Raw genomic sequence first — 72089 nt, 5'->3', positions numbered from 1 at the left:
ACAACAACTACAAATACGCGGATGATCAATACTACAGCTTTCACATCAACGAGCACGAGAATTTCAGCAGCTTCGCAAGACACGACGTGGATGGCGACGCCGATCATGCAACGGGGAGTGGCAGCTGCGGCCTCTTGGACCAGCACGACGTCTTTGCGGGCTACCGTGACATTAGCTGCTCCAGCTCCAACCAGTCGACCATCCGCTCGGCCAAGGGAACCGTGCGCGGAGTCAAGAATCGTGTGCGCAATGGAATAGCCACATTCTTGCAGCTGCATCAGCAGCCAAATGTCAAGGTGAGTGGCGAAACCATCTTCAGAGCGTACGGTAGACTTCAATCTACAATCTAATGACACTTGCCTAAAATGTCACAGCCTCAGCTTATAAATTGTAAATTGGTTTTTCAATAATAAGTTAAAGATCTCTGCGGTGCAGGCTCAGGGCTTACAAATTAGTGGTGGCATTTGTTCCGGAGACGGAGAATCAACTTCTTGATTGACGAAATTATGACGTTTTATGACGCAAGTATCATTTAATTCTAATTTCAAATCTTTCAATGTAGAATGATTAACTCAAGAGAGCAGACAATTTATCTTTAGAAAGCAAGGCCTTACTATTAGACAACGAACATAAATTAATCCCGGATTAAGCACGACTTATAATTAAAAAAAAAAAAAACATCTTAATTAACTCATGTGCTGGAAGCAGCCCCTTTAGTCATAATTCAAAGGAAGCTGAACATTCAATAACTCTTAGCCTTAGAAGGCACAAATTCCCTAAATAACTCTTTCCGGGTTAGTCTCGGGTTAAACAATTCGTTAATATATATTTATATCTTGCGTGCTGACGAAGACAGAGGCACAATATCTTCAATGGCCACTTCAGCATAGAGATGAATGCTCGTAATAATGGTTTGTCTTGAGTTTACTAAAAAAAACTAAAGATTGCTTTGCCTATAGTCCGCTATTCGAATGGCATCTTTCTTGTTTTGAAATCTGAACTTACAATTTGTTTTACCTGATTCCGAGCGCAATTAACTGAGCCGAGTTAGAGATAATTGGAAGGTCTTCATGTATTTAGACACAAAAACATTGCGTTTAGTTTTTTCGGACACTTCTGTGCTGTTGATTCTACAGTTCGTGACTGGTCTGCGTAAACTTTTTCTCTCACGCACTGAGGCCAGTTACCTTTCCATAAACGAGTACTACATACTGCATAGGTTTTTGTCAGTCAGCCAGTCAGTCAATTAGTCAGACAGTCTTGTCTGTAATCTTGGCAAATTATGCAACGTGTGTGTTTGTGTGCGCATCTGCAAATTGTTTATTTACAATTGCTTACACATTTTTGGGTGAAAGTGCTCACGCCTTTCCATGCTACACACACACACACATACACACGCACACGCACACACACACACACACACACGCACACACACGCATTTCACATTACACATCTCACACTTTACATTTCACATTTTGTATTTACGGCTGCTCGTGCCGCTCGATTGTGCGGCTGCTCATTTTTTTTTTAATCTAATGAGTTGCGTGTGGAGCGGGAGCAGATGCGGGAGCTGAAACTGGAGCTGAAGCTGTGCAGCTGGAGCTGTGAGTGTTGCAGTGCAGCGGCTGCTTTTCTTTCGCCATGTGTGCGCCGCTTCTTCAATTATAATGAAGGCCGTTAAGTGGCTTATTTGCCGCTGTCGCTTGTACTCGCATGTGTACAGTGAAAACTCCCTTAATGGGCAACTCTTTTATTCGGACACCCTCTTCGGCGGACACTTTTTCTAAAACATTCGATCGGTGTATAAAGTACTTGTATTTAAGTATCCCCTTAAGCGGACACTGCGCTTGGGCGCATAAAAATTGGCCGACCGTGAGTGTCCGGCCAAGAGAGTGTTCACTGTACAGTACGGGCATATGCATATCGGCGGCGGCGCTAAGCGAGCGATCTCCACTCGTTAGCGAACGCTCTTATTTAGACATCAGTACAACTAGTCCCATTTGTAGCTCTGTCAGAGATTAGCGGTTGATGCCATCGGGAGAGCATCGGTGGCTAATACTTGTAGAAAGCCATCGTCTGAACGATTGCTGTCACAGCAAAAGCATTAAAATAATGATGATTCCCCGAACCCGCTAGTATCTTCATTTTGTCCGGCACACATACCCTCTATATGTATGTGTATCTAACTGTTTGGTAATCAATGTTCATCAACTCTAATGACCTTTCGGGCTCTCGTTTAGGTTTTCGAATCTATCGGCGATTCGTAATTCTTATCAAGTCATCAGTGTGGTTTTGTTGATATCAGTTTTCTCTGGGCTGCTCTCTTAATGGGCCGTGCATAATATTTAATTGTTTTTATGGTTTTTAACTTTTATTGCCACAGACTACGCTTGGCATTTCACTTTGCGGCTAAGAAATTTCCCCCTTTGTCTGTCTTGTGTGCTTATTTAAATGCTAAGATTTTAGATCATTTTAATCATTTTAATTGTGTTGATTTGCCTTTTGCGCTGCTTTTCACTTTCTTCAGCCACTTGAAGAATTGATGGAATGTGCCGCCATACCACACGCCCAGCCCTCAAACTCTGCAAGTGGAAGTCTACAAGTTGAAGACTTTAGTGTTTCCAATACTTGTAGCATAAATTAAGAGATGGTAGAGAGCAGGGAAAAGAAATGCTTGTCTTCTTTAATGGCTTTATAGCGGCGCACATGCAAATTAGTTGGCTTTCAGAAGCATTTTGGCTTAACAAAGGCGGCAGAATGAACAACAATAATATGAAATACATACATACGCATGCATAAAAAGTGGCTCGCTATTAATTACAATGAATGCAGAGCTAGCTCGAGCTTTTTATGCTGATGATGATGCCGATGAGTGAGCGCGCTCGTAAACATTGAAAGTGAAAATGTTGCATGCAGATCGGCTGTGTTTACATATAGTATATACAGCAGATATGGCATACGAATTCCCTGCTCAACTTTTGGCCTTTGGCTATAATTAAACCAATTTTTGGCAGCTGCTACACAACTCGCCAATTTGTTTGTATAACACTAAAATGCAACAAGCCTTGATCTTGGCAAACGTTTTCTGGTACAGATTGCCTCAAAGTTTTTCGTTTGATGGCTTTCTGTCAACTTCGAGAAGACGCCGAGAGCAACAGCAACAGCAGCAGCAACAACCACACACCAAGTGACTATGGTACGAGTATTAGCCTCTATGTGGCTGCCGCAGCTGCTGCTCTTGTGGTGTTTGTTATTGTTGTTGTTGTTGTTGTTGCTCAACTCTTCGATTGCCAATCACTGTTGGCTATACAAGTGACCTGCTTTCTCTTTTCCATTTAATGTAGCAGTGTGGCAGCCAGAGTGCTGGAGAGTGGTGCAGAGTGGCAGGTGGGCATGAGGCTGGAGGCTGGGTATGGGGATGGGGGAAGGGGGGGGCGCTCTCGCATCTCGCTATTTGTTTGTCAAAATTACATGACTTAGTCGTTCAAATCACGTGTTAATTGTTTATGTTTTGGCAAAGCAGCGATTAAGCGATTTTGTTTATACCGAAAAATTGTTAACCAGGTGACATTGAGCAAACAGCAATGCTAATCGGCTAATGACCAAGCAGGTTTTCCCTCGCACCTGGCCAAGAGCGGGCGAGAGTTTTCACCGCCGCACAGGTCCCACCGTCCAGTCGTTGGCGAGTGATGAAAAGACAAAAACAGTCAATTGTATAAATGCTACATACACATAGTCGATTGAATTGGAAAAACAGCTAGTCAGCAACATTCACTCGGCGACAGTCGCCCGCTTGTCTAAAACTTGACTTTCCATTTGACCGCGGTGACAAAACTAACAACTGCAGCAACCACCGCTTGCTTGTTGTTTTCATATCAAATGTGTGGTTGTTATTGTTTTTGTTAGGTAGCTGGCTGTGGCTTTGAACTTTTTCAGTTTTTCAGAGTGTGAGCTGAAAATAAATGAAATATATTTATTTCTTTTTCGCTGACAAATGCAACGGCAGTTGGCAGCTGCTTGGCTTGGCTATCTATTGTTATTAATTCTCCACTGCGGTTGCCACAAACTTTTGAGCAACGGTGTTGCCTCAGCTTGTGCTGCCGCTGCATGCAAATTCTCGTCACACCGGTTTAAGGCTGAACACGCAGGCTGTCCACCTGCCCGTCCATCCGTCCACCCGCCTGTCCGCCTGTCCGCCTATCCGTCTGCCCGTTTGACCGCCTACCAGTCTCCAACTCGCATCCATAGATTCACAGCTACATCGTTGCATAGTTCATTGATACCCAGAGCGTTCATTAGCTTCGGTGTATTGCCGAGCAGACGGCACCAAAGTTGGCCAAATAACGGAAATGTTAATTGTCAAATGAAATGAGCGGACCGGTTGCCTTACAAAATAAGCCATCATACTCGTAAATTGTCGGAAAACCGCCGCCATCTCCGTTGTCATCATCCATTGTCGCTTGTCGTTTGTTGCTTGTCGATTGCAAGCTGCCAGTTTTCCCCATTATTGCCTAATTGAATTGATTGATAACATTTGGCTCCGATGTCCGATTACGACGAACAAAGCTAATGAACCTGCAACACAGTTCACTGCCTACTGCTTACTGCTGCGGAGGTCCACTTCTCCTCCTCCTCCTCCTCCTCCTGCCCCTCCTCCTTCTTGACCATCAAGTACTGCATTCGCTCGTTGGTTTCAGCCAAGGCCTTGTTCTCATGTCTGGGGCATAACAAACGCGAAAAATCTGCCCGCCATAGCGAATGTTGCGCCAATTTTGCGTCTTGCTTTTTGCGACCTCATTTCGCAGCTTTTCGTTTTTGTTTTTGGTTTTGGTGTTGGTTCTTCGGCTCGACTACTTCCAATTGCACTCTCCAATGCTTTTCACTACGCAGGGAGAAGAGTAAACTCGAACTATTCAGAGCTTAAGTCGATGGCGAGCGGTCAGAACAATTCAAACTGCGAAATACTATTTTTAGCTCGTTTTTTCAATGTCAGAATCGACGACCAATTTAAATCGATTTAGGTCTAGTATTAAGCTCTAAACAAAGGTTGTGTGCAAGCAGAACTAAATGTAAGCCCCGAAAGTGAAAATTAATGTAACACCCGACAAGTTGAAAACAATATACGTATGAAGGCACAAGAAAGGTTAGATTACAAACAATGCAAACTTTAGCCGCAAATTATTGTGCTTAAGTATTCTGAGTTAGTTGCTGCCTACAATTTCTCATTTTCCCATTTGGCTTTTGTCTTCGATATTACATTTAATCCTTATTTGTAGACCTGCAAAACAGTCGATGTTGACTGCATCGATATTTTTAATATTTTGTTTGCGTTTTTCTCAAAAATAATATCGACTAATCGGTAAACGAAAAAATATTATTGTCATTTTTAATGGGATAGAACATTATTAGCGACACTTTCAAGTAATAATGTGCTAATTCGAGTATAGCAGTTAACTTTTAACAATTAATCGATTATCCAAAAACAGCTCAATTTTAGCTCTACCTATTTGCCTCCAGAAGGATTCCTTCTTTGACTCATGATAGAACAGGCTAGGTTTGAGAAGCTTTACATGGGTGTTAAAACAATGTCATTCATTGTAGATTGTTGTGCCTTCTTGCGCTGATTTTCGTGATATATTAAGTATTAAGACCTATTTGCTTAAAACAAGCAACTCATAAGAGCCCCAAACATAACGTGAAGTTCGTGTAGCTAGGCATCTGTCTGAATACGATGATTCGGGATAAAGAATCGGAAAATGCTCTTTAAAATTGACATCTCCTTTTATAACAGGCGGATTAAATCTGGCCAATGAAAAACAAGCTTTTACTAATTTGTCGCCACTCTACACTCTCTTCTATAAAATTTGTCGGATTTGTTAAAGCTTTTCAATAATTTGTGGTTAGTGCGTTCTTCAGATTTATGAAAACCAAAATAGATATTGATATTAACATATTTTCCCTAATTATCACTTCTTTGTCCGTTTTCTCCCGTTTACAGTGTTACAAGGAGAAGGACCAGGGCAAGGTGGTGCTCTACACCACCAGCATGGGCATCATCAGGGACACCTACACGAAATGTGCCAATGTTAAGCAGATCTTGCGAACACTGCTCATCAAGTTTGAGGAGCGGGACGTGTTCATGAGCGTGGAGTATCAGGCAGAGATGCGACAACGCATGCAGACGGCGCAGATACGCGTGCCTCAGCTCTATGTGGAGGGTCAGCACATAGGCGATGCCGAGACTGTGGAGCGGTTGAACGAGTCGGGGGAACTGCGACAACTACTGAAGCCCTACAAGTCGATCTCGAGCACCTACACCTGCCAGACTTGCGGCGGCTATCGCCTGCTGCCCTGCCCCTCGTGCAATGGCTCCAAGAAGTCGGTGCATCGGAATCACTTTACTGCCGAGTTTGTGGCGCTCAAGTGCATGAATTGTGACGAGGTGGGGCTGGTCAAGTGTCACAACTGCTGAGGAGAAGGCAAGGCAAGAGCAGCGAAGGCAATCCATTTGCAGACGTGTCTCTCCAGCTCTTAATTATACGTGCATTTTGTAGCTACTCTCCCATTTTTTTTGTACGCTAATTGTAAGACCCACTCTAAGCTTAGTCAACAAAAGATAGAGAGATAGAGAGAGAGAAGGTGAGAGAGTGAGAAAACAATGACAACAAACAACATCGTAGGCTTAAGTAGTAAATAGTTTGAAAGGCTAATGCGTTGAAAAGAACATGTCTCTGTGGTCTTTCTTTATTTTCTTTCTGTTTCTCCTCCACATCCTTCCTTTCAGGGCTCCCCGCCCTCGCGGTGCTGGGCAATTATGTAAACCTGGTCAGGAGGCAAGGCTCCTCTACTGTCCGGCCACTCTGCACACTGACCATGCAATTTTCTCGCGCCATTTAATTTTTGTCGGCTATGTTGGAGCATGTGCCAACCCCATCCGCCCATCCGCCCATCTCCCCCTTTCCCATTCCTTTCGCCAGCTTTTTCCTGTTGGTGCTGCTCCCATTGCCGTTTGCTTTTGCTTGTGGTGTCGGTGTCGGTGTCTTTGTTAGTTATTGTTATTGTTTTTTTTTTAATGTTATTTTCCACTTGGCTCACACTTTTGTTAACATGCTGGCCGCACTGCTTCTACCCATCGGCCCACACCACACCACTCCACACACGCATGCACTCACTGACCGAGCGACCAACTGACCAAACCCTTCAGCATCAGCGGGGCGCTGTAGAAATTGTTGTGCTTCCGTTTTGTTGTTATTGTTGTTGTTTTTGTTGTTGTTTTTGCTGGGTCGTTAAATTCACAGGCGGCTACATTGTAATTACCAAGCCGAGCAACCCAGCGAGCGACCGCCCCAAATCCTCAGCCAAGGCGCTTGATTTATGTGTGCAGCTCCGAAAGTGGCGACTATAGCGGCGTCACTGCCCTCCAGCCGGTCCGCATCATACGCAATTTTTCATAAACAATTTGGCACAATAACACAATATGCGCTTCTTGTGTGGCAGTAGGGGCGCATGAAGACTGGGGGCCGACGGCTGAGTCAGCGGGAGCAGTGTTGTGGCGGGGCGTGCCGTGCCATGCCATGCCATGCCGTGGCGTGGGCGGGTGTCGAAAACGTGCAATATTAAAATAAATATTGTAAATACCGGTAATGCTGCCAAACGTTGACGCCAGCACATGAGAGCTGGTGAGCTGGTGAGCGGGTGAGTTGCTGCTACTGCCACAGTTACTGCCACTGCCATTGCCACTGCTACGGCTACTGTTACTGCTACTGCTACTGTGGCGGGTAAGCCGAGCTGACTGCGCCGACTGTCACTGGAACTGAGGCCACACACAAAAATACACAGAAGGCTGGCAGTCAGTGAACAACACTGCGCAACATGCTTTTTGCCTTTTCCGATCAGCTCGAATACAAGTATGTGAACGTTTGTTAGAAATTGAGAACTATTTTTAATCTATAGCTTAAGATCTTACAATCATCGAAACATATGTAGCTCATTTATTTATTTTATAAAAAATGTATTTGATTTGACAAGTCGGATTGTTAATCAAAGCATTAGAAATAATAACTTCTGTAAATAAACAATAATAAATATTTATACAAATTATTTTAAAGTAAAGGATACTTCTTCTTTGTTTGATGAATTATTTATTAGTTGGGAATCGATTGATTTCTTGATGTTTATATTTCAAGATACAAACAACAGCCACATGAAGTCAGAGAAGCTCTGACTCTTGCTGCCGGATATTGGTAGAGGACTCTAGCCAGACTGTTTCGATAACCTCGAGGCGGTTGCTATATCTGCTGGTATGGAGGCTAGTTTACACATATCCGTTTGGCCATCCATAAGATATCAGAGAACTTTATAACCATAACAAATTGGATCTTCACTCCCTTTACGTAAATATATAGCCTCTATTCGATTTCTTTGAAACAACTGTAATGTTATATTCATAACAGTAGACTGGAGTAGTTATTAGCGTAGCCAATCAAGCAAGTTTCTATAAAGTGTCGTTCTTTGAATGATTTAACATTATTAATTAGTGGTTTCAATCGATTTTTGGAATTTGTAGCCATTGTTGCGCAATTCTTTGGCTCCTTTTATCTTGTTGTATAGTGTAGTTAGTCAGCCCAACAGCCAACAGCGAACAAACCAGGCAGACGATTCGCCGAGCCTGCCTGGCAACCTGTCGCCACTGCCGTGGCGTATTTGAGTCGAGTTCCGTTATGGCGTAATGGCATTTGGCGCCAGAGAGCACCAATAAGGCAGGCAGCAGGAGGCAGTTAAACCTTTTAAAAGCACATGCCCGAACCCTGGCGTGGTGTTGTTGTTGCAATTGCTGTTGTTGTTTCTCTGTTGTTAACTTTATCCGAGGTAATTAGTTTATGCGCGCAATTTCATGTGCAATTCGGTCATTAATATTTTTTGCGTTCTACTCCTTTTTTTGCTTTTGTGTGTTTGGGCTGCTGCTGCCAATGCGGCTGACATTATTTAGCCATCATTTTGGTGTAGCGCTGCTTTAGTTGCTGGCAGAAAATCTAAAACGAGCTCTTTTAATGCTGCATACTTTTAGGCGCAGGTGTGGCAGCACACACTATAAATTTGCGAGTGGAGCCCTGCCGCTATATTCCCAATTGGCGACAAATAAAATTAGCAACACATTATGTTTTTGGCAAAAAGTTTCAAATTGTTTTGGCCCCCGACCCGGCTCGTCCCGGTTCAACCCGGAACTGAGCGCGTCCTCATTACAGCCGATGCGGTGGCTCTCGCTTTTGCGATCGTGTGCGAGCACGGCAGCAGCATTAACCGGTGGGTTGGTAGGTTTGTGGGTCGATGGGTCGGTCGGTAACCAGCCCAGTCCGACTGGTGGCTACAAATCACGAGTAGCTACTCAACGGATTATTAAGTGAAAATTATGGCACTCCTAAGGCTCATAAAGCATTTAGAATGCTGGAAGCAGCAGCGGTTAGTTACATTTTTTATTGTCATTTTGTTGGTTGTTGCTCCTCACTGATGCGGCTGCCTGCATTGGTTGTTGAACTTGTTGTTGCTATTGTTGGCAGTACAGCCCTAGTCCTCTAACCCATTTACCCATTTGACAGCCATAAAACTAACACAGCACACCACATTACGGCTCGGGTGGCTTCTTCGCTTTCTTTGGCGGCTGCTCCTCCAGAGTGTGTGCATAAGTTTTAATCTGCCTTTGTTACAATCAACTGGAGTAGTCACTGCTTAGCAGTGGCAACAGGACATGAAAAAAAAAACGCGAACTACTTATGTGCAAATGGGTCTGTAGCACCGTACCTTATATACCCTTACCAAAAATATTTGTACAAAATTATTCCCCATTACAAGAAATTGGAAAATGAAAGTGAAATTTGCTTTTCAGTTCATCCGATGAGTACTTGGAATATTCCTTTAAAAGACATGTGCAAAAAGGTTGTGCCATCATTTTAGGTTTTACAAGCGGAGAACTTGAGCGTCTTCTAGGATTGAAGTATTTTCGAAAACGTTATAATTGAAAACATGCGTAAACATCTATTAGTTTACTGATGGTCATGGGAAAGGATTGGCGTCACTTATGCGAATACTCGTAACAATAATATTTGATTCGAGGGACGCATTCTTATGACCATGGGACTCCGCATGACAAAGAGCGCATAAATTCTCAAGTTCCCGAGAGTAGTAAATAAAATAAAAACGGCAAAGCGCAGCAGCTGAATAGACAGCAAAAGTGTAAGCAAACAATTGATTAAAATTTATGCGTCTTACTCAGAGTGGAGCTTGCACCAAATTACATACATCGCATCACACATATACATCGTAGAATATATTGTCTGTCTACGCACACACACACCCACACTCCTATACATTGGCACGCATGCCCGTTATCGAAAGTTTGAAAGGGAACCCAAATCGCAATCCAACTTGTGGGTAAACAACATTTTGATTAAATTATTTTAATGGCAAGTGAGAGATATATGGTAAATATATGCATTATATATGTACATATGTATATGCACTCGTGTATATGTATATATTTTATATTGCGTGAGCTCCCTACATCAGTGCAGCCAATTAATTCAGCTGTGAACTATTAAAGCACACACCGGGCGCTCATAAATTGAAGCGCGACTTGAGCACATGAGCTGCGCTGCCTCTGCCTCTGTTACTGTATGACTGACTCTGCCTCCTCTTCAGCGTCAGCATCAGCATCAGCATCAGCTTTAGCCTCCGTCGACTCAATTCTCCAGAGTGAGCTGTAAATGAATGAATATTTCATAGATAGGGCGAGCTCGATGGACGCCTAACCGCCCATCAGCCTCAGAAGGCGCGCACACTGCGAGAACATTTCACTAGAGATTTCAAAAAGGATTTTATTTAAATTGGAGCCGCAGACTTTTACAAAGAAGCGTATCGAGTATAATAAATTCTTTGGTTTCATTCTTACATTTACTTTCTTAAATTATTTTAACCAATATTTTCGCTATTATATTTTATTACGCCTTTCAACCCCGCCACTGCTGCAAGCTTACAATTAAGACGGCACGATAATGCTCGATCTATACAACGTTTTATAAATTTGGACTTAGTCTCAATATTTGATTGTTGCAAGTGGGAAACAAAAACCTCTTGCTCGAAATATTTTCAGTGTCCGACCGGTGCAATAGCGCGCTAATAAAAATAATTCCTTAAGGAGCAGAAATGCAAATATTTGAAAATTATTATAAAACAGGATTAATTGTAGGATATTTTTGAGTTAAAAGCAGTTCACACAATATTTAATTAGAGTGTGAGAATGACCAGTAATTTGTTTAATTATAAAATTATTATAAAACAGAAGTAATTGTAGCATATTTTTGAGTTAAAAGCTATTCACACTATACTTATTTAATTAGAGTGTGAGAACTTCCAGTTATTTGTGTTTTTTAATTTACAGTCATTTTAGCAGCTAGACTTGCACTTCTTTAACATTAATGTAGCTTTACTTTGCTTTTCTGTAGTATATGTGTGATACATTATCAGGATATTCTTTAAAAGTTGTGCCAACTAAATGCTCTAGAGCTAAAATTAACGTCATATCGTAGCTGGAAAAGTAAACAATACAATACAATACAATACTTAGTCTGTCCATGACCGTCCATCTAAACAGGAATAATTTTAAAATTTAAAAATTTAAATGTGAAACACACCCCCTCTACTTATCCTTTCTACTTGTAAAAAACTACTTTGGGCTTACAGTCTATTTTTTTCTTCAAGTGTGAACCGCTGCTCTTTTCGGCTTAATGCTCGGTGCCAGTTTGGTAGCTGAAGGATGCTCCTGTATTAGCTATGCCAGCACTAGAGAGAACTAGCATAGGTGAAGGTTTTTTGTTGTTATTGTTGCTGGTGTTGTTGTTCTTGTTGGACGGGCGGTACGCTTTTGAAATGTTTGGCGCACCTGCCGCCCGCATTTTGCGTCTCGACGCTGACTGACTGGTAAATATTTATTGAACACGATTCGCTCGTTAGGCGCTCGCACAAACACACACACACACAAATACAATACATAACACACACACACACACACACAGGTTCATAGTCTCACATAGTAGTACATATACTATAGTGCTGGCTGGCTGGCTGGCCTTCCATTTCTTTTGGCTGTTGTGCTTCAGAGCTCGCTCTGTGTTTCGTGCATTCGTTTTTCACTTTGATTCATTCTGTAGCATTTCTCAATTTCTTTGTATTGAATTTTCGATTTTTATCTAGATGCCCCCAATGCTGCTGCCACGCCCCCTGCCTGCCCAGGCAGGGACGATCTGTGTGCAAATTTTGTTCTGCTGCTGCTGCTGCTGCTGCTGCTGCTCTTCGCTTTTATGTTTCGCTTGTGTTTGTGTAATTTTTTGCTCTTCCCTTTTTTTGCTGCTCTGCCTCCTTGGCTGTCATTATGTCTGCACCATCACAGTCTCACATGCACATTCATACGATTGCATGCGTGTGTGTGTGTGTGTGTAGATGTAGGTGTGTGTGTGTGTGTGTGTGAGTTAGTTTTAAATTGGGCCTAGCCTGTTCTGCCTGCCTGACTGCCTTTTGAGCCACCGCCTTTACGTTTCCTCTGCGTTACCTTTGGCTGCTCAATAGACCAAAACGCCAACGTCGAATGTTTTGGGCAAAAGAAACAGTTAATAAAATCCCTTGACACGAAGGCGTTTACATAAGCTTTTAGCAAACAATTGAGTGTGCGTGCCATTCAGGAGTTGTTGTAGCTGCCGTGTGTGTGCCATGGCCAAAATTGCTCGGATTGCCTTCACCGTCCCCACCCCCTTTCTCCATCTTACACCTGTCCCAGGTGGGGTTTACCACCTTGGCCCTGTCGTTTTCGTTTGCATTTCGATTTTTGCGCCCACTCCCTCTCCACCTTTTCTCTTTACGTTTGCCGAACTGGAAATTCAATTTAATTTGCAAAAATTGTTGTTTACATGTCGATTTTCTTGTTTGATTTATGCAAAATGTTTGCCCCACACACTCACGCCTGCTCTGAAGTGTGGGGCAACCCATTTGCTGGACCGGGCAACGTTTGATGATGTGCGCCTTGAGATTTGCCAACAATCTTGCTTAGAAATTAGCTGTAGAAGGCATTGGGCTATGCATCCGTGGGGTGGGGGTGGTAGCTACAACAATAACAACAAGCAGTTGTTGCCCACAATGTCCAATGTCCCTGTTGTGTATTAAACGAAATTAGCTGGCAATGGACCGGCGGCAGATTGAACGCATGAGTGGGTCAGCGCAAGACCGAGGGCTGGGCCAACATGGGTGTTGACATGTGCGCCGTAGGGCCTTCTCCTGTATATATAAATACTCGTATGTGTGTGTGTGTGTGCGTATATATGTTTTATCGCTACGCCTACACTACGACTATTTGCGTAGAATCCTTTGCTGCTCGTACTTCGCTTATTGTGTTTGCCAAAATATTGAACAAATCGACAATGATGGCGAAATGATTCGAATCTCGGGCTTTACTTTGATTAATTTTCTATTTACATATGCCGCATGCGCTTTGATGCTGCTGCTTGACATGGACGGCACGTTTTCAAGCACAAAAACATATAAAAATACTCCTACACAGTCGCACACACACACACACACACGCATTTATATTGTGCATAAATATATTTATGTGTGTTTGTGTGTGTGTTTGCTGTTTGTTGCGCAGGCATTACGTAGCTAAAAGCTTAGCACTAAGTGCAGTATACTCGTAGTATACTAGCTGAATTCCATCAACGTCACCGCATAATGACCACAACAATAAGAAAAAGTCAAAACTGCGGGCGAAAAATTTGTCTTCTCCGCTTCACTCTTCAGAGCAAGTTGTAGTGGGAAAAATTTCAACAGCAATAAATAATAACGGCAAATGGCATGAAAAAAATTGTGGGAGTGTGAGAGAGAGGAAAAATATTAATAATAAAAATATAGCAGTGCTTCTGCATAAAGGGACAGCACAATGGATGCGCACTCGCAAGGTCCTGGCAGCTAACAAGAAAAGTGCATCGCAGGCAGCGAACAACGAGCAGCGGGCACGAATAAAATCAAAGCCATCAACTGCAATTGCAGCTGCCAACGCACTGTGGAGAAATTTCCATATCTGTGTAGATAAAAAGGAGCAAAAATCCTTCCTAATGGTTGCAGAGAACTTTCAACAAAATTCTCCTGTTCACAAAATAAAAGTGATTCGCAAAGAAAGAAGTCACCAGCAAAGAATTTACTTCCAAAACAAAATCCCCAGAAATTCAATAACAATATTTTTTGTTTGCATAACAGCCCCAATAACTGAGCTCTAGTCAGTGGAAGAAGCAAGCCAATATTATATATTATTCATTTTATAGTAATAATAAAATATAATCAGTTAGAAATAAGGATAGAGAACAGCTTTACATGCAAGAGAAAATGAAAGGGATTCCACATTGTGCTTTTATTTAGTTTGACAGTAAATGGGTCACGGGGCTGCCGTTTCAAACACATTTATTTAGGCTTACAACATATAAGAGGATCAGCACTGGACTTGGATAGAATACTCCACATTCGTAATATACCTATAGTAATACTCACTACTTCGGTATAGATGAGAAAGAGTAGGAAAGCGTTAATTACATCTTACTATAAAAACAAAATATTTTCCAATAACATTTATTTATTTTTTAAATATTGAAAGTTACTCAAAGGACATTGTGGCTTATGCAAAATTTTACCTTTTAAGAGATTCTTTGAAAATGAAATCAGTAGATTTTTCATTCAAAATGCGTTTCTACTCTGCTGTATTAAGGGACTTTAAGATGTTGTTCTCATTTTCAATACAAAATGTATCAAAGCACAAGCAAATAAAACACTGTATTAGTTTTACCCAAAAATAAAAACACATACTATACGTACATATGTAAGTGTATTTCAAACCTTGATTGGCAATTTATTACACTGTGCAGCATTCACAGCGGACACTACAAGGGATCCACAATGTAAGCAGGAAGAGGAAGGAGGGGCAACAAGGCGAATTGAATGGTTATTGAAAGTGCGCTGGATTGGCGTAAAAAGTTTTGCCCGGCGCTCCTCAACTGCCATAAAACTATTACGCAAGATGCATAAAGACTTTGTCAAGTGGAAAAATATGAAAAGTTTTACATTCGAATCGTTGCCCGGTGCTGGGAAAAATTGCTCCTGCTTCCACATTTTCCACTTACTATATGTTTGAGAAATGTCCGGTCGCATATGCTAACCGCTAACCTTTGTGATTGAAGGGGCGAGAGCAGTGGGCAAGGACAACAATTTGGTAGTTTAAATTAATTGCAAAATGTGCACACAAAGCCACATAAACGCATTCAAATAGTTTCCATGTCGCCTCAAAGGTGCTTTCGTTTGGTTTTGGCTTATTAGGAGCCATAAATTTCATCAAGCTTGTGTTGCTGTTTATGACTGCTATTAAATTACAGTTAATAAAACCTTTAATGGACGATTTAAAGATTACATTTTGTGGGCCAAGGAAGATTAGGAAAGCGGTTGGTTTTAGGAGTCGGGAGCCAAATCTTGAGCCTAAAAGCAAACAATGTGGCAAGGCACACTTTCAATTTTCTTAAAACACATAAAACTTGATTATCTTGATTAAATTGCAAATCAAAAGCATGTTTCAAGGATTACTTGTGCGGTACACACACGCTCACATTGAACTCTTATCAAACCACATGCACAAAATTTCAGCTTTCCTGCACAGACATATTATATACTCGTACATATGTACATATGTACATATGTATATACGCATATACTACTACATGTGTGCTATACACGATAAATAAACATTTGTAGGTATGCAGGAATAATATGTAATTGTAAACTGCAAAGCACGAGAGCCGAGAAGCGCCCACATACTGACATAAGAATATATACACACATATTTATCTATATCTGTGTGTGGGCTTGTGGGTCTGCGCATGTTAATCTGTTAACAAGAAGCTTAGATCGATTTCATTTCAAAAGTGTTTATATCAATTTAAAGTAATTACAACCAACCACAAACACATGCAGAGGTTTACACAAAACAAGCCCACTGCACAAATCTCTCTCCGTCTGTTTCTATATATCTCTGTGTGTGTGGATATATATATATATATGTGTGTGTGTGTGTGAAACAAACCGTAATGGAAAATATTACGCAAATTGATTATACAAGTGCCAAGTCGACTGTCAATGTCGACTCGACGACACCAACACCACCATCAACTACTATACAGTATGAAGTGCCATCAAAAATCTGGTAAGAGATGCCGTGAGAAGTGCGCGAATTTCTCATCCACCTGTATAATATAAATGGTTTTGTGGGCGTGGCTTTTGGAGTGCTGGGCGAGAAAGTTTCAACACAAATGTCAAGCGTGTTGACAAAAGCCTCACAAATATTTGAGTTATGCGAGAAACTGGTGTCTCTTCGTTGTCGTCGGTAATTAATATGGCTATTGATTTTGTGGAAACGTTGAATCAAATCGGCAAGTGAATGATGTTGATTGAAGTCAATCAGCTAATTGATTGTTGTCATATAAAGAGCTAAAGTTTCGCTACGGCTGGCTTAACACCGTTTAGCTTTTCATTTATTAATGCTTTAAAGAGAAGCTTTCATTTGAAAATACAATTTTCTTAAATATTGTACAGAAATTATCTTAACTAATGTTATAATGTAATTGTAGACATTTATTCACTTTGTATTTGATATTCATATTTCTCTTCCCCATTTTGACTCGCTAAATTACTATCTTTGCCTCATAAGGGTGTTCAAGATGAGTCCAAAAATCCTCAAAGAATATATTGCTAGAAAGTGGAAAGGCAGCAACTCAGTTTGTTACAGACATAAAGAAGCTTGAATGATTATCAACTTACGTTGCCGGGAGGTCTGCGAAATAGGCCTCCGTGGCGGCGATAACTCCTCATTCGATTTAAATGTCTGCCGTTGCTGTTGGATATAATTCCATAAGCTTGCATTGAGAGTTGGGTTGCAAATAATTAGCATACATGCAAGAAAAAGGAGGAAGGTTTTTAAATAAATGTAGTAACCAAGTTGGCAACACAGGCCGGCTTGGAAATATAGCCCGCGATAAAGAACTTCAGTTGAATCTATTGGCTTTGCTGGATATGATTTAAGAGCGATTTGTGGATAATTTTATAGTCGCTCCTTGACAATTGACATTACTAAATCGCACCTTGAAGTGGGCTCAGCTTATTATTGTGTTCTACATTTGTGACAGCTCTCGAGAAAACTATAAAAACACAAAATATTTGTGCAGCAAATTGCTTGACATACTATACTCGTACAAGTATTTCTGGAACGTAATGCCAACGAGGAAGTTAAGTTCTCACGCTCGTGGTGTACATAACAAGGTTTATGGCTGTCACACACTCGCAGGAACAGAAATGAAAAGGATTGCAGCTGCAGAATGCATATTATGTGAACTAATTAAATGTCAACCCATCACATCGTGGACTTAAAACTTCCTCCCTCTCTCTCTCTCTCTCTCTCTCTCTCTCTCCCTTCACCAAAAACAAAAAAGACTTTGTTGTTGTTGCCAAATGCTGTAGGAAACAAAACAATAAGCAGCGGCAACTTCCAACGACAACACCTGGTTGGCAACGTGCAGGTAAATCTGCCAAAGCCAAAGCCAAAGGGTCGGTGTATGTGCATGGTTGTGGGACTGGTGGATGAGGTGAGGATGAGTCGAAACAGCAGCGATGGCCACTGTGCCGAATGCCAAAGTTAATCTTACCAATTTAAGCGCATTGTCTTAGTGCCTAGCGACTGCCTGCTAGCGATGCCTTTTGTTGTTGTCAGTGCATTGTGCCATTGTAATGATTCTCGGAAGGAAAGGAAAGGGAAGGGACCTAGGACGGAGCATAGCGGAGCGTCAAAAAGCTGGCTACGTGTGCATGGAGAACAAGCAAAAAAGAGAGAAAAACACAAAAATGCCAGTGGCGTGTGTGCACGTGGGCCGATATGTGCGGGTGTGTGGGTGTTCGTATATATATGTGAGTCAGTTTGAGTGCGAGTGTTTGCATTGCACTTATGCACATGTGTACAGACGGACGAGGTGGAGAAGGCGGTACCCTGAGCTGGCTGCAAGGCACTAAAAAGTAGATGACGACGCTGACGCTGTAATAGCATTCAAAACTCTTACTAATGAGCAGAGAGCAGGAGGCGACGGCGACGGTAAAGGCGATGGGTGACAGACGAGTTGGCAGGCTGGCTGCCTGGCTGGCAGGCTGGCAGGCTGGCAAAGGAGGCAGGCAGGTGATGTGCCGCCATTGCCTTGCTAGCGGCATTTACAGCTATGCTTGAACCAATTTCACAATGTTGAGCAGGCTGCAGCAGCAGTAGCTCTACCGGCAGCTACATTAAAAAAAAAAACCTTTAAATTCCAAATATGAACTTAAATGGTGCTTGAGTGGAACATTTTACTTATACTACGTGTACTCCTAACCATTTAACAGTTTTTAATATAAGTTGTTAATACATTATGTAAAAGCTAAATAACATAGTGATTCAATTTGGTCAGATTCGAGCGAATATAGTTATAGCAGCACCGGTCACACATTCACAGAATTCCAAGCAATAAAACTTAGGTTTAAGGCTATAATATTTTGAAATGATCGGTTAATGTATTCGACGTTTTACTATACACATTGGAATTGTAAAGAAATAACCTGAACAAGTGTTACAGTTAACACTCAACTATTGTTCTCTAAAACAATACATGGTGTAATTCCATCTTAATATTTCAAATATTAAACGATCAGAATATTTTCTCAGAATATTCTTAGAATATTGTCTCAGAGCATGAGAGGCGAGATGAAGAGTAAGAGTCCCTAAGTAGAAGTAGTCTAAAACTAATGTGACAATTTTTTCAATTATTCGATTAAAACATTAACTTCATCTTAACTTTGTGATCATTTTTCTCAGTGTAAGGGCATAGTGGCAGCTACAGCGGCAGTGGCAACTTCAAACTAATTGTGCAATTATTTTTGCATAAAGTGGCATAAACATGGGTGGAAGAGGCATTATGCGAGTGGCCTGACTTTTGCAACACATGAAGATGTGTTGTAACAACAACACACAAGCACTCAGACACAAACACACACACACAGTACATACATAAATACATACTCATACATGTGGAAGGGTATGTGTGGATACGCGTGCATAAGTGGCACTCGTAAAATTTGAATGTAATATTCATTATTTTTGCACGTTGTCAGATGCCAGCGTTTTTTGTTTTTAAAGATTTCTTTTTCAAATTGAACTTTTGACTTTACTTTGCCAAGTTGGTTGTAACTTTGCTTTAAGTTGCTGCACTCATACCCGTACACGTGAGTCGCCCGGCATGCGAATGTGGGCTGCATAATTAATATGTTGCGTATACGCAATGCGCACCGAAATTGCAGTAGCACGTTCAATTATATTGCATGCTTGTATAACAATCATCAGATCAGATAGAGCGAATGCCTTGAAGGCATGTTTATGTCCGACATTTGTAGAACATCGTGTTAGGATAGTTGAGGTTAAGGCTGTCTTTCTGATACTGACTGGCTGGCAGCTGAAAACTTCTCTCATTATATTTTCATTCCCATCTCCAACTGTTATTTTATGAATATTCATTCAAAACTTTTGTTTTCAATGTTTGCTAGTCGTACTTATTGTCATAAATAGACTTGCTGGCTAAGTTGCTAGTTTGGCTTGTCATTTATTCGTACTTGCTGGATATAAAGCCATGCGAAAATTGTTTGCCATTTACCTGTTGATGTTAATGCCTCAATGTTGGTGTTTTGGTGTTGATGGCATGGCAATCGTTGCTACACATCAGTGCGGATTTTAATTTGTGTGTTGTTTGATTTAATTAAATTTTGTAAATTTATCAGCTGCCACATGTTGGTGCTTTACATTCGCCTCCTCCTCCTCTTCCTCCTTCTGCCATTATTATGGTCTTAGGATGTGGCAAGCATTTTACACATAGTTTTCATGCTCTTCTTTAATTTGAATAAAGTTGAGGGCCAAAGCAAATGGCAAGCGAGCGACCAAGGAAGCAACCGAGCGAGCGTCTGACTGACTGAATGACTTCAGTCCTTAAGTTTCAATGGCTGGCTTGGCTTCACTCTTTGGCAGTTTTCCCTTTGCTTGCCAGGCACATGGCATTTTTTCGACAATTAAAATTAAAATTTAAATGAAATGAAATGTGTGTTGTAGTGGCAAGTTGTATGCGAAAACCACAACAGAGGGCGAGCAGAACGCAACTACAACGATGATGACGAAGTCAACGTTGACGGCTGACTGCTGGCTGCTGGCTGCTGACTCCTGGATGCTGCAAAAACAAACCGCAGAAACCAAACCAAACACAAGGGTTGCACAAGGCTGCATAAAAAACAAGAAAAGGTCCACGTGGCGTCGTGTGTCTAGGCAGCAATTTCAACAACAACAACAACAGCAGCAACAAACACAACAGCCACAACAACAGCGTACCTAGGCAAAAAGAACGTGCACAAATATGCAAATGAAATTGTATGACTGGCACCCGCACACACACACACACACACATTTGCTGGCATGTGTGTGTGGTGGAAGCGTTGCTCATAGTAGCTGCCGTAGCAAGTTGCAGCAACAACAACAACAACACTCGAGCTAGAAAGCTTTTCTAACTAGGCGAAATGTGTGCGCTCAGCGCTGCGCCAAGGTGCAAATGTATTCATACAAGCCATGATTGTGTGTGTGTGTGTGTGCGGTTGCATGTGGGAGTGTTGTGTGGGGCCTGCTTTGGCATGTAGTTCGTTGACTTTTGAAGTTTTACTTGCTGACTGCGGTTGCGAGCGAACCAAGTCGAGTTGAGCTAAGTCGAGTCGAGTCGAGTTGAGTCGAGTCGAGGCAACAGCAATTGCACTTTGCCGTTACATTTATTACATTTGTAATTGTTGTCAGACGCAGGTCGTCGCAGCTGTTTGCTGTTTGCGTAGGTGCAGCAACAACAGCAATAACAGCAACAGTAGTAACAACAACATCTGCAGCGGCAACGTTAATTGCGTTCTGCTACCAATGCTATTTCGGCATACGCAGACAGCAGTAGCAGCAGCAGCAGCAGCAGACTGGAGTCCTTCCTGTCATTATGGTGTAGAGCGGAAGTCGACGCCAATCGAACGAGTTTCCGCTAACAAGGGCGTGCGCCATTTTGCCTCCGCGTTGCCGCTCGGCTTTGTAGCAACCGAAAAAACAAAATGCTGGGCATTTCCGCTTGTACGTTGAATTACAAAAGCCATTGCATACTTTTCAGCGTTGGGCGCTCACTTTGACTTTCGCTTTCAGCGTTACTTCAGCTTTAGTGCGATTGAAGAAAGTTTAAAACGTAGCAGACGAGAATGGCATCGAGTTTAAACGAGCTCTGGCTGGTATTTAAAATGCCTTTACATATTTCATTAAGGTTAAAAAATGCATGAGCTGCTAATTGAAAACGTTTGTCGTGCCACACACACAAACAGACACATACACATACACATGGGAAGGCATATGGTTAGCAGTGCGTAGAAAAAAGGTTAAAAGGTGCCACTGAACCACTCAAAAGCCGGCAACATAGTTTAGCACTTTGCCACACGACTGCTTTTGCTCCTTTGGTAGGTGCTTGGACGGTCCTTCGTCGCCCTGCTCGGTCGGTGGGTCGGTCGGTCGGTCCTTTCAACGTAAGAAATCAAAGCGAACGGCCCCAGGTTGGCGGTCTAATGTATGCCGAGAAAACGGTTCGACCTGCACTCAAAGTTCGCATATAAGTTGTCCTATTTTGTATGCGAAAAATACCCATACAAACACACACAGACACACACACACATATACTCACACACAAACAGGCACACACCTTCAATCACTTCCGCTGAACGATGAAGTAGCTCTTTTGCACGCTATTATTTTGTACTGCAAGCCCATATTCTATTCTTCAGACCCACTCCAGCGCGTCCACCCATTCCATATGTAATTGGAACGTGTGAGAAATATAAAGCAATCCTAAGACTAAGGGTGTGCACGGTCTGTGTATGTGTGAGGGGCGGGCGGCTTAAGTTGCAGCTTGTTTTGCCGGATGTCCTGTTGGAAGCGTAAATAGGCGCATAAAACAACGAAAAGAACATTTCTATTACACTCGAATGCCTTCGACTTAAATGCTAAGCAAATGTCTGCCCGAACAAGTCTTAAAACTTGTCTAAAAGCCTCCACTTTCCCCCAGCTGCCTCTCATCAGCCTGTCGGACACTTTGAGGCAAGTCGCGCAAGCGGAAACGCTGCCAGCTGTCCAAATGGCTACGCAGAAATCTTTTGCATAAGCATATTTGCATTGCCATGGCAATTGTTTGGGCCAACACTGAGCGTCGGTGTCGAAGAATTTAGCAGTTGAGCGCACTCATTATGTCAGCCAGTCTCACCTTTGTTTCTCGATAATGGCGCTCATTGTTCTGCAGTCTGTCTGCAGTTAATTCAGTTGCTTGCCCTGCCAGTCTCAATAGTGCCAACAACTTGACACCGGAGTCGCAATCTTTAGCAATAAGTAAGCGCCTGAATGCGCTTTAGTGGTTTCCTTTCGGCTTTTCCTTGGTCAAGCTACTTTTAGTTAATTCAGCACCTGTTTGGCCACATGAGCTTGCTTAGCTAGACTTCAAGTTCAAAACATAAAGTCGGGCGAGACAAAAGAGAGATAGACGGTTAGAAAGATAAGTGGGCGAGCAGTGAATGGCGTCGCAAATGGAAAATCCAGGTTAAGAGCTGTTCAGATACACTACGTTTATTAATGCCAAACTATGAGCAATTTTAAAGATAAATTAATTCGAAAAGTTCTTATTTCTCTCAGCTATCCTTATAAAATAAATGGTAATACAATTGTTTAATACGGCGATATTTCAACAAGATAACACTGGATTCGCGCTGCATAACGTACATAAAAAATCAGTATCAAAAGCATAGTCAAAAGGAAATTCAGAACTTGAATTTGTAGGTTGGAAATTTTGATTTGGAAATTTTTAAAATCTTTAATCTTTACTCACAAGCTAAGTCAAAGTTTGTCTGTCTGAACGGAGCCTAAGCCAAATAGTTGAAGTCGGGGTAACAATGGAAGGTAGTGCCAAACACATGCACATACATCCGTGTAGTCAGACACTACACGCTACCCCCCTCTCCCAGTTTACCGTAGTCTGCAGCTTCTGCTCTTAGCCAACTTTAGTTACTTTGCCAAGCGCTACTCGAATGTGCTGCTAATGCACGACGCCGTTACCTCTTTCGCTAAGCGTCCGAAGTTTCTGGTGCTGCTGGCTGCTGCATTTTTTTTCCTTGCACTTTTCTGCTTCTACATCTTTTTCAGTTTCTTCATTGCGTTGTCGTCCACTATTTACAGCTTTAGTTTGCGCTGTTGGCTGTGTTTTGTTTGCTGTGTTTTGTCATTCGTGTAACGCCACGCCACGCCACGCCAGCCTCTTATGTCCTCCTCCTACTATGACACACTCGTGCACACTCGCACACACAGATCTGTCTGTATATATAGGGAATATAGTGTAAACAAGCACCTACCTATACACACACTCACATATATAGGTGTGCAGCAGCAGCTTCACTGACCAGCGGCCACTGTTAATCCGAGATGTTTGTTTACTCTGGCGCTACCATTTTCGTTGTTTTTCTTTATTTTTCCGACTTTTTGCATCTTTCCTGTCAGCTTGGCTACGTTGCAGTTGCTTTTGCCATTTTTGTTTTCGTTGACTTTGGCACGCTGCGCCGTGCGGCGCCTCATTTATCTTCGAATGCAATAACATCGACTTAGTTAGGGATTTCGGACTTCCATACATGCACAACAAAAAAATATATTACTGAATATTTAACTGAATTTCATCTACGAAATAGATCAGTTTTTAAATAAGACACCGTTTAAAGTATGTACATACGTAAATACGTATACATTTATAATTTGTGTCCTCCAAAAATCACCATTTCAAAAAACATTTATTACATTATAATTAAAGGGAGGAGCAAGGCAACACAAGTTCGTCGTATGCCATAAGTTGGCCTGGTAAAATACAAACTGACCTCTAATTTAGAGCTGTTTTTACCATTAGCAGAATAGCCTTGCATAGTGGTTTAATTTAACAAACTATATTTGTAGGAATTGGAACACCATTGTCACGGTCTCTATATTCTATATTCAAATTAAATTATATATTTACTGTTGAGCTCACAACAATATATACTTCTTTTTTTTTAATCAGTCACAAGTGTTAATGAAAGACAACAAGAGTCAATTTACATCCTTACGACTTCCCAATATATTGCACGAAACGCTTCAAAACAGTAACCTAAAACACGACATTAAACGTATGGCGATGAGGAATGAGTTTGAATCAGAAAAACAAATCAGCATTGTATTCACTTTTGACTTCCACGAACAACTTTCAGGCTTTGTTCATCTGGTATCGTATTGAAAAGACAATTTTTCATCACCATTCCCAATAATGTACAAGAAGTTTACAAGTAAGTTTTTTTTTTTGGTCGTTAATTATGTCTTTCGAATGTTGAGCTTTGAGTATTTATTTGCAATTGTTGTACTTTTTGTAGAAACACAGTGTACTGATATACCTAACCAGAAAGTGATATTTTTATAAAGTTCCGTTTACTTTGGGGTTAACAACCTATTTTGCAATTTTATTTTTTTTCTAGAACTAGATAGCATTATTTCTTAAAACTTAATCGATTCACTGCTGCAACCTTAAAATTGCAAAGAAAGAATTCACTGATTGGCCAATTAATGAAGTGTTTAATTGGGATATTTTGGCCTTATTTATTGCGCATTTTCGATTTCAGCTACATATAATGTTTTGTGGCCATTAAAAGTGCGCACAATAAATGGCCATTTTGGAATTGCTCGCATTGTGCGTGAGTGTGTGGGTGAGTATGTGTGTGCCGCTATTGCCGATATTGTTGCAATTTTTGAATTTTTAATCGGCCAAACCACTTTAATTCGCATTTAAATTAATTAAAATCAGTTGCGACCAGACGACCGAAACAACCATTTAAACGACCTGCCGCCGCGCTGTTCATCGCAACAAATAAAAAAAACCCACACACACACACACACAAATGCAAATTAACTTGCAACGCTTCAGATTCAAAAGCCGCAGAGTGGCTTGGTGGGGTGGCAAAGCAATGACGAGACACATACAGATGGAGATGGAGATGGGGGCGTGGCACGGCAGGTGGCAACCACGACCTGGCATACATAAGGAGCGCGAATCGTAAAGGGGAGGGGACTGGGTGCAGAGTCGTAGAACATTTCATTTTAATAAAGACTTTTAATTGAATTTTCAATTGTTGCGCGCGTGTGTCACGGTGGGGCAGAAGTCGATGTTGTTATTTTTGTTGCCAATGATGCTGTAATTGTTATCATCATTACAATTTTATATATTGTAGTATCAGACATGCTGCTGTTGTTGTTTCTTTTGTTGTTGTTCTCGTCATCGGCTCTGTTGTTGCTTTTCAATAACATGCACGGAAAGCGCAAGTGTGTGGTTAAACAATTACAGGCTACAAACTGCTGGTGGGACGGGTGTGGCAATGGGAGGGAGTGGGTAATGCAAAGAGGAAGTGGAGTAGCAGATACATACACATTCGCACAAACATGGCGACATTATGCAAATACATGAGCGTACGGCCGCAGCACAAATGGCGCCACATCCGCTTCCGTTGCATTGTCTCTCTATCTGCAACTCATTTCTCTACTGAGCTCACTGTTTAGCAACCACTGCACTTTTAATGTTGAAAAATTAATATGAATATTAAAATGTTTAATCAATTTACTTCGCTGACGACAACAATTAAAATATTTCGCCGGCTTCCGTTTAACGTGCGACAAAAATGCACGCAATTTTCTTTTTTTATTCAATAGTCTTTTGTTCGGCGGAATTTTAATAAATTATTTACAATACATGTAAATAAAGTGCAACTCAGGTTATTAATTTCATCAAGGATTGTACCTTTTTTTGCGCTGATAAAAAAAATCGCTTGGTTCCGTCACATTTACATGTGTATAAAGATATGCGTGCCACGCACACGCAACTTAAAGCAGTTAACAATTTTAAATGATGCCCGCTTTATTTTAATTGTGTGGTTGTTCTTGTTGTTGTTGCTGCTGCTGTTGCATTCCACAGGGCGCTTTTGCTATGCTCGCTATGTTTTAATATGCACTTTTGGGTTGCATTGTTTGTTCTTCAAATTCGTTTTACAACATTTTCAATTAGTTTTTCATGCAGTTTATTGGCTATTGTTTCCACACACTAAGTGCCTCTACACACTCACACACTTACACACACACACACACACTAGCACACATTCAAACACACACACATGCAGGCTTAACACATACTTGTGTATGTGTGAATGTGGGTGCATTGTTCAATGCGGTTTTTGCCCTTTTCAGTGCTCTTTCAATATTCAATAATAAATAAATGCATTTGCACTTAAATAAGTACAGCAGAAAAAGTTTTAAGCTTTGCCTGCAATTTGGAGCATTTTTAATTCCATATTCAGTAGAATGCCAGGAAACATCAGAAAATCTGCACTCCAATAAACTCAAGTTAGAAGTGAGAAGCAAAAAGAAAGAATTTCTTCGAATTGTGCATGATTGAGATACCAATTATGAATAGAAGAAAGGGCAGTAAAATAGCAATTGTAGCTCGTCATTGTAAACGTTACAAGCTAGAAGAGGAGATTAAAAAAGAAATAAACTCAAACACTGAAGTGACAGCAAACATAGTCAGAAAAGAGAAGGAAAATGAAATTTTAAATACGTAAATGAAAAAGTCAGACCCTTTAATCGTTCTCTCCATATTTATAGTACTCTCTGTGAACAGATTCAGAGTATTTTTCGGTCGATGAGACTGATTGGTCCCTTACAATTATTTTCTATTATTAAAATGCCCATTTAGCGAATACATACATAAGTACACCAACGAACTGTTGTGAAGCAAAAAATAGAAAATAATGTAAGCATAATTCATTGCGTTGAATTAATTGTTTGCTGCATAAATGACAACAGTTGTGCGTAATTAAATGTGGAATTGAATTTCAATGGAGATATCGAATAAATCAAGAGCCTTGACTAAATGCTTGTATTTGAATGCACTAGTACCCTTCGAATTTTATTAAGAGTACTCAAGTCCGAAGAGGAATTAAAGTTAGCTACAGATGTAGAGAAGTCCTTTTTCTAGTTGTTGTATTAGGAACTTCTTTGTGATACAATCTTCACCCGGAGCTGGCGATGACGAGTCTAGAATATATCATATCGATCTCCTAGTAAGCTGGAGCTGGTGGAAACATCAATAATATTTAAAGAAACTTTTTTAATAAATGATGTTATCAATTTTGAATTAACGGTCTTAAAAAAATAATAGTGCGCAGTGCGCACATTTCAAATATAATTCATCCTTCCGTTTAAAAGTAGACCTTATATAATTTTCTCTTTATTCTATTGGTCAATTAATTATTATTTTATTATTATTATTATCGCATAAAGATAATTTAATTTTTGCTTTTAATATGAGTCATGAATTTGGGCGTTGGAATTCGATATTATTTATGCAATATATAATTTTCATTTTGTATTCTTTAATATTTATAAAGATTTAAATGAAATGTGAATTATTTGCCAGCGAAATATATTCGTCTTGCTTTTAGAACGTTTATTTTTTGATCTATTGTTTTGCGTTTTTAGATTTCATTTTTAATTACAAAACCAATCTTTCCTGTACCGTGCCAGAAAAGCACAAAACTGTTCTCGTTTGCGTGTGCTACGAATTTAAGGAATGAGATCGAATTATTAAACTAAAAAGAAATGCTAGTGAACCCAACCCCATAAACAAAAATTTAAAATTGACTGGATAAAGGGTATAAATATGCCTATGTCTGATTCAATCTCTACTCCCAAAATCAGAACCAAACAACCCATCTGGTTAACAAGCAGCAACAACAGCAATCGGAACAATGCAGCACTTCAAATAGTATTTACGGCATTAGCATTTCTGTTTTTCATATTAAGACACAGACAAGCAACTGAAGAGAGTTTGTGCGTTTGTTTATTTGTACGCTTAGCCACAAACCAACACCTCTGAGGTATTTCTTGCGGTCTGTTTGCCTCAAATAAGACTGACAGTTGCATTTTCAAAAAATGTTAAAATCAATTTCCAACCGTCAGGACGAGTCGTGATTGCAAAACCTTCAACACTTGGGCAATGCATGAGGCAAGGGCTTGCAGGGGTGCAGGCATAGAGTTGGAGGTGAAGGAGAATTACAACTGCGGCTGCATTAATTAAAATTTCAATGCGATGTCAAAAGAAAAGCGCAAATCTAACAAATTTTTCATAGGCTAATAAACTTGAATGCCATAATGGCAGCGAGCAGGCAAAATTCGAGCTGCCAGTCCGTGCTCGACTCTACCCAACGCAAGCGCCCAACCACCATCTCACCACCGACGCACTCTGCAAATGGTGGGCAACAACTTTTTTGCCGCACTGTCACCCAATTATGTCATACAGTGTACAACAAATTAATGCCTCGTTGCGTTGATTGCGCCGAGTGCTGCTGCTGCTGTTGCTTCTGCCGGCACCACCGCTACTGTCACTAGAGATGTGGGTAAATAAGTGCGTGATCGTGAGTTAAAACTCATGCATTTACGAATCAAAGTGAATTCCTAAAAAACGGAATCTCACGCAATTGCACGACTCAAATAAAGCCAGCCCTTGATGGTTTGAAAACAGCACGGAAGATAAGAATATTTAATTACTTTATAATCCTTTGCTACTCAATCGATTAACAGTCAGGAAACTGTTTACTGTTTCTTACTTAACTCTGTCTTTAAAATCAAGAAATTTCCGGCAACTTGTTATTAAACAAAATTTCATTTTAACGAATTATGTGAAATGTAAAGATTTATTATTATATTGGGGCGCTTAAGTGAAGACATTTTTCTCACGCTCAAAGCTCTAATTGCCGCTGTGGTTGTTGTATTTATTGTTGTTGCTGTTTCCATTCGCTATCGTGCGCACGAAAGTATGCAATGCGAAATATACAAAAATAAAATCACTAAAAACAGAAGAGTGTCGAGAGAGGAGAAGCAAAGGAGGGCCGACATGCTACGGCTGTTGCCTGTCGCTCTCGCTGTCCAATGTGTGTGTGTGTGTGTGTGTATGTGCTGATGTCTGCCGTCTGTATGTAGATATATTTGTATATGTATGCGTGTGATTGCGTGACAATTTCAAACAGATTTAACCGCCAATTTAAAATGAAGTCAATACAAGCGAAAGCAACTGAACTGAGCACGCAAAAATGTAAAAAAAAAGGCTGAACAAGAGCAACAACAACAGTAGCAACAACTACACACGGACATACGACAGCCAGCAAACAGCAGGCAGCAGCCAGCAGGCAGCAGATCAACGGCCCGTCAGCAGCGACGTCGACGCTCAGTCGCTGTGGCGCGACTCGGCTCAGTTCGCAGTCTCGCTTCCTCACCTCGTTGTTTTTGTTTCCTGCCATTTAAATGCGTGCAGCGGACAAGAGAGTGGTGGGCAGTTGTGGGCGCAGGAGATGGGCAGGCTGTTGGCGCGTCTGGTCAATGTGTGTACGCGCCTGTTCCATGTTCCCAACCATTCGCAAAATGTCCATTTTACGCATTTTTTCACTGCGTTTTTTTTATGCGCAATGTTGGGCTGTCAAACAAACGATTTAAATGAAATAAATTACAATAAATCGCTCAATCGGTTTAAATGAAAATGTTGCTCTTGTAATGAGATACATGCGCAAGCAGCAGACCCGTCAGCAGAAGAGGGAGAGAGATACGAAGATTGTGGGCGTGAGCAGGGGATGCAGTTGTGGATTTACAAATGGCTTATAATGGCACGACAGAAAACGTTTGCGAGCGACAATTAAGTCTAGAAATATGTCTAAGCAATACAGAAGTTGGTTATTTATTCATTTATTTATTTAGAATATCAACAATAATTCTGTCGATTATATTTAAACTAAACAAGATAAGAAAGCCTAACACAAAGCTGTACAAGAACGTCTATTAATGCCTCCGACACGCTGGGGGAATTTTATTGCCAGTTGGCCAGCTATGCCCCGATTCACAGCCATATGTGGTCAGAGACATTAAAGACCTAAAAAACTATACAAAAAGTAGATAGAGGTGGAAAATTAATTATATTTAACAACTAATTAGAAAAAGTAGGGAGTAGAAAGAGAAAAAGAAAGAAGGAAAGAGAGATAAACAGGAAAAGAGAAAGGTGGAAAGAGACCAATTAGGAATGCTGAATCTGATTAAGCGGTTAATTGGGGCGTCTACAAGAATGTCTACAAGTATGGTATCGGAAATATGTAATTCCGATTAATCAGTGTCAGCTTGTAAAACCTAGCATTTCCACAAATATCAAAATTTTAATAGTTGCCATACAAAAATAGACAGACGTGAAATAGATGTATTCAGAGTAGAGTTTATTTGTGACTGACGATCGATTAAGCATAAGAGAGAGAACTGCTCGCAGGCAGAAATAAAGAACAGTTAGATGGGTATGCAAGACATAAAGAACAAAGAGACAATGCGGTGCACACAAGTATACACATACTTCGAACAAGATGCAACTTAAATTATCGTGCGGGATATGAGACACTGTACATATGCAAATACCACACACAGTATTCAAACTATCGAACTGGTTAGATAGATGGTTTTAGTTTTGTATAGGTAAGTATAAGTATACGTTTTTGGGCTTGGCAGCCTTTCTTTTGCCTCGGTAATATAACATAAATATCTTGCTTCCCAATGATCGTCCATCCTTTTTCAATGAAAGACGCCTAAATAAATTTACCTGCGTATTCGACCATAAACCAATAGACAGGGTTGTGTCATTTGACACAAAATCGAACTACTCAAATCAAAGTAAAATGTGCCATAAAAGTTGATCTAAATGTATAGTTTGGCTTAGTGGCAATCAGCAATGCATGTAAATGCTCTGACAATGGGCTGTGGGTGGAATTGGGCTTGGCAGAATAAGTCACAGGCACTCAAAAGCATTACTCGCATTGCTACACTCGATGACCAAGCCAGGGTCGCAAATAGATGAGAGAGTCAGTCGCACACACTCATCGCTTGTCCACCTGAATTGTCAACAAACCGTGAAATTATCAACACAAATTGGACAACGTCGAGGTTTTTTTCTTTTGCTCTCTTCTGTGCGCTTTAATGCATACGAGTATGTAAAGCTTGTCTACGAAAAGCTTTTAATACAAATTGAAAATACTTAAAGGCAACTTGGGGGGAATGGCAATAGCATATCTTGTGGCCCACTAACCGGACAGAAGAGTCGAGTCGCAGCACAAAAAGGCCAATGGCTCAATGCCTCAATAGCGGTCCTGTACACACAGAGCCACAGTCACAGGCACACACAGACATGTGTACGGGCACAAAAGGCCAAGATGCCGCACTTGTGATAAGTAGGTAGCTAGGCACTAAGAACGCCCCAGGAACGGGGGAACATTCATGAATGTGCATATGAATACACGAATGAGTGGGCAAATGAGTGGATAGATAAATGCATGGTTCAGTAAATGAACGAAGGAACGAACGCACGCACGCATGCCACGGCAAAAGGCGGCCTAGTTGAATGACTGACTAACTTACTGACTGACAGACTGCGACTTACTGCCGCTTAAAGTCGTCCTTCAGGTGGAGTTGCATTGCTTGGCACAGTCCACGTTTTGTATTGCGCTAAGGACGCGCCTAGATAAGCTGCCTTTGAGAACACATTGCCAAGGCAACAACGACTCTCACACAAAACCATACCAAGCACACAGACACACATACTTGCACAGAATTTGAAAAGAAAAATCTTCTCTCTTGCATAAATGTCAAGCGTGTTTGGTTGGTTTGTGAGTCTAAAAAATTTGCATAAGATTTACTACGGCTGCAGCTATTTATCTTGTGCGAGTGCTACAGAATTTTCAAGTGCAGCTGCTTGCCACAGAAAGTGGAGCACACACACAATTGTACAAGTATATGCCCGTAAGTATATCTGTGTTAGAGACAGAGAGGGCGAGAGAGACATGCATCTAGATAGCGGCAGCTGGCAGACAGTAAACGGAAATGCGCTTTATGCTGCATTTAAATGCGCCCATTTCCGGCTGCCGTGTGTGTGTGTGTGTGTGTGTGTGTGTGTGTGTGTGCGTGTGTATCTGCGTGTGAATTTGTGTCGACCTTCAGAGGCGTCGAAGCAGGCCGAAAAGCCGAGGCGCTTCAATTATTTCATTAGGTAAAACGTTTGCATTTCACCTAATTTCGCTGCCACTCTTCGTCTCTGACGCTCTTGCAGTGTCTGCTGCATTGGTAGCTGGAAAGGCTGGCAGAAGGAAAAAAGCAAACCAACTTCCGTTGCAGTCGTGCAAACACGCAAAGCGACGGGCACGCCGAGGTGAAACACAACGAACGGAATTTATTTCTCAATTCCCACTTCAATTTCGTAAATTGAATGAAAAAGCGCTTAAAAATATACAAAAGCAGCAGCAGCCGATGTTGGTGTGGGGGCATACATGCAAGTACAGTGGAAACTTGCACACCTATTCTTAAATTTAATAGTCAGCAGCAATATTATTTAATTTCAATTTCAACATAATCGGATCATTACGTGGAATGAACGAATATATCATGTTTGCTAAGATGTTTTATCTTACAATTCAAAAATTCAATCTTGATTTGATCTTTTTCGTGAACAGCAAACATTCCGTTTAATAATAATAATCATTTATATTATTCACCAAAAAATAATGTAGGCTGAAGAAATTATCCGGTATTAATGCAAATAAACTAATCCTATTTGCTATTAATTAACTAAATTACGGCCACAGACATTAAACTAATTAATATTTGCACTCTAAGTACATGTCTAAAGTCTATAGTGCAGAGTTCTTGGGTAGTATGTATTAAACTCACAAACTCTAGATTCTGCAATTGATTTAAAAACAGATTTTCAAATAGATGCGCATAAAATGCATTCGAAGGATATCGTTTTCTCTTTGTATGATTGGCAAATCAAAATATATACATATGAGGCTTTCCAAAAATCTTGCTTGATAAAAAATATTATACTTTAAGTTTTTATAGCAAACAAAACAAAATATTAAAATAATACAAAATAGGTATATCTAAATAGTTACAAAACGAGTAATATATGAAATACGTGCATGCAAAAATTATGCATAATAGTCGTCCTAGTACGTAATAGTCTATTTAAAAATGTTTTTATATATTTATTTCACTGTACTAGCCCCCCGACTCAGTCGGTGCTGCAGACTAAGACTGGCAGCCAGACCCAGACCCCGACCAGCCATAACCCAAATATAGTGGAACAAAAGCAACATAGTGGAAAGGCAATGGCAACGGCAACGGCAACGACGTGCACAAAAAAAGGCAAACGACGAGTAAAGCGAAAGGAAATCTTACAAATAAAACGGAAGTTAATTTACTACGTAAACCGAAAAGCATGGCGCAGCCACATCCGGCAGCGGAGCAGAGCGGTCTGCGCTGCAGGGTAGTGCATGGGGTGGGAAGGAGAAATACACTGTAAAGAATTGCCAGCTGTGGCAGCAAGCAAGCGGCGCTTGCGGCTGGCCAATTAAATGGAAAGTTTTTGTAGCACTGCAACAGCCACCAACGACTGCGATTCCAAAGCTGATGCCGTTGCCGTTGCTGACGTCGACGCAGACGTAGCCGCTTAAGGTGGCCAAATATTTGCTCATGCAACAAACGGTGGCTGTGGCAGAGGCGGACAGGTGCAAGGTAGCTCGACTGCTGGACACGGACACTATTATGCGCTTTAGTGGCAGCTGAGACCGGCACCTCGCTCTTCCTCAACCTTCGCCAACGCCTCCTCAGTCCCTGTCTCCACCCATAGCTTCGACTGCTGTCTGGCCGCACTTAAAACCGCTTATTATGTTAACAATTGCAAATATCGGCGCAGATTTTAGCTTACAGCGAGGGAGGGATCCAGAATGATTGGAGCAGTGCAACGTTGGGATTACTTTGCATAATTTTAAGGGCATGCCGTTGCTGCTACAAATAACAGTCGAATGGCAGCACCTACGTCTTCACACAAACACACACATGTGTGGGTCTGTCTGTCTGACTGTGCCAAAGGGCTAAAAAAAGAGTAATGCCAATGAAAGCATTCCGCGCGTTTCGTTCCAAAATTCAACAGAACAAGAAGAAGCACAGCTACTAGCTCCACAGTATTCATACGCCCTGTGAGCAAAAAAAAAAAAAAAACACACAAATATTAAAATCGGTTGTAACCGACTAGTAAATACTTTAAACTTAACTTAGGATATTAAAAAAGCTTAGAAGTTGAGAAGAACCTGTGTATTTTTTTATTAAAATTATTGAATTTGTTTTATAGGCCATAATACTTGTAGTTTATAATTAAAATTTATCTGACTACATCCATTGATTTAACTATAGGAATAGATACATGAATAAATACTACACACAAAGAGTGGTTGAAACTGGTCGCTATATAAACATGAATTCATCGCTTATAATTTATTCAGGTTATGAAGGAAATATATACTCCTATCTTCGGTTGTTCCATATCATTAATTGAAAACCATTATTTAAGCTGAACTATTTATAAAAACTGTCAATCGTGACTGCATCAATTCATCTCTCATCGAGTCACTATCCTTTTAACTTACTTCGAGTTACAAAAGAACAGAATCTCCTTTTTAAGGCTCTTACGGTTTAAAGTGTAGAGTATACGGGAAAGAAAGGGAGCACCACCAGCGAAAGCGGAAGGAAATTTCACTAGCTGCCGCTGCCGCTGCTGCTGCCACAGCCGCTGCCGCTGCCGTTGCTGTTGCTGCAGCAGTGGTGGGAGCAACAAAGGCGCATTAGAGAGCAGCACCCGCAAAAGTATTTGTTATGCGGTAAAAATGCATAAAAATCCCGAGACCGGCATTTATTTAAATTTATGCCGTTATAACGTAATTTTGCATTACCAAATGATGGCGCCATTTTATTGTTGTAAGCCAACGACAGCGTCAACGTCGACGTCGTCGCCGTCGTTGTCAGTGTGTGTACATATATCTACGAGTATGTGTGTGTGTGTGTGTGAGTTGTATGCCACATTTCGCTTTGGCATTTTTATACAAATTTTTTTGGTGTCGACTTGCACATTTTAATGCGACGCCGCCACCGCATTTGAATTGCCACAAGCCAAAAAGTTCCTTTATTTTGCTAAATATTTGCAATTGTTATTTGTATATTTATCTACTTTTGCCACTTGCTCTTATTTATTTATTTTGTTTTTTTTTTTCATTTCATTTGTTACGCGATTTGTTTTGTTTCGTTGTTTGTTGCAATTGTGTTGAATAATGCAAAAATTTGCATTTGTTATGCTTTGCGGTGGTTTTGTGTTCTTAAAACTATTTCAAGTGGTTACAAAAGAATTTTAATAGCAAGCATTCTAAAAAATGAACTAAACTAAGTGGTGTTCTGAGATGGTTTTATTTTCTAATGCGGCCACTTTGAAGTGGTCCAGTGGCTTTTTTATAAGCTGATCATATCAGGCATGAAGAAAATTAAAATATTATACATTACATCTCACACACTCCCATAAATGGAAGGCAGCGGAAAATTTGATGAATGGCCCCCACCGTATTCATTTTAATTATAATAGGAATTACCCAAGATGATAACAGCATACTATCCAGCCACTAGGCTGGATTTTTGTCATTTTTGAAATCCAGCAAATCATCTATTTTACATTGATGCGTTTGAGAAAGTGTACGCTTCGAGAAAAATGTTGAACTCTTTTGAAACCAAAAAGGTTTCCAATTATCTGTTTAATAGTTTTTTTATTGGAATGAAACATAACAATCAAGCTTAATGTACAATCCAAAGCAAAGTAATCCGATTTGGTTGAGTAAGCAACAATTACTTTGTTAATGTAGATAAGGGAGAAGAAACCCCCCAGTTCTCATCTGTAACTAAAGCTACAATTGAACACTGCACTTGCGTTTAATCTCTGCCTGATGTCAGGGCATATTCAATCAAATGTGTCGCAGCCCCCGGCACCCGCCAGCCATGAAACTGGACTTGCTGCATGTTTTGAATACAAATTAGACAAAGTGATGGTCATGATATGCAACAGCCACGCCTCCAATCAAGCGAGTGCCAAGTACCACCCCCGCTCATATCCACTGGCCTCAGCCCACTACCCACTACCCGTCGTTGTCATTGATGAGTTCAAGTTAATTTAAATTCAAACTAATTAATTAGACACACGACCAATGGCCGTTGCCTGGCAAGCATGCCGAAGGCCTAAATATACAGGCATATGCATTGCCACGCCAACATAGTATACATAGGACGGGCCGGCAGGCTGACAGGCGGGCAGTTTGAAAGGGGCGTGTCGGTTGTAGTTATCTCCAGTGCTTGTCTTGGGCTGAGCCTGGACAGAAACATGACAGTTACATGCCGACGTATACACTGCGGCAAATAATCGGACGATTCTTATTGTGTGGTTAAGCTAATTAAAGGCACAATATGTTTGCCGCCTGCTTTAAATACCAATGAACACACACACACAAATTCCTATAATATTCTATACAGACATAGAAAATGGCCTGCACATATCAATAAATTTCTCACACCCATTTGTCGGACATGGGCAAGAGTAGGGATATGGATATGGCTATGTACTCGTACTCGTACGTGTATGTCCTGCTTATCCACTCAATGCCAATGCATAAATAGCAATTTCAATGATTTTGTTTAGCTCAGTGATTCGGAGAATTGAGTTCGCCTCTCATATGCGTGCCAGAACAATCGGAATGTCACACACTCACACACTCTCACACTCGCACACTCCTTCCCACACTTTTTGGGGCCATTTGAATGTCTAGTCGAGTGTTCGGTTAGCCGGTCTGTCATGAATTGATACCAATTTGCAATTGTTAATGAAACGCTTTGTGCCGTGTCGATTACGTTGAGTGTGAGTGTGTGTGTGTGTGGATGCCCAAGCCCTAAACAATGGCTTGCTGCGGGCAACTGCATTTCAATCTTCTGCGTTCATTTCACTTTCCTTGTTTTCATTGACATTCAAGTTACATTTTGGGGAATTTTCGTAAATTTGTGTGAGCGTTGGCTCGTCTCATTTCTTGCTCGGGTTCTTGCCTGCCAAGTGGCCAACATTCTGTCGACCTCGGCACAATGCTACATTTTAGTTTCGCCTCTTCTTCAGCCTTTACATACATATCTCCATACTGTGCACACTCGAAATATTGAACACCAAACTGTGTGAAAAATCGTAAGAGAAAGAGTGAACGAATTTGTTTTCGCATTTAATATTCTGTGAATATTAATATTAAGTGAACGTTCGGTAAAAAAATGTATTTTTTTGTGCTTTGAACAAACAAACTACTTAGTGCTGGGGCGTAAGCTTTATCTCAAAATATATACAAATAGCAATTTATTACAAATTTATAAAGGCTATTTAAATTGCTGGCTCAAGTTAAAGACAGCAATAAAACAAGAAAGCTGTGCTATAGTCTAGTGGGCTCATCTCTTCGATATCCTGTGCCCAGTCCAACAAAAACAACATTAAAAATTGCAAAATTCTTGTGAATTAATTTTATTTTTTAATCAAAAGCAGGAAAAAAAAACAAACTTGATCTGTCTAGACTCTAGAGCTTAGTGGAACCTGATTATCCTTGCACTCATGCAGACGGACAGACGCACACGGTTATATCGACTCGTTTTGTCATCCTGATCAAGAACATATATATATACTTTGGGCATTTGCCACGCCTTCTTCCAGGCATTACATACATTGTCACTAATCAATACTTTAGATACAAAGTTTAATAATACATAACGGAAAAGAAAAATTTATAAAGCAGCTATGTGCGTTAGAGGGGAAAATATACTTTCCTTGATTGCTCCTAATGTCTAATTTCGCTTTAACTTTTAGCGAATTGTTTTTATTGAAGAAGCAAGACAATGATGAGGGCAGTTCGTTTCGTCTCAAAACTTATGAGTGGCATAAACGTTTGACTAACAATTTGAACTGGCATACCGTGCAAAATTACAATATTATTTTGGCTTTTCGTCAGAGTTTTTCTTCTTTCACCTTAAATGAACAAAAATATGCAAAGTTTCATTCATAGTTGGTTGGAATTCGTTCACTGTATCGAGCGTACACTGCAGAAGGATGTCGACGTATGCGCAAGTGTGCGTCAGTATTTGTTAGCTGGCTTTCGTGCGCTTTTGCTCATTTCAATTTTGTAATTGAGATTAGCTCTTTGGGAATAATGGAGATCAGATCATTTAATTAACTTTGTTTTCGAGTACGTCGAGTCGTTGTCGTCTTCGGTGCTGCTGTTACTGTTACTGCTACCGCCAGTGCCACTACTGCTACTCTTGCTGCTCTTGTATGTCAAGAGTCTTCAACTGTCTGTGGGCGTCAAGCAGCATCTGAACATGTCTCGGTCTCTGTCTCTGTCCCTGTCTCTTTCTCTGTCTTTGATTGAAGTAACAAGTTCTCTCGAACGCAATAATTTTACGATTGCTGCCTTCACTCTCAGTCGCATGCACTTTCATTTGCTCGGCACCAATTTCATTTGCTAATTTGTGGCCAAGCAATGCGACTGGCCGCATGTCTTGACCAATTTTCCAAAATTTTGTTCAGCTCTAGTGCGGTTTTCATTCCATCTCTGACACTGGCATTTCATTTTCTGAATTGAAAATCAGAAGAAAGAAAAGAAAGTGATGTTATGGCTAAGCTAGGAGTCCCAATTATAATTATAACACAGCCGCATTTCCACAAAGTAGCAGTTGCCAGTCTTCAGCCTTCAGTCGCCAGTCTAACTATGAGTGCTCGTCCTTTCGGGGCTATGCATCTAATTTGCATTGGCTAAGGAAATTGCCGTTCTCGCCTTTGCCGTCGCATTTTTCATCTTCACTTGTCTCCGAATGAGACAAAAATTGCATTCAGCTGTTTGTTTTTATGCGCTGTCATGAGAATTCAAAACTACTTTTTGAATAATTTCATTTATTTATTTTCACATCGCATAAAAGTTTGCCTGTGCAGTTGAAGGAAAGATGAAACTGCATTCGTCATTCACTTATTTATTTAGTTTTTCTCATCTCACTCGCTCTCTCTCTCTCTCTATTTCTGTTTCATTCCCTGCATCTCCCTTTCCTTTTTTCAATGTATAGCTTAAATGTTAAAAAGGCGCAAAAGTTCTTGATGCACGATTTGTTGTTGTTGTTGTTGTTGCTGCTGCTACCATTGTTGCTTGTTTCCACACCCACTTCCAGAATCGTCCTGCTCGTTTTATTTGTCAGCGCGAGTGTCAAAAGTTGTTGACTGCGTTGAAGTGCCTGGCAATTGATGCCATTTTGTGTATTGTGGCTGAGCTTGTATTTTAATTAAAAATAGCAAAGAGCAGGCGGCCATTTTATGTGTGCATATCAGCAAAGTGCAGGCGCCTCCCACCACCCCCCCCCCCTACCCCCACTTCATTTACACCCCGTCGCTCTATTATAAATCCAAACGCTCAGGCATTGTCTGTTTGTTTGTGCGTGTATATGTGAGTGTGGCTCCAAAGATACTGCAATTTGTTTGCTCAACTCCTAACAACTGCAAAATTGCAACAATGCTGGCACACTCTCACACCCCAGACCCCATTACGGACCCGCTCTGCAAACTTTGGCGCAGTCGAAAAACTTTTATGCAAGTCGCCTGCACCCTTGCTTTTTTCTCGTGCTTCTCAGCTTTTCAGCCCTCAACCCTTTTTATCTGCACTTGTCGGCGCTCGGCGCTCTGTGTGTTTGTTTAGCGAAAGGACGCCGAGCAGGACGACGATGCGGCCTTTATTGCTGATGCTGTTGTTGTTGCTATTGTGCTTTTGCCAGGTGAACGGCACGGCACCCAAGTGACATTTATGCGCCGTTTAATGTTCTTCAGTTGAGTGCATTTAGAAAACGACGCTGCACAATTGAATAATGCTGCTCGATGCTCTATCTAACCAGACATCGCACATTAGTTTGACATTTGCAGCAGCGACTGCAACACACATTCTGCCTAATTAGTGCAGTTGCCCGCCATTTTGTTGTCAGCGCTGTGTGGGCGTTGCGACACTCAATTGGCACCTGCAGCGCAACAGATTTTGACAGGTGGCCAAATTGTTGTCAATCTGTCGTGCCTCATTAATTGCCAATGGGGACACACAAATATCTTATGTGGATGATTGGTGCAGAAGTTTATAAAAATGTTTGAGAGATGGTAGCATTTCAGACCCATTAGACAATTAGGTAAACTGCTCGTCATTTTGCTGACGATCAAGATACATACATCTGTGGTCCGTCTGGATTGCGGAAACGACTGAGCCCACATTCACTTTCTTCAGCCTTACACATAGGAAACACGATTACATTTGTTTCTTATCTTTATTGTTCTTCAGTAGAGATCTCCATCAAGACTGTCCACAATTCCAAATATACGTATTATATATTTATTTAAATTTATTATGTTATATTATTTTCATAGCCTAAAAAAAGTTATTTCCGGAACAATTTCGAGCAAGTACTTAACCCCCGCTTCTCTTTCTCTTCTTCACCTGACCTAGTAATGTCGCAAGAAATTTGAATCTTATGAAACTCTCTCCCCCTTTCTCTCTTGAATCTACACTGGGATCTAAACAATACAACATTTTGCAATTTCAGAGTTTCATCATATAATCGATAACAACTCCACAGAGCATGCAGAAGAGTGTAGAATATTTCTTTAGCAATATTTCCAGACAATAAAGGCGAAGAAATTGCAATAACCATCAGTTATGCCCACTAGATCTAAGGCTGACTTAGAGTATTGTGCCCAATATTCACTTTATTCAGAACTTTGTTCTTGGAGCCACAAATGCAATCCATATTTCGATGGATCTATTTAAGCAATTCTTAAGCTATATACGCATACTTGTATTATAAATTTATAGCATTCTTTTGGCCGTTAAAATATAAGCTATCCGATTAGAAATGTTGCCGCAATATGTCGAGCCCTAAAAGTATGTTAGCAACTGTTAATTATTTTCAAATGGCCGCATTTCTCTCAGTGTATCTGATAGGCGCTTTTCAGTGGCTGCTTTAATTTTAAACATACTTTTTAAATCTGCAAATTTTAGGTTTGGGCGTAGGGACGCAGGGTGTCTTATAGTCAGATGCAGCCATTGCTTTATTTCTATTTTATTTTGTAGCCCTCATATAGCTTCTGCCAGTCTTTTGCCTATTCTTCTTGCTGACGCTATGTGTTCCTGCTAAAAGGAAAACTTGTCACTTGTGCGCAACTTTTTGAATGCCTTGTGCTAACTTCTTGGCTCAAAGTTGGCGCAAAATACTTTGCGCAAATATTGTTTTCGCATGCTTTTGTTGCGCTAAGCAGCCCTAAGAAGCGGATGAAGGAGCAGGTGGTGGTGGAGAAGAAGTAGAGGTGGTGGAGAGGATGAGGAACACAAAATGCCTGCAACTTGCAGCGTAAATTGTATCAATGTGCTCAGCTCTGCTCTTCATCCGTGAATTTTTGTTCACTTGTTTTCATCTTTGCCATACGTTGGCATGTGTATTGGCATTTTCAGCGGTTATTTGTATCGTTCTACTATAGTTTACTTTGTTGTTGTTGTTGCTATTGTGGCTGTTTCTGGTGATGCCGTTGCGGTTGCTATTTTCGATTTTGTTGCAAACGCAACGCTTTTTGAACTTTATTTTATTTCAAATTGTTTTTTGGCAATTTCCTTAAAACGAAAAGTTGAAAAGTTTTGAGGGAAAAAAATACTTGTATGCCGTTTTTGTGCACGCATTCTTGCGCTCTCTATTTTAGAAAATGCATGCAACACTAACTGCAAAATATTCAAATCAATATATACAGCAGCAGCAGTGGCAGCAGCAGCGGCAGCAATAGCACTGATATACTATACATACAAATATTTGTTGTTGAGGCTTTTAACATAAAATTGTTGCCTCTAAAGTGGCACCATCTCCACGTTTTGTAATTACTGATTGATTGGAATTGCTTTGAAGTTGCTTGCACTCATGGCTTGCGTTGGGGTAGTTCGAAAAAGCCCTGCAAGAAAAATGGACTCATATTTTGATGGCTGAGACTAAAGGATTCCATGTGCTTCACTTACACATGCACGCTTCAATATCGAGTCCTTGCTTGCCTCATACGGATGTTGCTTTGACGGTATTTCTAGGACAGTCGGCACGGGCAGCAAATGAGAATCGATTGTTGCGCGTATCATATCCGCATAGATTTGATTGATTAATATGATGCCGATGTCGCTGCGTTCTACGAAGCGTTTAAAGCACGCCTCTATTTCAATGGCTGTGGTGTCTGCAGATTCAATTGGTTTTGCTTACCGTATTAAACCTATAGCTATTCCCCAATAAACTCACCTCTCTCAACGACCATAAAGTTCGATTGACGCTGCTCATTGATTTCACCAATGCCACCAAGTAGAAACCCCACGCAGGTGTCCTGGTGACAAACAGAAATTGAGAGAAGCCTTACACTAGCTCCTTGTCACAGCTACTCTGTTGAGCACATACCTCGTCACCAATAACAGCTAAAAGCTGGCCCAGATCTTCTGAGTACGTCGACATATTTTCAATTTCGGTTTTAATTTAATCTGTTTTCGTTGAACTACTTATTATTTTGATAAAGTATCACAAACAACTAACGCTATGATTGCTTTGCTTTTCATTAAGAATTTTTGTAATAGCAACAAACCTTTTTGGTTATTTCTATGTATTTGTATTGTAGACTTTATAACTAATGCGAAATTATTTCTAATCGAATCAAAATCACTTCTTATATAGTATGTATTTTAAATGTATCCAAATGCGCATCTTGGTTTTAGGTCGCATCTAACGACATTCAATTAATTATAAAATGTCCTGGGTTACATATCCAAAATCGATGTATTTTGTGTTTAGAGGGTAAGTATTGAAAAATCACTTTTGAGCAATTTTACACTCCAACTTAGTTATGGAAATCTTCTTTTATCACATTCTATTACAAATGATTTAGGTTTACACATTTGTATGCAATAATGAGTATTACTAGATGGTGTTATCATCAAAGCCTTTTTGAAAACAGCTCAGGCAAGCATTACAAGTAGTTTTTTAATTAATTTGTAATTTTTTTCAACTTCTTCCCAGATGCCTATCACTGTTCTCTTTATTATTATATATACGCATATAGTGTTCTATTTCCAGATTGGCATATACTATATGTTCCGTATATCAACCAAAAACTGCTGCATTAAAAATACTACTATACTGGAACTGCTATTCACGTGCTTTTTCTTTAAATAGTACTTCTACGCGTATGCCTCTCTGTTCCTTTGACGCCGGGTACGTTCCTTTTCGGTCATGTATGGCGCCAGAGAGTTTTTCGTGGGTATAACAATTACGATTGGCAAATGCCGTTTGCACTTATCGAGCTCGGAATGCAAACGCTTAGCGATATCATAGTCCAGCAAAATAATGCCCATATTGTGACGTGCATATAGGGTTAGGAAAAAATCCTCGATTACCTTAAAATCGGTTGCTGTGTGATCAACGAAAATGAGGAAATGAAACAAACAAAATACATATGTGTCTTAAATCATACTTCTGTCCACCATCATATAATTTCTGAAGTGCTTTTTGTGAAATCCTATGCCAGTCAATAAAAATCCAAGCGTGACTTCCTAAAAAGGCGTGCCCATCGTTTTAATAGCTCCTTAAGCAATATTTACTTAAGATACTCACATTATCTGCTATGATACCAATTTTAATGTCGTTGGGATCTTCATGTTCTACTTCCTGTCCTTCTTCTTCTTGCTCAGAAATCGATGATTCCGACGGCCTTCCGTCAGGGTTCTCATGTTTTGCTTGTGATTTGCGACTAGCCATTTTTTAAGTATCTGGGTATAAATTTCGAGTTGTGTTCCAAATTAAAAATGAGCAGCTCACTTGGATGTGTTGACTGACTTACTGTTCATTTGAATTTTTGTTAAGCGTTTTCGAAATAGGCGGCTCTGCACTTGACAGCAGCACACTTGATGGAAAATGCATTGACTGCACTTTCCAGTTGCCATTCTGCCTTTTTTCTCGGCGTGCTCGTATACGTATTTGTGCAGCTTTGTGAAGCGTGAAACAAGTTTTATAATTGTTTAAAATGTGTGCAATGTAGTTGGTGCTGCTGCCGTCGGCTGCAGTGCAATTTTATAACGAATTTTTGTCAGTTGGCGCTCAAAACTTAATCGAAAGTGGAGCTGTTTTGACACACAATTTGCCGCCGCCCCTCCCAGCATTTTTCTCTTGCGTAATTGGGCGCTAAAACTTAATGCTGCGATAGCACACACATTACCCATACGCAACGTTGGCCGCCTGGCCGTCGTCTATGGTCGAAAGTGAATTGTTCATAATGTAAACTGATTAAGCACTACTATTGTTTTCCATTTCATGCTGCAGGCCATTTGTTCAATCGTTTACGTTATCCACATGCCTTTTAGTTTACAATTCATGCAGCCTCTAGTATACTATGGGTAGGGTTCAACAACAACGCAGACGCTGATCGCGTTGCCACATATTTCATACCACTTCCACTTATAATTGTTTGCATATCAATGTCCATTTCGGCTGCCCATTATGTTGCCATGTTACATGTGTGGCCGCTAATTATGATTAATGCCCATGCTTATGACATTTGCAGTTAATTAGCAATTGCACAGCCGTAGGTACGTTGAACTTTTTGTGGCTGAAAAAATATCATAGCTTCATATTATTAAACAGCTGACTGTCATACACACACATACGAGTATACGTATATGCAGAAATTGTTGCCAATTGCTACTGCTTTCAGCGGCCTGCGCCACTCCAAAAATCAATTCCACACTGTCGTTGGCCTGCTGACCTTTTTCCACAATATCAAATAGTCAGTCAGGCAGTAAGCTAGTCAGCTAGTCAGCAACCGGCATTTTATGCTACCGGTTTTTGTTTATTAGCTGCTGATGGATATAAAAAACAACAACAATTACCGCAGAAACAACAACACTAACGGCAACAATTCATACACATGACTTTTTGGTTTGTGTTTTTTTTTTTTGGAATATGGTCATGGTGACATTTAATGCCGCCTACTCGTAGAAAATTTTCACTTATTCGCGGCACGTTTTGCCTATTTTCCAGCTAAGCGGTTAGCGTTTTAGGCCAATCTATAAATGCGTTTCAAATGTAAATGCATATTTATATGCTACAGCTGGTTCTTTACTTTAGTTTTTGTTTTCTCTTTTTGCCTAGAATGCTTACCTATCGTTTCAATCAGAGACATCAAAGGTTATGAATTTATTTTTAGCTTTCTCCGTATGCAACAAAAAGTAATTCGATTTTCTTATTCGATTGAAAAAGAATATCTGATTCATGAAATTGGAGGTCGGCTCCATTTCTTTTACGTTTCTGACCAGGCCATATATAAGTACATATATTGCAATGTTTTCAGGTCAACAATACGGTTTACCTATTTACCTGACTTGGTTGAATCTTGTAATTATACTATGTTGATATATCATCTCAAATCCAATAAGCTGTACGGTATTTTGTTTGCACGGTATTCTGGTTGAATACTCTACTATTTAATGTACTTTACATTACAGTATATGCTTGTTGTATGTTTTTAGCTTTCAATAAAGTTGCATTGCTTGGCCCTACAATTAAGTAAATGCACATATTGTCAGTGCCTCCCAAAATTGCAATATTGTTGGATCTGGAGAAGGCCCATACTGAAGAGAATGTTGAGCCTACCTGAAAAACCTACCACTGTACCATGTCCATTAAATACACAAATGATTTTTCACGTCTAGAACATCTCACACTTTATAAAATGCTTACCAAAAAGCAGCTCCTGATCTCTTATAAGCCCTTTTTAAGCTACTCGTATATTGGTTTTTAGTTAAGGTCGAAAATAATGAGTGTTCTTTGCATAACAGTGATGGTTTCGATCAGAATGGTGCTCGTTCAAATATTATTTCATCCAATAAATGCATTTTTATACCCTGTATCCGTAGGGTAAAAAGGGTATATTAGGTTTGTGCAAAGTATGTAACATACAGAAGGAAGCATCTCCGACCCCATAAAGTATATATATTCTTGATCAGCATGACGAGAGAAATCGATCTAGACATGTCCGTCCGTCTGTCCGTCCGTCTGTCCGTCTGGATGAGCGCAAGGATCTCAGAAACTATAAAAGCTAGAATAACCAAAGTTGGCATCCAGATTCTCCTAGATCCGAGTAAGGACGAGTTTATTTTTTTTTTTAATTTTCCCTCCCTTCCCCCGCTGCAGAATTTCGTCAATAGCGTCCACATTTCAAATGCTACCTAAACCAAACTTGGCACACATAATATAATTATATATAATTGTCTACTGTTGTATCAAATTTTATTCAATTCGGTCAATTCTAAGAAAGGTTATTAGCAAAACAAATTCTCGCCAGTACAACCCCCCGAAACTGCAGCAACAAGTTCGCTCTTCTTCTTCCTCTTTTTGCTGCTGCTATGGGCGCATATAACTCAGTGACGGAAGTTTACCTGGGTACAGGGTATTACACTGTCGGACTTGCTCGACTGTAGCGTTCTCTCTTGTTTAAATATATAAGGAGCATTGGCGTTTTGCCTTTCACCCGATAAAAAGGTCACTACACATACTTTTATGTTTGTGCAGTGTACAAAAAGCCATAACTTAGGTATTGCTGTTATATAATACAGTTCGCTAGCGTCGTCATTGCCGATGTCATCGTAGTCGTATGCACATCACGCAAATCAAGCCACAAAATATTCGCATACGCTTTCTTCTGCAACTTCTTCCTCTGCTGCTTCCTCTTCTACATTACATTGAAATGAACCTTTCAATGCGCGTATCACGCTGCCTGATTATTCAACAACTTTTATTGAAAGGTAAACAGGCGTGCAAAAAACAACAATAACACGTAGCAACAACAACACACACCAGCAAGAAAGTAATGTGCAAAATGTCAAATGCAGCAAACAGCAGAGAGTACATAACATCATCAACAACAACAACAACAACATCGACAAAAACATCAACCAAACTCCACAACAACATCAACAGATGCCTGCCGCCATTCACTTACTCGCTCGGTCGCTCGCAATACTTTTTTTTAATTTTTTATTTAGTTCGATTCAATTCAACTGTGAAATTAGCATAATGACAACATAATAAACAACAGCAACGTGCAATGAATTGGCAGCTAAAGCGGCAGATGCGGTGGAGGATTGGGCTTAAAATCAATTCTATGTACGCTTAAGTTTTTAAAAGCTTAGACCGCAGCCACAACCAACCACACATACGAGTATGCATATCAGCCAATTAACTGTAACTACCACGTAGTACTTGTATGATTGGCATGCCAGGTAGGCGATCTCGCCAACTAACCGCTACAGTGTTCTGTTGTAGCATTTACAGGAAGTGGCGACTGATTTACTAGCGGGATAAAGGTTCGATGGGAAAGCAAAGAACCATTATATTTGGAAGATCCCGTTATTAAACAGCATAGATCACAAGTTGGATTACATGATGATGAACCCACAAGGTCTTCATTTTGCTGGTTTTTAGTTAAGGTTTTGGTAGAATATGCTTTCTAGTTAATGGATCTCTGACTCGTCGTACCTTATTTAGAAGCATGTACAATTATATTCATTATTTTCAATATGTATTGGATTACATTTAATGAATATGTTAGACTATTACGGATAACTAATACAAATAATTTCATAAAAGTATTATAATCATAAAGCAAATTGTGATTTCATATTCACATATATTTCTAAGTTATTATTCTCGTTTCTTGATAACTGCCTTTATTTTGTGAAAATTTGTTATCCAATTTTTATTTGTTATTGTTGCAACATCGCACTAAGATATTGTTAAATATTTAGTGTACATCTTTAAGTAAGCAAAACATTTACGAGAATATTTAAGTTTCGAATAATCCCTTTTTCATTTTGGACCCTCAGAACTGAGGGGTTATTGAACATGCACATTATGTGTGTGTGTGTGTGTGTGTGTGTGTGTGTGTGTGTGTGTGTGTGTGTGTGTGTGTGTGTGTGTGTGTGTGTGTGTGTGTGCTGTGAGTCATAATGCATGCCGCTGCCAAGCCAAAAATCGTGTCAATGCATTGAACGCAACTTTTTTTTGGGTTGATAACCTCTGGCATGTTGCCCGCCCCGATGCGGGTATTTGTCGATTCCATTGACGAACTGGGTCAAAATGTGGTGGCCGTGCTGCTGGCGACTGTTTATTAGCCAAGTGCGCAAACGAATGGCCCACAACACCAACAATAAAATAAAAATAAAAACCGTTAATAGAAATGCATTAAAGCTAAAACGGTTTTGGCATTTGTTCCAATTCTAAGAGCATGCCACACATTAGTCTTTAGTAATGTGACGGACTGCAAATCACGTTAAGAATCAAAATTTATCAAAAACGTCACGTAATTACCAAGCAGTCAGCGCAACTGGCAGAACCTAACATATTTACTTATATACTTGTATATTGTACATATGTGTGTATATGTTTGTATCTATGTACATATGTATTTAGAGAACGAACACATGTGCCAGTCTCCACTTGCGACTTCTTTTCAAATTCCCAGCAGCTGTCTGTTGACTTTGTCAGCAGATGCGTTTGATTTGTTGCTACCATTGTTGTTGTAGTTGCTTTTGGTGTGTTGCTGTTGTAGGGCCTTCCACACATAGACATACACTCATTGGTCGCTCGCTACGTATTGTGTGTTGTATCTTATTTTATATTCCAATCACAAAAGACGTTGTCAAAGCGACAGCAATGCCGAAAAGTGCTGCTGTTGTTGTTGTTGTTGCTGATGTTGTTGCTGTTATTGCTGCTGCCGCCGACGCCTCTAAAGACATCGTCATGGTTGTCTACAGACAATTTCTGACGTACGAGATAAAGAAGTGATCGCCATTTGCTGACACGTCACTTGGCGTTTAGTTTCAATTGTGGCGGCTGCGAAAAACACACACACACACACACACACACACACTCGTACTCACATACATATGAGTTGAGCACAGAATTTGTCGCTGCCATTGTGGGCGCATTGTAAGCACTTAGTGGCGGATGAGGGGGGATATGCAGCAGGAAGACACATGTGTGCCTAATGGAGTTACGAGACATAGCAACAGCAACAGCAGCAGCAGCAGCTTACTTACGAAAGTTGTACGAGTAGAAGGCGTAGCATACAAGTATTTTGGCAGTAAGCAAGCTGAGTCCAAGCCGGTTATTCCATTTTGCTTTTTAACTTGCGCTTGTGATGGATGAATATCAGCTTCAGCAGCTTAGCATGAATACTTAAAGATTTGGCGGCATTCCTTTTTCGCAAAAATAATGAAGTCTTAATGAGCAACTTATGCTTAAATGAGCTTGCTAGGGTGGGGCAAATATTGTCTTGAAAATAGAGTGGAATCAATACAAAAAACCAGAAATACTATACACTTAAGCGATGTGCGATGATTAACTGATTAGCATTTAATAATAAACAATACGACGAGCCCACACTGTTTAAGGCGCAACTACTTACCAAAAGTATTGAAATGAGGGAGGGGTTCGTCACGGAAACCCGGCCAAAATAATAATGAACGCAATACGTGTGTATCATTGAGAAGTTTATTGAAGACTAACAATGCGTGGTTAGTTTTACATTATGCGTTTGCCATCTTCTTCGTGTGACAAACGCTGCATACAGAAAAACATATGTTGTGTGATCGTACATGCGTGCATTGATATAAGTACATACATCGATATACATTTTTTCAACACCCTTCCTCAATGCAAGCATGTTTACAAATTCATTTCAAACTTAACATATTTCTGAATTCAACATGCTTTTGCTTAGGCAAATTTTTCGTTAGTATATCAGCTATCATAATATTTGTCGCAGCATACTTCAATTCAATTTGACCCTCGCTTAGAACCTGACGTATAAAATGGTATCTGATATCCACGTGCTTGGTTCGTGAATGATGCACAGGATTTTTCGCCAACTGCTGAGCGCTCAGATTGTCGCCGTACACCACAGTCGGTGTGTCTGCCGTGCCGCAGCCAATTTCGATGATGAGCCGTCTCATGGCTATCGCCTCCTTGCATGCAGTAGACAGTGCCATATACTCAGCCCCTGTACTGCTGAGTGCCACACTGCGTTGCTTCTCCGATTTCCAAGAAATCGGTCCTCCAGATAGGAAATATACGTAGCCCGTATACGACTTGCGGTCAGTTTTATCACCGCCCCAATCTGCATCTACGTAACCAGAGAAAGGTTGGCCGCACTTGCTGTAGTAGAGCTTCATCTCAATTGTAGACGCCAGATAACGTAGAATATGTTTAACAGCTGCAAGATGCTCAGAATGAGGATCCTTGTTCCTCTGTGCCAGCTTCGCTACCGAGTGTAAAATATCTGGTCTAGTTGTTAGGGCCAGCCACATCAGCTCGCCCACTATCGATTGATACAGTGCCGGTTCCACCTTTTGACAGTCCGTACTCTCGCACGCCACCTGATGGCCTGCCTCCAAAGGTGTCGCTGCCGGTCTGCAATTTTCGATGTTGTGTCGATGCAATATTTCCTTGATATATTGCGAATGGCTTAAGGTAATGCCACCAACTTCACCATCCCGCTGAATCTCCATGCCGAGAAACAGCTGTATAGGACCCTTGTCGACACATTCAAAAGCTCTAGATATAGCAGCTTTAATGTTGATTAAATCCGATTTTGACTGACATGCTACAAGAAGATCGTCAACATATACCAGAATTAGAGACAGATTACCTTCTTCGCGCTGTTTATATAAACAAGGCTCATTGTCGCATGGAATAAAGCCCATATCTTGCAGGACATGGTCAAGCTTGGAATTCCATTCCCTTCCTGACTGCTTCAGTCCATAGATCGCTTTCTTCAACAGCAGGACTTGACTTGGATGACTTCCATCTATGTACCCTTGTGGTTGCTTCATATATATGGTGTCTTTCAAGTCGCTGTTCAGATATGCCGTGCATACGTCCATTTGGTGCAAATATAGGTTTAGCTCAGCCGCCAATGCCAGAATGAACCGGAAACTCTCCATTCGGCATACAGGTGAGAATGTTTCCACGTAGTTAATACCATACTGCTGCGAGCATCCTTTGGCAACTAAACGTGCCTTAAAACGTTCTATGCCACCGCTTGCATCTCGCTTCAAATTGAAAACCCATTTGCAGCCAATTGCTCGCTGATTTCTTGGTAAATCTGCAAGCGCCCAGGTTTCATTCGCCCTCAAAGAATCGTATTCTTTCTTCATTGCCTCGCGCCAGTAAGATGCATGTGTACTCTCCATTGCCTCCTCATAGGATAATGGCACAACGACATCGCTTGTGACCATAGCGCTAAGTACGTTGAACTGCTTTTTCGGGCGACCAGGTCTACCCGTCCTTAGCAATCTTGGTCTGCCGGGTCCAACCCGCACACCACGATCCTCTTGAGCAGGTGCATCTTCAGCACTTTCGAATGCATCGCCGCTGTCGACATCTGTACTGGAACTTTCTGCATCGCTGTTGTCGTCTTTGTTGTCATCAGAGCCATCGTCGTTGATGTCATTCAAATTAATCTCCGGTGCCACGGAGTCTTTGGTACCAAAATTTTCTTGAATCAGCACATCAAACGTTGCTGGTTCACTTCTAGTTTGTGCCTCTTCGCCAAGTTCATCGAACAGAACGTCCCGTTTTTCGACTATTTGCTTCGATTCTGGATCATATAAACGATATCCTTTTGCTTGCCTCGAGTACCCGACCATACGGTACTCTTTGCCTTTTGGTTGAAACTTGCCCTTCGCATGACCTTTGTCGAGTGCTACTGCAACGGAACCAAAAACTTTTAAGTGGCTTATTGATGGTTTCTTACCAGTCCACGCTTCCATCGGTGTCATATCTGTCAGCGCCCTTGTATGCGACCGATTTCGCAAATACGCTGCAGTGTTTATAGCCTCAGCCCACAGCGCCTTACAAAGTTTGGACTCCACCAACAAACACCTCGCCATTTCCACTAGGGTACGGTTAGCTCGCTCTGCAACTCCGTTCTGTTGCGGTGTGTATGCAACGGTCAGCTGACGTGCAATACCATGTTGTGTAAGGAATGCATCAAACCTTTTGTTAACATATTCGCGCCCATTGTCGCTACGAATACATTTAAGCTTCTTGCCGGTTTGACGCTCCACAAGATTCTTGTACTCAACGAACTTTTCAAATGCTTCATCCTTGGATTTTAAAAAGTACACGAATATACGCCTAGAGAAGTCATCAATGAAAGTCAAGAAATATCTGGATCCGCCAAATGAACATGTTTCAAATGGCCCACATACGTCCGTATGAACCAGCTCCAGTATTTCATTTGTCCGACTTTCGGCAGCTTTTGGGAAGGGATGAACGTGAATCTTGCTCACCATGCACGTTTTGCATTGTTTCTCCGACGAAAACTCAGCCGCTTCCACACCTCGTACCATGCCTTTCTTTGTCATTTCCGACAAACTTGCGTAATTTAAATGGCCGTATCTTCTATGCCACAAGACTCCATCGGCTTGCACGGCAGCATAACATTGGTTTAATTTGTCTTCAAACATGTACAAATTGCCAACTTTGCTTACTTCCAGTATGCAGTCACCATTTTGAATTATTTTGGCTTTTGCCGGGCCAAAATTAACCAAACATTTGTTTTCAACAGCTCGATTTACAGAAACGAAATTGCCCGTCAGCTGCGGTACATACAGAACGTCGATCAGCTTAAGTGCATATAAACCACCGTTTAATGCCACTTCTCCTTTTCCTTCTGCTTGCAAAAAACCGCCATTTGCCAAACCTATCATTTCTGAATGTTTCTCAAAACTTGTAAACATTTCTCTCTGACAACACATATGACTCGTTGCGCCGCTGTCCAAACACCATTTCGTTCGATGAAAACTACCTGCGTCCAACGCATTTAGTAAGCTGAAGTGTTTCTGATCTCTTTCTTTTATATTTCTGCTCTCTTTGTGCACGCTTGCACTGCGGCAATTCGCCTTGAAATGTCCCCTTTCGCCGCATTTGAAGCAAACACCGTTTGATTGTTTCTTCTTTGAGGCGCCTTTCGCATAAGTGTGCGATTTTTGAACAATTGTGAATGCCGTTGCATTTTCATATTCCTTGTCTGTTTCTATTGACCTTCGTTCACCCTCTTCTTTGAGCTTTATACTTAGAGTGTCGAATTGCGGTAAATCATCGCGCGTCTCGATAGCAACAACGAAATTTTCGTATTCTGATGGAAGGCTGGAAAGCAGAATAATAGCACGTAGCTCATCATTTATCTCAATTCCCACAGAAGCTAGCTGGTCCAATACTTCATTAAACGTATTTAAATAATTGGAAATGCTCTGTCCTTGTGCCATCCGCAAGCTTAGTAACTTTTTATAAAGTGATACTTTGCGCACAGGTCCACTGGGCTGGTGAACTTCTTGCAATTTTATCCAAGCTTCACTTGCTGTCTGGCTATTTTTTATATAACCCAATTGCGATGGTTTTACACTCAATGTGATAGTTGCAAGGGCCTTTTGATCCAAGGCTCTCCACTTGGCATCCTCAGCACTTTCCGCAACCACTTCACCAGAGGCCACGCCCCATAGCTCCGCATGGATCAATACACTGCGCATTTGTATTTTCCATGACTCATAGTTCTTTTCTTCCAGTTTCTCGATCTGGTATAATGCACTCATTTTGTATTGTTTCTTTTGCACGTTGCAAACACAAAATCTTCACAAACACTTTATTATTAATGTCTCAGAGTTCGTAACTCAAACATTTGTCGACGCGTTCACTAACAGGCCATTGCCTGGGCCCATAACCTATTGAAATGAGGGAGGGGTTCGTCACGGAAACCCGGCCAAAATAATAATGAACGCAATACGTGTGTATCATTGAGAAGTTTATTGAAGACTAACAATGCGTGGTTAGTTTTACATTATGCGTTTGCCATCTTCTTCGTGTGACAAACGCTGCATACAGAAAAACATATGTTGTGTGATCGTACATGCGTGCATTGATATAAGTACATACATCGATATACATTTTTTCAACAAAAAGTTTTTTTGGGAACTGCCTAAAAAGATGTGGTTTGCGGGTTTAACAAATATGCTTTAAGTTCGTGATTAAATTTATTACATTTTCTTTAAAAAAAAACTTTGCCGCCTATCCATAGTTTATCGTATATACGCAGCTTAACACTTAACACTTTTAACCCTACTGGAATACCTTTGGTTTCTTTGAAATTCTGTCTTCAAAGCCATCGAATATCGAATGCGGTATTCTCGCCATTCTTTGATTATTTTTAAATAGCAAGTAATCCATCAAAGTATGCAAATAGGAAATATTTATATTGAACAAAAGCAACAATAACGTATGTACTTAAAATATAAAAATATTTAGTGACCAGCCCAATAGGTTGAGGGAATTGGCCGAAATAATTAGATTAATTATTAATTAGCGCAAGTATTGACGACTCGTTCAAAACTTAAAGCTTGGTTAATCTAGCTCTTGGATCACAATTCTAAAAGAATTTAATTTAAAAACTTAAGCTTTGAATTCCAAGAATTTCATTAGTTGTAGTAGACTTCGGACGAACTGAATACTACTATAAGTTTTCTGCGTATGAATAAATATTTACTTAATCGATTCAAAGCTGATTCCCTTTGCGGTTATACTGATTTACTGATTTACACTAACTTCTATTAATTACGGCAAAATGCAAGGTTTGAAATCTTAGTTTAAAATACGTACAGAATAAAGAAGAAATGGGTGTGATATATTTTAATCTCCTTTCAAACATAAATGTCATTCAATAAGTGATTTTAGTAACTTCGGATTAAATTGAAATTACAATTATTTGCATACGCAACAATTTTTTTTATCGTAAAGAGTGATTGTTATCAGTTTGCATTTGTTTTCCTATATGTAACAAAATGTAATTCGCTTTTGTTATTATTTTTAACATTTCGCCATTGAGCTAAGCCTAAAAGTTTTCAAATCTCTCTGCCGCTCAACAGTCCATTCCTTTTTTTACTCAGACTTGTAAGCATATCTACAATATATGTATGCTATGATAGATATGTATGTTAAATACGTAATGTGCAAGACACATTTCTGATGCCACATGTTGCCTATAGATTATGTGCTTGCCCTCCTGCCTACCTCTTCGCATGCCGTCTGACAGACAAAAACAAAAACACAACGCGCGACACGATCTGTAAAAGAAATGTACATATCGGCGCATATAATACGCATGGAAATGAAATAAAATCGCATTTTTGTGATTGATTGAAGCATGATTAATGAAAAATTGAACGTGCCGCGAAAGGTGGCATGCTGTAGGTGACGGGTGGGTGTTTGTGAACATGTGTTTGTGTGTGCGTGTGTATGTGTGTGACTTTGGTTTTATGCGCTACATTACCTTTGATTTCGATTCATAACAAATCAAGCAGCAATTTACCTAAAGAGAAGAAAACGAACAAAAATACTATACGTATATGCATGAAAAGCGTAAAAAATATTTAATAAAATTGAATTAGCTGTCTGCCGATGATGTCCACACCCACCAACCACACACACACACACACACGCATGCAATGAGCCGCAGCTGCAGGCTGCTGCTTTTTCAAATACTCGCACACACACACACACACACACAGATCAGCATATTCACAAATCATTCGGCATTGAAATCGACTGCGCCAAGCATACGAATCAAACGTGCGTCATACAATGAGCATTAAATGCTCACGTCAGCTGGAAAACATGGCGCAAATTAAGCGCACAAATTACAGACAAATAGCGGGTGGGGGTACCGGGGTGTGCAGGAGAAAACCAAAATGAAACCAAAACCAAATAGCGATGACTGTCAAACAATACACAATGCCAGGCAAAATGGCAGGCGACTATGGCCGGCCAAACTAAACAAAAGTTACGGACACAGGCCATATTAAAATGTCATCGTGTCATTGGTGCGATGCTGTCCAGCCCCCACCCACCACTTGCCATCTCTATTGGTCGTCTGACCAGCTGACCATCTAACTATCTGACCACCAGCAACTAACGACGACATGATGAAGCGTAAACAAACATGCTCAACTTGCAGACAGGCTGCGGCGGCAAGTGAAAAACAACAGCAGCGCTAAAGTAAAACAAAATAAAATTTTATTTTGCATTTGAAATGATTTTGTGCAGCGGTATCCTCAGAGTCTGTCTCTGCCTCTATCTCTGCCTCTGTCTCTGGCTCAGTCACAGTCTCAGCCAGCGCTGCTGCTGCTGCACTTTCCACCATCTCCTATCCACATGCTGTGGATTTTTATTTGTGTTTCGAATGTTTTGTGAAAGTGCCAGCAGCATTTTCCAGCCAGAGTCCATTTGTTGGCGAGCAACTAAACGTGCGCACACTAACTCTTACCAGCCCCCTCGTCCAGCTACACTCTTTCTTCACAGTACTCGTACTCTGCCGAGCTGTCCAACTATTTTTTTATTTGTATGATTTTTGCAAGCAGCCCAAACATACCTACCAAAGTTCCTCTCACACACACACACACACACACACACATGCAGACACATGCACATACATGCCAACTAGCCAGCCGAAAACTCAGTGAAAACTCTCTTGAGGGCAAAGGGCCAGGAGTTGGAGGTGTGGGCTGCTGGGCGCATGACTTTCAAATGCTGCTCAGTAGATGACCCGCATGAAAATGCTGGCCCTGGCATATTTTTATGCCGCAAGCATGCAGGACAAATGGCTGAAATTTTTGCTGCTGCTGCTGCTGCTGCTGCTGCTACTCCTGCGATGCTGTTGATGATGACGACGACGACGACAACGCAGCCACCGGGCAATACCAGCCTGCCTGTCACTACACTTAAAGAAAAGGAACAATGCTTTGAAAATGGACTTCCACGTACTTATACTCCGCAGAGGAAATTAATTTCGGTTTTCTGTTTAAAATACCGAAAACTTAGTCGATCTGAACTGGGAGAAAGAATTGTTGAAACCTTTTCGGAATGATAATATTTCTCCTTCTACTTAATCGGATTTGATTTCATTCTTTTCATTGGTAGTTCAAAATTTGCCTTTTTCTAGTTATTCTATTACATTTTTAACCTTTATTTATGTGGTAAGACATTAGTCTGTAATTGGAACTGGTAGGAAGGTAATCCAATTCCTCGATCGTGACCGAGATGTTGGCTTGGAGCTCCATACATATTGTGAACAAAGCTACAGTTCTCTTCTGCATGCATATACGCGTACAATAGTTGTATTTGTCATAAAGACTTTCGAAAATACCCAGTTGAGAACAAAATGGTGCCCATAATATAATTAGTACAGTTCGAAAATGAATTACAAATAGACAAAGCATAAATATAGTCACCACTTCATGATTTCTTTAAACCCATTTGAAAACATTCGTTGATAAGTATTACACACATAAGAAGATTTAAGAAGCGCTTTGACTTCAATTCACTGTACTGATTTTTGTCAGTGTACGTACTGCCTGCTGAACACTCTATGCATTGTTAGTTTTCTACATGTGTACGAGTACTTGGTACTGGCGTCCAACGTCCAGCCCTGGGCACGCAATGCCCCTGCCTCCGGTTCCCCTCCCTTCCACTACAACAAAAAAAAAGTAACTACCCCGACAAACTCGTACGAGCTTGCACATATTTTCTTGCTTTAGCATTTCCTACTTTTGGTCAGTGCAACGTGCACAAGAGTGTGTGTGTGTGTGCGTGTGTTTAGATGTGTGTGTTGGGTGTGCAGAAAAATAAATTTTGAAGTCGAGCGGCAGAGCTTGGGATGCAAAAAAAGACAACACATAGAAATATAGAAAAATTGAACAAGTCGTTTGTAATGTGCACGGCGGCAGAATTTATGTCTGGAGCGCGCCACTCGAGTTGAAAATTAAACATTGCGTATACGCCTAGGTGCATAATAATTCATGCTTCCATTTGCCGCATGCTCGAGGCTCTCAGCTTCCGGCTAGATGGGACTGCACCGAAATTGTGTGTAAAATGTTTTAATATGAGTTCATAATATATGACCAGAATCGAAAAAGAGAGAGAGAGAAACAAAGGGGAACAAACGTGAAACCACAGCTCAATTTCTGATTTATAGGTGGGACAGGTTATAGATCGAATCGAACGCCTTCCAAATACATATGCACTAGTACACACACACATACATAGATAGATTGGTATGTAGGCTAGTGTCGTGGACTAGTTGAGTGCATTTTGTTATTGTTGTTGCATTTTGTTCAAGGGCCGTAAAATTTCATTGTTTGCTTTGGTTTCTGTTGCTGGTCAAGGCGTTCGATATGCCTAAAATTGCCGCCAGCAGGATATCCTGTGGCGTAGCCTTCGTGCATGTTGGGCAATTGAGTTTGCATTTGGCTTTTGTTGACCAAAAAGACACACAAAAACCATCCTGCATGCGGTTTTGAATTGTAATTTTTTGCCAATTTTTATTGTATTCTTGTGGCCTGCAACAATAATAAATGTGTTTCATTTTCCATGGCAATGAAAATTTGTGCATAACCAAAACAAAGAAGGTAAGAAAGGGCCTAGTTGTCTGTATTTTCAAGTTTCATTTAAAACATTTCATTCTCGCCTCGGCCAATCCACATACGTACAGCCTGTTATGAGCCATTTAGTTTTATAAATTTGACAGCTGTTCCATTAAAAGTTTTTAAAACATAACAAAAACTTTAGCAAATTATAAATTGTGGCCAACAAAACCATAGCTTGAATATTTAGGTTTAAACTCTTTATATGAATATTTTTTTAAGCATTTCTGTAGCTGTCAGAACAGCTTACAGGCTAATTACATTCTGGCCAAGGTTTGCGGTTTGAACATTTTTTAATGCAGCGCCAATTTAAAATTTGTAAAATTCATTAAGCACTGATTAATTTGAATATTTTAATATTAATTTCATTTTATAGCAATAAACGGTTTTATTATCGTAACTATTTACTCACCACTGTATTTGAAAAGAGATCTCTGTTCTTTTTTATACGATACTGTTTCCGTACTCTTATCTAATCGCTTACTGAAAACTATTATATTGTTATTATTTTGTCTTATAACAAAACATTAGTCCTCCATGGTTATTATCCGCAAGCTCTACACTACTGTTTCTCACCCTTCTTTTGCATTTGATCGTACATAAATCAACACCATCAGATATTACGACAAAATTCCTAAAATGCAATTTGGTCTCCATATTCATGAATGAACTATTTTTATAAAACAAAAACTGTTTTTAAATCATATTGCTGGTAGCAAGCTACATGATTTAGTCATCTGATATAGATATTATCATTTCCAGCTAGACTCACCACAAACATAAAGTATTTCTCCCGAAATGATTTGAAAACAACAATAAAGTTGTTGATATTAGTTTTGGTTGTCAAAGACGCGTCACTTGCAAGAGAAAATAAACGAATTATAAAATTCACAAAAACTGGCAGCATAAATAAATATACATACGTATATTAGTCTTTATTTTACGGGCATTTTGCAAACATTTTATCACTTTGGAATAAATACATAACTTTTATATGGAATGGGAGTAGCGCGCCCATCAACAAGCACCAGTTTTCGTTAAATTTATGACAATTTTTGCAACAATAATTGAAACGAAAGTCGCAAAATTGCGCAAAAAGTCGCAATAGAGGCGAAAGGCTTTATGGGTGAGGCGATGGCAGCATTTTAAAATTGCCATTTTTAGTTAACAATTTCCTTCGTTTTTTTGTTTTTGTCATGCAGTTTTTGTTCAACAGCTGTGACCGCTTTAAAAATATTTACATGTGTTGAAATATGAAAGATGAAGCGATTTATTTATAATAATCCAAAAAAAAAGAAGTATAGTATATACATTTTTGAATCCAATACCGATTTTTCAATCGAATATCACAACATGCAGTGCTGATGTATGTGATTAATTGTTTTTGTTATCGAATAATATTTGTTTTTTATAAGTATTTACATTTTAATCCTTAGTTCTCACTCGACAACAGTAAATAATGATGCCTGATGCCATCAGGATACAGGTTCCTAGAACAAATCTTATCGGATTGGATCTGCTTATTGTGGCTATTATTATTGCGGGTTTTCAGGTCAGTCTGTTTGCTGGTATGGCAGTTGATTTGCACCAGATTCAGGTTCATTCATTATTAAGCTGGAATGTTCTGAAGGACACTTTTGCGGTTCGACGCAGTCATTTTCCAATCCTGGATTCCATATATTCGGGTAGAAGTAGATTACAGCAGCGTAAATTGTCCTCTGGGGGAAATTTGATCTGCTGGACCGCAACTTAACCGCACCCTTTAGCCTTAGACTTATTTACATTCGTAAAAATGCGGAGCCATATGATTACTTATAATAGTCGCCCTCTTTAACCACAATGAAGGTTACTAGTGGACCTATCGTAGAGTTGAAACTTGAATCGTTTTAAACTTCAAATGCCAACCATTCAGGGCTTCATCTTGTCCAAGAGAATAACGTTTCAAACCAAACACATTCCAGATAGATAATCAAAATACGTGTGCATTTTCAATATATTATTGAATAATTCAATATAAATTCCTATAGTTTTCTGAAGCGTAATTAATTAAAATCGATCTTTAAATTAAATCGAATTTGATTGCCAAATCTGTAAATCTACCAGCACTCCACACGGACAACACATCCAGCACACAAATGGCCGTTAATTACTAAAGTGCCAATGTTCGCAAAACGATCAAATTATTTTGTAATAAATAAATGTGATTGAATTATTTATTTAATTTATTTAGGCAGCTGCAGTCGTGCATTGTGTCAAATAATAAATAAAATTGAACAGCAATGTAAAAAACTGTACGGCCAACTGGTTGACATTGCATGGCGGAAGTGGCGACGAGGTGTTAGAATTTTGTGCAACAAGACGCATAAAAAACTGTTTTCACTTGCAGCTTGCCATGACCAACGACAACGACAACTGGAACTGCAACTGCAATGGCAACAACAACAACAATAAAGGCAGCATCGGGTCCAAATGTGTGGCGCAGGCCAAGTGAATTTGTGGCATGAAAACAAATCGTTTAATTGGCTTAAACAAAACGTAACCATTATACGGCCGCCATCGATTATATAACGCCTGGTAGACGCAGCAGGCCCAACAATGCCGTTGACAGCGGTCCCGAAACCGCAGCCATCGAAGCCACATCCACAGCCGCAGCAGCCCCAGCCACAGCAACAGCAACAACAACAGCCTCTGCCCCAGTCTAGGGTATAGCCGTTGTCAAACCAGTTTAATGCCGTCGCCGCCGCTGCTTCACTTTACTTGCTCGTTTTTAAAGAGCAAACTAAAACTGACGCAAGGGTACCAGCAAGCGCCAAGCGCCAAGCTCCAAGCTCTAAGCGCCAAGCACCAACCGCCAAAAGTGTTGGCCAGGCGGAGAGCTAGCGAGCAAGCAAGCGTGCCAACGAGTTTGGCGTGTTATTTGGTTTGGTTTCAGTTAGCCAGCCTGTTCGGTTTTTTTTTTTTTTAATTTTTTTTCTATCTTACGACAGCACACAAAGCGTTGTCAGGCGTTTCAGCATATGCAGCAGCATCGAAGGCAACGGTGACGTCGTCGTCGACGTCGACTGCAGCAGCGGCTATAAAAATTATGAAAAATCTTTACGCGATTTAGTCGCTTAGCGCGGCCTGTTGGCACATTCGCACGCAAGCCCTGCCAGAAGTCAGTCAACAGTAAAAGGAAAACGGCAAAATGAAATTCCATGCTCTATTTTTGCTCCTCTGCGTAGTCGTGGGTCAGGTAAGGCCATCTCCTCCCGCTGTCTCTTTGCCACAACTTATTATTTTCCACTATAAATCTTATGCCTTGCAGTCCTCGGCCAAATATCAGTTGCGCACTCAAGAGGATGCTCTACGGGCGCACGAGGAGTGCCACGAGGAGTTCCGTGTGCCAGATGATATCTATGAAAAGTTCTTGAACTACGAGTTCCCAGAACACCGACGCACCAGCTGCTACGTCAAGTGCTGGGTGGAGAAAATGGGTCTGTTCAACGAGCGCAAGGGTTTCGATGAGAAATTCATTATTGCCCAGTTCACGGCGAAGAATCACAAGGATCTGGAGTCGGTGCGTCATGGCCTGGAGAAGTGCATTGACCACAACGAGGCAGAGTCCGACACCTGCACCTGGGCCAATCGAGTGTTCTCCTGTTGGCTGCCCATCAATCGCCACGTGGTGCGCAAAACCTACGCCTAAGCGTCTCATTTGTGATATCAACTCTGTATGCTAGCTAAAAAAAGACAATAAAGAATATCTCCTTCACTATTCACAAAACTGACCTAAGACAAGCCGAGAGTGCGGGCATGCAAGAGGCTGCATTCATTGAACTCGGTGGCGTCAACCTGCCGCCGATAACCTCCATGGAAGTGATCGATAAGGAGTGATGGCAGAGAATGAGTTTAACGCTTATTTCAGTAGAAAGCGAAGAACTGAGAGAAAAATTCAAATTCAGAATATACTCTGCATCGGAGCTGCATTGGAAAATAATGATTTTTCTACACAACGCGTAAGAAACACGTCGCGTGTGTTCTGTTTTTATAATTTTAACTTATGCAATCGCTGCCGGAAAAAAGCTTCAATATTGCAGTGCAAATTAAAAAACCTGTCATTGGATTAGTCAAATAAAAAATACACTACAATAAAATGAGTTCTCTAAGCAGGCTGATTCATCTAAAATTAATGTCGTTATGTAAATAGCAACAACTTATCTTGACACGAGTACTCTGTTTAAAAAAAAGGTAATCTTCATACCGATTTTGTAGCTGTCCTCTTGCTTGTTTTTCAATACCTTGTTAGGAAATGTTGAGTTTCCCCATTTGATCGATGATTTCCTCTACAGATCTGACGAATTATTCTGTTATCTTTCCATAGTGGGACTTGCTCGAATCTAGAGATTTAACGAAAGCACTTTTTGTATTAATCGGACTAAGTCGCTTTGCAATTTGTTTGTAGCGTTAATCGCGCCTCTGATAACCCCGCCTGCATGCATCAGTTGCCGCGAGAAATCGACGCCACCAGCGATAAGTGCGCGTCTCATTCGGAGCAGCAGTTTTCGTTGTGCATTCTAAGCGAGAGCAGCGCGCGGTGCAATGTCATCGTTTGCTGGAACTTTCTGTCAATTATTCATCAGCTTGCTAGTCCTGGGCACAGCGGTACGTTATTCTTTAAAAAACGATGATGTAGTTACTAAAGAGTATTACAGAGCCTAGCCGATCTGGCCGGCGATGCCAAAATTCTGGAGAAATGTTTGCGCACCCTGAGCACACCGGAGCACATAGACGCCGATCTGCAAAAGCTTGAGCGCTATGTCGATTGGAGCAGCGAGGAGCTGCCCTGCCTGATGCGCTGCCTCGCCCACGAGAAAGGCTGGTTCGACATCGACGCCAACAAGTGGCGGAAGCAGCGTCTGGTGGACGAGCTGGGTGCCGATATCTACAACTACTGTCGCTACGAGCTGCAGCGCAAGCAGCGGGATGGCTGCACCTATGCCTATCGGGGCCTACGCTGCCTCAAGCAGGCCGAAACGCATGCAGGCACCAGCTACACAAAGCTGCTTCAATGCGCCCGCCAGCTGAACGCCAGCAACGTGGAGCTGCTGCAGTACACCAAGCTGCGACCCAAGGAGAGCATTCCCTGCCTCTTCGAATGCTTTGCAGGTGCTATGCATTTCTACGACAAGACGGGCAATTGGCAGCTGAGCAATTGGCATCAGGCCTTTGGACCCAGTCGCCACGACCAGCACGATTTTGAATCCTGTCGCAGCAGCGAGGAGCAGCGTCTGCGTGCCGACAATAAGTGTGCCTGGATGTATGAGGAATATCTCTGCTGGGAGCGCCTAAACGGCAACTTGGAAGCAGAGCCTATTGACACAACAACAACAGCAACAATGACGACGACGACAAAAGCAACTGCAAACTAGTTAACACTTTCGATTTTAACATAGCATTGACTGTATGTATTATATATAGTACTTATAAAATAAGTCGGCACTACTCTTAAAAAAGGATGAACCTATTCTTTAAATAATCAGCAGTACTGCATTAATGGGGATTTCAAATAGGTGGAGGAAATGGGGTCTGCCCGCATTCAATATCGGCAAAGTCCAATTCAAAGATATTAAAAGTTGTTGAAGTGAAAAGATCTTGACTGACTGCATACAGTTTTTTTACATTTCCCAGAAAAAGATCTGCAATGTCCACTCTTACTTCACAATAAGAGAGTAGTTTAACTTTTCTTCAGTTCAAGTTCAGGCGAAAAGATGTGCTTGAAATATTATTTTAAAAACTGAAATCGGTGAATAGATACTGTTCAAATTGTTTGATTTTCTTGAGCATTGATGTTGTATTCAGAAGCAAATATGATTGGAATGGGAGGAGCGGGCTCCACTCCGCATTATCCGGTACCCACTCCTGTAAATGTGAAAAGAAGACTTACATTTTATCAAAAAAATAAACTGTAGATAACACAACGGTGGATTGGTTTACTTTATTTCATCAAACTTTCTCGTTACAACTCATCATAGAAATTTGAAAATTGTCAAATTATTGGAGTTTTCCTATTTGGCCATCACATAGCAGGTGAACTGATGGTAGACGGTGAGGCAGGGATTGCGTGCACGTAGTCTGTGGCAACCGCGTACATTTGCATTGGGCAGTGGGACGGCCAACTCCCGGCGCATATCTTCGAGTCGCCAGCGTCGATTGCGCTCGTTGAAAAGCTGCAGCTTGTTGATGAAGCAGCGGGTGTAGCAGGGTATTGGCTCCTGGACGGGGAACTGTGAAAATTCAGAAATGCGTTTCCATTCCGCCTGATCGATCTCGAGAAGACACTCCTTCATCGCCGACTTGGCAGTGTCCGTGATATTCGGCATGTTCGCAATCAAGATGAATGGATCGTTCTCCAGCTGTCACACACACAAGCAAACACATATTTATTTATAATTTTTATTAATATTATTATGAGCCTGATAGTCATTGAAGCGGTCAATGCACTCTTATCACTTACGCTGACAATGCAGTGAAAGCCGCTGTAGGCATGCTCACAACTGCCCCTCTGGCCATTGCTCATTTCCAATTTGGGCTTGCATGCCTCGTAGGTCGCTTTTCCGAATAGCGCCACAATCTTGCTTTCATTGAAGCCGTCGTTCTCGAAATTGAACATCTCGTTGAGATAGCAGCGTGTGAAGCATGGAATCTCCTCATAATGCTCCGACCATTCGGTATAGCTTTGCAGACGCTGGCCGCTATCCGACGTTAGTCCTCCATAGCTTTCCAAACACTTGTCGATTACCCTCTTTTCGCCATTTAGGAGCGCAGTGGTTTCCAAAAATGTGCCACCAAGCAATGCAAAAAAAAGCAACCACAGGCCTATCATCATCTTTTCAAATTAGTATATTTTGGGTATCTATCACGTTCCAACTGCCAGCAAATACTGAACCACTCGCCAAACTTCTCAAATACTCGAGCATGACTTATGCTAATCCTTATCTCGCATTGGTCAATTTTTTAGCTCGAGCCACTGCGAAAAAAATCTACAATTCCACAGTGCGAGCAAAGCATATAATTACAAAAATATTTCGAAAAGTTCATCAAACTGAGACTGCCCTAGCAGTAAAGGGACTTTGAACAAATGGACAAAATATCAACTACTTGTATATACGATCTGTTCAATCAGAAATTGTTATTAGAATATTAAATAATTGTATCAAGCTTTAGCTAAGCACGTTACTTACGATGTTAAAATTGCGCACCCTATTTATTTAAAGAAAACGAGCACCTCTTTCAATCTAGTCCTCCAGTTTCAGAAAACTACCTTAAAATACATTTGTTTCAGAATAATATAATTAACCAAGAAAAGGGTTTCATTACTGCACTTTTTCGTTTTTCTACAAAAGCGCATTTTGAAAATATTCGTAAATAATAAAAAATTTAACGATTCGTTTTGCAAAATCGTCTCAAATCTCAGGTTGAAATGTGGGGATTACTCTTGGATTACTCAGATCCCAACTTTTCTAGCTGTGTAGAGATAACCCAATTTGCTGAACTTGAGGTAGTTCAGTTGCCGCTTCCGAGTGGGCAGACAGCAACTGAACTGGGTGATAAGCACACTCTTCCATGCTTCCAGCAATGATTATCATCTCTCGCAGCGCTCTCTCGCTATTTGTCAATAGTTCAAGTTTAGGCTTGGGCAATACATTTTGTGCAATGTGGGACGACAGATTCTCAAAATATACATATGACTTGTGTGTTTGGACACACCTTGGCATGCCTCTTACGTAATGGGCAGTGGAGTAGGCCTCACAAAACCCGGGGCCAGTTGCATTTTTATTGATCAACACCTGCCAATGGGGCCACAAGAAACGATTGCTCGAGCCGATGATTTTTTTTTTTATTTGTTTCACTTCTCTTTTTTCAATTTTTTTATGTTTTTTATTGGATTTGCTTGCTGTTGTTAATTGATTTTGTGTTTGTGGTTTTTGTTTTTGTTTTGGCATTTTGCCGGCACTTGTCAGCATTGTTAATAATGTTGTTTATAAAGGAGCTGCGTTGCTCGTTGCTCGTTGCTCGTCCCACTTAACACATTTTTGAGCAACCGGATTTCAGCAGTTTGTCGATTTTTCGAATTGTGGAATTGTGGAATTGTCGAATCGTGGAGTGTCGTGTGTGTGCGCAAAACATGTTTGAGGGTAGACAGTAGTCAGCACGTCGCAGCACTTTTGCGAATCTACGCCGGCGATCTTCGACAACAGCACCAGCACCAGCAACATCACCATCACCATCATAATCATCGCCATCATCATCAGCAGCTACAGCAGTATTGTCGTGAATGGATCAACTGCACGTTGTTGGCCAAGTACCATACACCATACACCACAATACAGTCTAAAAGTTGAAAGTGGTTCTACCGCTCACTTGCGCCAATCAGCACTTCCAAGAAAAGAAAAAAAAAAAAACGAAAAGAAGATATACTACTATATATACTATACACTGGATAGCAGACGGCCATTGCGGTTTGGCTAACTGGCTAGCTGCGTGTCTGGCTGTAACAAACATAAATGTGTAAATCTTTTAGCCATTTCTTTCTCGGAGTCTGGACAGTTGTCCCCACCACCGCCGAGCCAGCAGCTTCGCAATGACCTTGGCTCTTTTTCTTGCATGTTCAGTGCGCGGTTGTTCAAATTATTTATCCAGTTTCGCTTGCTTCTTTTTCACTCTCGACGGCTCTTGTCGATTTGTTAAATTTTTGTTTCAATCATGGCTAATTTTTTCTTTTAATTTTTCACAATCCACTCACACACGCATAGCTGTATTTTGTTCGGTTTCTTTTTCTTGTCGTCAGAGCCAGACTGTGGGGCAATGCAATGTTGCTTCTTCTGCTGCTGTTGCTGCTGATGGTGATGATGATGATGATGATGAAGACGACGCAATGGGTATGACGCTGATGTTGCACCGTTATGGCTTGACCTTTGGCAATTTAAAATGCAACAGCCTAGGAGGTGGTGGCAAAGTCGTCTGAGTTTGAGGCTTTTGGAAAATTTTGTGCGATTTCAACACGCAAGTTTTTTTTTTTTTTTGGACTTAGCAGCCCGGTTTGGGCCGCGGCTCATTTGTAAAACAAATTCAATCGGTTTTAAGCACAGCATTGATTAGCATATGTTTAGCTATAGTTAATGATTGTTGTTGTAACTGCTGCTGTCCCCATTTTTAGGGCTTTCTTTGGTGCCAGAGCTGCGCCCTCTTTGTGTCAAAGCCTGTCGCATCGCATCGCATTGAGCTGAATTTATCGACAGTTCGAAATTAAACGTTTCTTTTGTATATTTCAAGGTTATAACCCAGTTTTTGCAGGCGTGTTTTTTGATTCGTCTTTATATGTATTTTCCTTCTTCTTCTCTTTTTTTGGCAACAACAATGCGTTTTTTTTAAGTTATGGTGAGAAAGAAACTGAAATCAATTTGATTTCGTTTTATAAAAAGGAGAAGAGGAATAAAAAAAACTGGATACCTTTTGATAAGGCCGTGCCGCCAATGCTGCTGCTGTAGATGCTCGGATAACAATAATGCGCTCATGCTGATGGACCTTGGGTTACTTGGCCCGAAAAGCAAACCGGGCCCTGGGCCCGGGCCAAAGCATTGGGGGAAGGTAGCGCGGACAGCTGCGTTTAATGACACTTACAAATTGGAGTTTGCTCAACGAAAGTGCGTGTTGGCAAACATAATTAAAAATACATCAGCTTATTGTGTAACTTGTGCAATTTTTTGGCCAACCTGCAATGCAAATCAACACCCAGATAAGGCTAAGGGGGTGCGATTGCGATGGAAATGGCAATGCTCTCAAAGCGCAAATATTGAGTTTTCAAATGACTATAATTAAAAATACATCTGTGTGGCATGTGGCTTTTATTTTGGTGGTGCACAGAGACGACAGCTGCCCCAAACAGTGTAATCACAATCACCTACATAGGGACAGGCAGTCAGACAGACAGACTGACAGACAGACAAGACAGATGCAAGACAATGAAGCGGGCTTTGGCTCAAAAGTGGAAAAGAAAAAAAACACACGCAAAGAGCGGTCCCCCAAAAAGAGTTAAGACGAAGTCAACAACCTCCGCACGTTTGTTGCCTTCAATTTAGTGCAAAACATCCACCTCATTATGTCTGAGCCGACATCGTCGTCTTCTGCGTCGACGGCGTTGTCGTTAGTGGGAATTAATTATGCAGATGTATTCATTGTATTGCGATTTCAAGTGTGGCAAAATGCATTATGCCCAGGTGGGTAGCTGTACTTATTCATAGTCGTCATCATCAAGCTATTTCGTTGACTTGATGAGTTGGGCTGTGGCTGTGGCTGAAGCTGAAGCTGTGGCTGTGACTATGCTATGGCTGAGCTGACGCCCATGCAACTTGTTGTGCCCAATAATAGTTATGAACACATACACACCCAACCAGACACTCTTTACCACACACACTTGCACACACTCGTGAGCTTGTGAGTTTGTAAAAGCCACACACATGATCAATAAGTGGTGCTTATTGCAAAAGCCTTTTAAATGCTTTTGTTTTCTCATTTCGAATTTAATTTTTTTTTGTTTTTTTTTTTTTTTTTTGACTATTATAAATTAATTTCTACAATCGTTTAAGCTTCCGCTCAGTGCCCGAGCGCTTTTCAGTCGAAGCCACCATCAAAGTCAAACTGAAAAACAGATTTTTTTGAAAGTAAATTTCTCTGATCATTGACCTCGAGTGTGTGGTTGCTTGCTTGGTTGCGTGTAATCATGACGGGCTGAGGCAGGTAAACCGTTCGAGATTACGTAAATCTAAATTAGTTAATAAATGAAAACTGTGAATCGAAACACACACACACACATACGAGTGTACATAAATGTGTTGAAAAAAAACAGCACCGCTTTATTTGAATAAAATAGCGCGCCGCTGCAGCTAACAGTGCAGTTTTATATGGGCTCGAACGTTTTGGTAACGGTTGTAAACACGGCTAAAGGGCAGACAGGTATGTGCAGTGACATTTGTCGCTGGCCAACATATATAAACTTACGTAAAGTGTTCGTTTGAAACGCACACTCGCAGAGCCTGCAGTATACTCGTAGCTTTTAGAAAAGTGTCAAGTGACGTAAGAAAATATTATGTATTACATTTAGTTAATGATAACGTTTATCTCATAAAAATGACGTAAAGTCAATAAAGAGCTGCAACGAAATTTATAATAGAGAAAAGTAACTTTTCTTAATGACGAGCTGCTGACTTCTTCGCATATGTTCAATTTAGTAAAGTACTATGCCTTTAAATGTACTTTGACAGCCAAGCGGCGTATAAGTAATTGATTTCAAATAAAACAACACCAGAGAGAACAAGATAGCCCATCAAGTCTGTGTCTTGCCCATAAAGATACCAGTAATTGAGTGAAATTGCACTGTAGATGTTGACAAAGGGAGTAACTAACGCTTATATCTGCAGCCTAAAAAACCCTCCAAATACATACATATTTTTGTGTTCGAGCTAGGATGACCTTGACAACTCTGAACACCAGAAAAGAACATCTACGCTTCTTAAACTTAAAAGGATTTACGATTCCATGGTGGGGCAAGCCGCCAACTTGGCATCCCATGTATTGAGTTCTGCTGACGGCTTAGATATGAGGCAGAGAGTCAAGGACAGAAGAATGTAGGGGCTAACGAAACAGCTGCTCAACTGATTTGAATCATAACACATAGGTCCTAATATCTATAGGATAGGACTTGTATTCGTTTCTTTGTTAGTTTAATAGCCCTACGAAATTTAAATATCAATGCCAAATGTCCTTTAGCTGTGCAGTTGTTTGACTTATTCAAAATCAAATTGTTAAGGTGGGCCTCAAAGTTAATTCGACTTGTTTTCTGTATATATTTTATATTTTGTTCTCATAAATACATTTGCAAAAGGTTCATAACGATAACTGAGACAAGAGACCAGTTGATTTTGATTATATATACAGTTATTTATTTAATCAATAATCTATTCGCAATATCAAAACTTTGCTTACTTAAGCAGATAAATATCGTGTTTTCGAAATAGGAAATAGGAAGCTGTTCTTGCTGCTGTTCTATACAAGTGATAGCTAAGAAAAATAATTGAGTTTATGTGCTTTATGCTTTAAAATATATGCCGGACATGTAGTAAATGCTAGTATAATCTGAGTCCTGTTTTTCCACCTGTCATATTAACAATTTTTAGAAACTTTCTATTTTCAAAAAAAAAAACAAAAAATGACAGAACTAGGTTAACAGCTTTATTGCATTTAGTCGGCATGCAGGCAAATCGGCTTACTGTTCAATTAATTGAATTAAACAAAACCGTTCTAACGGGTTTGCCCCCACCCAGTGGTGAAACGAAAGATTCGAGTCACGAACCCGCCAGCCACAGTTAACGACAAATTACCGTTCGAAATGCGCAACAACGAAATGCACTTGCTAAATAACTGAAATTTAAGTTAAGAACTTGAATGGCCAAATGAGCGAGGTAGTCAGAGACCAGTTGGTAGGTAGCAGCTTTTGATCGATCACACACACACACACATGGCATTTACATGAGCATAGGTGTGCGTGTGTTTGTGTGTGTATGTGTTTGTGCGACGAATCAGATAGCATACAAATGGCATGCATTTACTACGGACAAACAACTTTTCTTCCGCGTTGCACATGCGGTGACGACGTGGCTGCTACACCAACACCAACAGCAACAACAACAACAAGAGCACAGACAGCGACGCCACCGCCGAAGCTGACGCCAATGCTGACGCTGACGGCGCACCCACCCACAAATGGGCTACAAAACTCAACAATTAAAACCGTTCACAATTTGTGTTTGACTTGCCGCAGCGCCAGCGCCAGCTCGCCCGCCTAAGTCCGCCTCGACCCGCTTCACCGCCTGTTAGACGCTTCGTCTGACTAGCTAACTGTCTGAGTGACTTGCTGATGCAATTTTTAAATTTTTCACATATTTTTAATATATCTTGTCTACAAATTACAAGTTGTACAGTTAGTTGGCTAACTAACGGCAAATGTGCTTTGGCACAACGAGCCAAAAGAATTTAAGACTCTAACCACTTTGGCATAATTTGGCATTCAATTTGATTGCAAATGCCTCGACGACGACGCCGACTTACAGGCACAGGCTGGGCCATTTTGAATATGAAGCTGAAGCTGTTGGTTTTTTGGGGAGTGTATCCATTCGTTGCACTTCCCAAATGCCAGCCAGAGATTTGAAAAATGTATAACA

General features: G+C 40.7%; 5 protein-coding genes across 5 annotated transcripts in view; 2 read left to right on the top strand and 3 right to left on the bottom strand.

Moving 5' to 3' along the window:
* Positions 1-6726, top strand: part of LOC115621967 (glutaredoxin domain-containing cysteine-rich protein CG31559) — a 7396-nt gene extending 670 nt beyond the window's left edge. The window contains exons 2-3 of the mRNA XM_030515814.1: positions 1-296; positions 5999-6726. The exon at positions 1-296 is cut by the window's left edge and continues 467 nt beyond it. Of these exons, the coding sequence (XP_030371674.1) occupies positions 1-296; positions 5999-6472 (770 nt within the window). The 3' untranslated portion in view covers positions 6473-6726. The remainder of the gene's footprint in view (positions 297-5998) is intronic.
* Positions 6727-41961: 35235 nt separating this feature from the next.
* LOC115621208 (V-type proton ATPase subunit F) lies at positions 41962-42921 on the bottom strand. The gene is made up of 4 exons (XM_030514789.1): positions 42710-42921; positions 42557-42638; positions 42289-42494; positions 41962-42224 (listed from the first exon to the last, which is right to left on the bottom strand). Exons 1-4 carry the CDS (start codon positions 42761-42763, stop codon positions 42192-42194), a joined length of 375 nt encoding a protein of 124 aa, XP_030370649.1. The 5' UTR covers positions 42764-42921; the 3' UTR covers positions 41962-42191.
* Positions 42922-43062: 141 nt separating this feature from the next.
* LOC115621207 (V-type proton ATPase subunit F) lies at positions 43063-44104 on the bottom strand. Its single transcript, XM_030514788.1, has 3 exons — positions 43916-44104; positions 43776-43854; positions 43063-43712 (listed from the first exon to the last, which is right to left on the bottom strand). The coding sequence occupies exons 1-3, from the start codon at positions 44057-44059 to the stop codon at positions 43483-43485; spliced, it is 453 nt and encodes a 150-aa protein (XP_030370648.1). The 5' UTR covers positions 44060-44104; the 3' UTR covers positions 43063-43482.
* A 17890-nt stretch (positions 44105-61994) lies between these two features.
* LOC115620776 lies at positions 61995-64332 on the top strand. The gene is given in 3 exon segments (XM_030514185.1): positions 61995-62065; positions 62138-62520; positions 63527-64332. Coding segments are annotated over 3 exon segments (1146 nt in total). The 5' UTR covers positions 61995-62017; the 3' UTR covers positions 64242-64332.
* A 441-nt stretch (positions 64333-64773) lies between these two features.
* On the bottom strand, positions 64774-65797 carry LOC115620775. The gene is made up of 2 exons (XM_030514184.1): positions 65327-65797; positions 64774-65225 (listed from the first exon to the last, which is right to left on the bottom strand). Exons 1-2 carry the CDS (start codon positions 65696-65698, stop codon positions 64878-64880), a joined length of 720 nt encoding a protein of 239 aa, XP_030370044.1. The 5' UTR covers positions 65699-65797; the 3' UTR covers positions 64774-64877.
* Between the last annotated feature and the right edge of the window lie 6292 nt (positions 65798-72089).

The sequence above is a fragment of the Scaptodrosophila lebanonensis genome, unplaced genomic scaffold (assembly GCF_003285725.1).
Source record: "Scaptodrosophila lebanonensis strain 11010-0011.00,11010-0021.00 unplaced genomic scaffold, SlebRS2 tig00000024-arrow-pilon, whole genome shotgun sequence".
Lineage (NCBI taxonomy): Eukaryota > Metazoa > Arthropoda > Insecta > Diptera > Drosophilidae > Scaptodrosophila > Scaptodrosophila lebanonensis.
This window is presented reverse-complemented; position numbering and strand designations above follow the sequence as displayed.

What these genes read in the sequence shown, in the direction of transcription:
- LOC115621208 (XM_030514789.1), bottom strand. Translation starts at nt 42,763, where the DNA reads ATGTCGACGTACTCAGAAGATCTGGGCCAGCTTTTAGCTGTTATTGGT. An exon ending in TAGCTGTTATTGGTGACGAG is followed by an intron (nt 42,639 to 42,709) that starts GTATGTGCTCAA and finishes GTTTGTCACCAG; the next exon opens with GACACCTGCGTGGGGTTTCT. An exon ending in CTTTATGGTCGTTGAGAGAG is followed by an intron (nt 42,495 to 42,556) that starts GTGAGTTTATTG and finishes TTGAATCTGCAG; the next exon opens with ACACCACAGCCATTGAAATA.
- LOC115621207 (XM_030514788.1), bottom strand. Translation starts at nt 44,059, where the DNA reads ATGGCTAGTCGCAAATCACAAGCAAAACATGAGAACCCTGACGGAAGG. An exon ending in TTGGTATCATAGCAGATAAT is followed by an intron (nt 43,855 to 43,915) that starts GTGAGTATCTTA and finishes ACGCCTTTTTAG; the next exon opens with GAAGTCACGCTTGGATTTTT. An exon ending in TTATATGATGGTGGACAGAA is followed by an intron (nt 43,713 to 43,775) that starts GTATGATTTAAG and finishes TTGATCACACAG; the next exon opens with CAACCGATTTTAAGGTAATC.
- LOC115620775 (XM_030514184.1), bottom strand. Translation starts at nt 65,698, where the DNA reads ATGATGATAGGCCTGTGGTTGCTTTTTTTTGCATTGCTTGGTGGCACA. An exon ending in GCTTTCACTGCATTGTCAGC is followed by an intron (nt 65,226 to 65,326) that starts GTAAGTGATAAG and finishes TGTGTGTGACAG; the next exon opens with CTGGAGAACGATCCATTCAT.